This window comes from Myotis yumanensis, unplaced genomic scaffold, assembly GCF_028538775.1.
Source record: "Myotis yumanensis isolate MYYU_CA2020_CCGP unplaced genomic scaffold, mMyoYum1.0.hap1 SCAF_6, whole genome shotgun sequence".
Lineage (NCBI taxonomy): Eukaryota > Metazoa > Chordata > Mammalia > Chiroptera > Vespertilionidae > Myotis > Myotis yumanensis.
Window position 1 is genome coordinate 83864889 of NW_027223757.1, and position 71117 is coordinate 83936005.

The 71117-nt window shown below is 52.3% G+C and overlaps 2 long non-coding RNA genes across 2 annotated transcripts; one reads left to right on the forward strand and one right to left on the reverse strand.

Moving 5' to 3' along the window:
- The first annotated feature begins 12361 nt into the window (after window positions 1-12361).
- LOC139013205 (uncharacterized) lies at window positions 12362-39479 on the forward strand. Its single transcript, XR_011471943.1, has 3 exons — window positions 12362-12467; window positions 38945-39054; window positions 39342-39479. It is a non-coding gene; the product is annotated as an uncharacterized lncRNA (long non-coding RNA).
- Window positions 39480-42162: 2683 nt separating this feature from the next.
- On the reverse strand, window positions 42163-50233 carry LOC139013206 (uncharacterized). Its single transcript, XR_011471944.1, has 3 exons — window positions 50084-50233; window positions 47813-47979; window positions 42163-42710 (listed from the first exon to the last, which is right to left on the reverse strand). It is a non-coding gene; the product is annotated as an uncharacterized lncRNA (long non-coding RNA).
- Window positions 50234-71117: the final 20884 nt, after the last annotated feature.

Here is a 71117-nt window from a genome sequence, read left to right on the forward strand (position 1 = left end):
GAGCTCCGTGAGGCTCTCCTCCGCCAAGTTTCTGGCAGTTGTGCGATGGAGGGCCTCAACTCAGACGCCACGCCGTGTGACTTTCTCCACAACATGGCCGTTTGCTTTCTCAAGGTCCACAGAAGAGCACCTCTGCCCCTTTGAATCTCTCTGACTTCTTCTATCTGTGCCTCTAGACCAGGGGTGGGCAAACTTTTTGACTCGAGGGCCACAATGGGTTCTTAAACTGGACCGGAGGGCCGGAACAAAAGCATGGATGGAGTGTTTGTGTGAACTAATATAAATTCAAAGTAAACATCATTACATAAAAGGGTACGGTCTTTTTTTTTTTTTTTAGTTTTATTCATTTCAAACGGGGCCGGATCCGGCCCGAGGGCCGTAGTTTGCCCACGGCTGCTCTAGACTCTCACTTAAAAGGCACGCCTGTTTAGGTCAGGCCCACCCAAGAAACCTCTCTTGTGATAAAGTCAAGTAATTAGGGACCTTAACTACTGCCTCAGAGCCAGTTCTGCAAAATTCTTCATTTTCTTCTGTAGAATGTGATACCATCACAGGAATGACGTCTTACATTCACAGGTCCTGCACATACTCGAGGGAAGGGGGTGTTACGGGGTGTGTACACCAAAGGGCAGGAAATCTTGAAAACCATCGTAGAAAAAGATGTCTACGACAGTTCTTTCCAAGCCTTGTTGCTTTTTCTTTGACAAAGTAAGGAGTGTCATCTTTAGCCCGTAGGGGTTGGGCGAAGATGAAATGAGATGACATATACAGAAATGGTATTCGATCAGAATATTTAATGAGGGCAGGCTGCATGCTGCCCACTGGGCAACACAGATGTGGTTTCGTCACTCATGCGGCTGATAATCTGATGGAGGAGACAAGTATTACCTGAACAAACAAAGATGATAGCATAATATGTATGATCCATATGCTGCAAACTGACAACCTAAATAAATGGAAGACATACTGTATACATGGATTGGAAGACTTCACATAGTAAATACGTCAATTTTCCCAAGATGAATTTTAGATTTGACACAATACCTAAATACCAGCAGGATTTGGCGGGGGGAGGGCAGTAAATATTAACAAGAAATTTCAAAATTTTATGGAAGGGTAAAGGAATTAGAATAGCTAAAACAATTTTTAAAATATATTTTTAATTGATTTTAGAGAGAGGAGAGAGGGAGAGAGAGAGACATTGATTGGTTGCCTCCACACATGCCTTGACTAGGGATTAAACCTGCAACCTACGTATGTGCCTTGACCGGGAATTGAACCCATGATTTTCTGGTGCACCAAATGATGTTCCAACTAACTGAGCCACACTGGCCGGGGTGCTAAAACTATTTTGAAACAAAAAAAAAAAGGTGGGAGGAATTTCATCAATTTTAAGACAGTATAAAACTGCAGTGTGGTATTGGCAAAGAGATGGACACACAGATCCATGAGACAGAATAGAATGTCCAGAAATTGATCCACACAGATGTGATCAATATGTACAAAGGTACAAGGACATTTTGTTGGAGAAAAGGTGGTGTTTTCAACAAATGGTGTTGAAACAACTGGTCACCCAAAAGCAACAAAACAAACACACACAGCCCTAGCCAGTTTGGCTCAGTGGATAGAGCATCGGCCTGCGGACTGAAAGGTCCTGGGTTTGATTCCAGACAAGGGCACATGCCTGGGTTCTGGGCTTGATCCCCAGTAGGGGGCGTGCAGGAAGCAGCTGATCAATGATTCTCTCTCATCATTGATGTTTCTATCTCTCTCTCCCTCTTGCCTTTCTCTCTGAAATCAATAAAAATATATTTAAAACACGCACACACACACACACACACACACACAAAACTTGATGTGTTCTAGCTGACGTTGCTCAGTGGTTAGAGCACTGTCCTGCACACTGGAGGATCTCAGACTGGAGGATCTCAGGGTCGATTCCCATCAAAGGCACATACCACATACCTGGTTGCAGGATCAATCCCACTCCCTGTTCGGGGATGAGTGGGAGGCAACCAATTGATATGTCTCTCTCACATCAATGTTTCTCTCTCTCTCTCTCTCTCCCTCTCTCTCTCTCCTCCTGCTCCTCTATCCCTTCCATTCTCTCTAAATCAGTGATGGCGAACCTATGACACGCGAACTCATTTTTTTGGTTGATTTTTCTTTGTTAAATGGCATTTAAATATATAAAATAAATATCAAAAATATAAGTCTTTGTTTTACTATGGTTGCAAACATCAAAAAATTTCTATATGTGACACGGCACCAGAGTTAAGTTAGGGTTTTTCAAAATGCTGACACGCCGAGCTCAAAAGGGTTCGCCATCACTGCTCTAAAGAATCCATGGAAAAAATATCCTCACTTCTTGGGTGAGAATTAAAAAATAAAAACTTGACATAAACACAAAGATGAACTCAAAATGAATCATAGATCTAAATGTAAAACATAACACTATACAACTTTCAGAAGATAAGATATATGAAAATCTTCATGACCTGGGGTTAGGTAAGGAGCTTTTTAAATGATATCAAAAGCATGATTCATGAAAGGAAAAATTGATAAATTGGACACATCAACATTAAAAACTTTTGCTCTGCCAAAAGACAGTCCTGATAACGAAGAGACAAGCTACAGCCCGTGAAAAAGAAATATTTGCAAATCACATATCCGACGAAGGAATTCTATCCAGAATATACAGGGTGGGGCAAAAGTAGGTTTCAGTTGTTCACATGGAAAATAATACAATAATAAATAAATAATAATACGGGAATAAAGTCTGTGTTTCCTGTACTCACACATGTAAACCTACTTTCCCCCAACCCTGTATAAAGAACTCTTAAACCCAACAGCAGGAAACAAGCCACCCGATTAAATAATGGGCTAAGAACTGGTACAGACACTTCACCAAAGGGGATAAGGATGACACGTGAACACAGGAAAAGACATTCAACATCATTCGCCACGAGTGAAATCCAAATTGCAACTATGATGAGAGACCCCACATGCCTATTAGAATAGGTGTCAGAAAAAATACTGACAAAACCAAGTGCTGACACGAATGCTGAGGAGCGGGGCGCTCATGCACTGCTGGTGGGAATGTCAAAGGATACAGGCACTTCGAAAAGCCAGTTGCTAGTTTCTTGTAAAGTTAAACATACACTTACAGATGATCCAGCCATCCCACTCATATATTTACCTCGGAGAAATGAAAACTTTTCTTCACGTGAAAACCTGCACATGAATGGTCATAGCTTTATTTGTAATGACCGAAAGCTGGAAGCAATTCACATCTCCATGAGTGCATGGTTAAATACTGTGGTACATCCACACAATGGAATGCTACTCAGCAATAAAAAAGAACAACAGGAAATCACACAACAACTTGGATGGATCTCAGAGGCTTATACTAAATGAGAGAAGCTAGTCAAAAGGTTATACACTGAATGACTGCATGGATTTGATAGTCTGGAAAAGACAAGACTATAGTGATGGAAAACAGATCAGTGGTTGCCAGGGTTATGGGTGTGGCGAGGGTGTGACTAGAAAGGACTAGTATGAGGGAGTTTTTTGGGGATGATGGAATGGTTCTGCATCTTGAATGGGGTAGCAGTTACATGAATCTATACATGTGTTAAAATTCATAGAACTATACACCAGAAGGAAAACGAGAAAATATTACTATATGATAGTAATAACAATAATAATAATCCTATATAATAATTCTATATAATAAAAGGGTAATATGCAAATTGACTGAATAGCAGAACAACCGGAACACCCATGGCTCCTCGCCCCGGCCAGCCCACCCACAATGGCCCCCATCAGGCAGGCTGGCTGGACTTCACCAGTGCACGAATTCATGCACCGGGCCTCTAATAATAATAATAATAATAATAATAAATAGAACAGCATGGACATGGGATCTCAGAGATGCTTTGAAACAGGCTCATATTTCTGAAATGTTGCCCACGTAGTGTGGAGAAGCTGGTATGGTGCATAAAACTTAACAAATGCTCAATACATAAACCGGAGCAATACAGCAATACAGGGATTGTGAACTCGGCGAGTGGAAAGTGGATTTCTGAAGTGAAGGTAAGGTGCCAGAAGATGCCCAAAACCACAGTTGCCCTGACACAGCCGGAAGATGGGACTGTCCCCTGAGTGGGAGACAGCAGATGGCCTGCAGGCCTGGAAGGGCTGACTCCAGACACCCACCCACCCTACCCGGCCCCCTTTACTGTGGGACCTTGCTCAGAGATGCTCAGAGGAGCTGGGTCTTCAGAGGTGAAGGAGGAGGTCCAGGTCTGAATAGAGATCCTGCTCCTGCCACTCACCTCCCAGGTGGCCCTCAGCCATGACCCACTTCTCCTACCTGTCCGTGCAGGTGAACTCCCCAGCCCACAGCTATTTTTATCCTAGAGGGATTCCCAGCTATTTTTACCAGCCCAGCTGGTAGGAGAGTTGGACTGTAGAGCTGGGATTCCTGCCTCATGGGAGACCCTAATGCACATTTTCTTCCCTCTTCCCAGAGGGGACCAGGTGGCCCTCCCACAGCCACCTTTCCCCAGGTGCCTCTCCTACTGCGAGACCCGCAAGAGCTCCTCACTGCCTACAGGATGAAGTTCAAACTCGAAGTGAACATCCAGTGCTCTCGCTACCTGGGACCCAGCTTCCCTTTGGCCTCATGTGTCTCTTCACCTCATGGCAGTCCCACCCAAGAAACTAGCCAACCTAGGCCCCTGGCCAGACGCTGACAAGGCCTCTCGATTTCCTGCCTGTGCACTTGCTGCTGGGAATGTCCTTTCCCTTCCACCTCCTCTGGGCCCAGAGCCCATGCCGCCTCCTCCATGGAGCTCTCCTTGATTCCCCGGCTGGCAGGGACTGTGTCCTCTCCTGGAGAACGATTGTCCCGGGAACTCTCATCTGGCCCTCTCTGCTCCTCTGCCTCAGGGGATGTCTGTAGGTCTGTCTCTCTGTCGGCCCTTGCCCACCTCTACCCCAGCACAGAACCTGCATGAAGCCGGATGCGCTGCTGTCTCTCCCACATCCTCCAGGCTGCCCTGCGCGCCGGCCCTGTGATGCTGGGTCTCCTCGGGGGAGGGCGGGGGCTCTGCTTTCTGCTGGCTGCAGGCTGTCCGCCTCAGTGAATCAGCAAACCCGTCCCAGGGCCTGGAGTGGGCTCAGCACTTTTCCGAGCCTCGGGGGAGGGTGTGGGGAAGGAAGTCAGAGGCCCTGCTCATCAGGTGAGCCTGGGCAGGCAGACCTGAAGCTCCAGGGACTACACACATGGTGAGGCGTGTCTGGGGTCCCCCACAGGTCGCCCACCTCCCCTCGAGCCACTGTCCCATCTTTCTCCTCTTCCTAGAGAATGGCCCCCCACCCCCATGGCCTGCCTTCAATGTCCTCCTCACCCTCTGGCCTCTGCAGAGCCTGCCAGGACCTCCTGGGCACCACATCTGCTGGGTGCCATTGAGTCTTTATCTTCCTGGCCCGCTCAGAGCCCCGCATGCTGACCTCCGTGCTCCCAGGATGCCTTTCCCTGGGCCTCCTCCTCCATCTCCTCCAAGGCCCCCGCCTCTGCCAGTCCTGGACAGGTCAGAAGCCTCGGGGAGACTGCTGCCTCCCTCTTCCCGAACCCACACAGGCCTCAGCCATCAGCACTGGCCTCCAGATCCTTTCTTCCACCCCAGTCTGGAAGCTTCTCCCTCTCCCTGCTGACGGGGCTTCCCAAGCACCGCAGGGCAGGCCTCCTGGTTCTCACTTATGCAGCTGCTCCTGCCTCCTGCCTAACCCCTCCTTCCCCCATCCCCCACCTCCTCCTCTCAGCACCCTGCACAAACCAGGCCAGACCCTCCTGAAACTCCGCTGTTTGCAGAACAAAGTCCAAGAGTCTTAGGAGGAAGCCAGGGTGCATCTTGTCAGGGAAGCCAGGCTGCCGGGTGCACGACCTGATGGCTGTGTGACCGGCAAGTGACTTTCCCTTTTGGCGTCTCCGTTGCCTTCCGAGTTCATCAGACATATTGACCCTGAGGGCGGCTGTGAGAACTAAATGAGATACCAGGTGCGATGGGTCTAGACCTGGGCCGGCCTCCGTGGACACAGATGTTGGTGTGATTAACCCGCTGCTCCCTCTCGCCAGGCTCCCTGCTGCCCCCACCCTTGCCTCCTCCCCACACGGCCATGCAGCCAGCAGAGCATCCCCACGACGCTGCCCTTGCTTTTCTTTCTGCCGAAGATATTTTCCGTCGACCTGCCCAGCTAGTGGACAACTTCGAGGCCCCCTGTGAATTCTCTCTCTTCTGTGCAGCCCTCAGAGCTCCAGATGCCTCCCCAGGGCTCACAAGCACCATGAACCCCTGGGACCTGTGCCCAGCTCCTTCTCGTGGTGCCAGCCTCCAGCACTACAGCAGGGCCTTGGGTGGCAGAGCAGGAGGGCCATCAGAGCACCCACCAGAGTCTCGGGGACCTCAGGCCCCACGAGGGGTCTGTAACACAGGGCTCCTCCAGCTGGCGGTGCTGCTGAGGGAGGGGCTGCTGACACACGGTGTTTCCCCAGCGAACCCAGGCTGCCAAGCATCCACCGAGGGGGGTCAGGTCCCCTTGGTGAGGGAGGCAGTGCTCGCTCCCTGATGTCACACTAACAGGGCCAGGCCCCACAGGGAGCTCACTGAGACCCCAAAGCCCAGCCCAGCTCTCGCCTGGCAGGACATCTCTGGGACAGGTAGGGAAGACGGGGCAGATGTGAGTAGGACAAGGAAGCCTTCGCAGGGGAATTCCTGGAAGTCAGGGCCAGGAGTGGCCAGGAGGAGTGCAGATGGAGGACGACAGGGACATATCTAGATGACCCTTGTCCTGCCTCGTGGCTCAGCAGAGTCTGCAGAGCTGCGCTGTGCCAACGGCCCCTGTGCTCTTTAAATTAAAATAAGAAAAAGTAAGTGAAAGTGAAATCCAGCTCCCTGGCTGCATGATTCACATCCCGGTGCCTGGAAGCCACGTGGGACCGGGCTGCCCTCCTGGACGGCACAGGTGCGGAACGCTGCGGTGGAGCCCACGGCAGGTCCCAGCTCGCGCCAGCGCCTCTCAGACCTGGCTGCTCGGCTTCCGCTAAGCTTGGGCGACTCATGGGCCCTCTCTGTGCTACAGCTTCCTCTCTAAATGGGGATAACGATAGTCATTACGAAGATTACATGAGTCAAATGCATGTAAAGGACTCACGGCAGCACCTGCTACATGGAAAGGGCCTGCCAGCCTCTGGCGGAGTGAGGCACAGGCTATGCAGGGCGTTAACAAGGAGATGTTGTGTATTTTGTTGAAGGGCAGGCGAAATTCAAACACACAAGGAAAAGCCCCTGCAATGTTGCCTCCCAGCCACCACGTCACCCTGCCATTGGCGCCCACCCCTGCCTTGTGCGCTAGGATGGCATTGTCACCTCCCTTCCACAGAAGACAGGAAGGACCTGCTCGTGGCCGGCGAGGGGCGAGAGGAGAACCCTGATCTCTGGACCGAGGCCTAGAGCTCACCTCCCCTGCCTGGGGGGGCCGGTGGCTCCCTAGTTCAGCGGTTCTCAACCTGTGGGTCGCGACCCCTTTGGGGGTCAAACGACCCTTTCACAGGGGTCGCCTAAGACCATCGGAAAACACATATGTAATTACATATTGTTTTTGTGATTAACCACTATGCTTTAATTATGTTCAATGTGTAACAATGAAACTGGGGGTCACCACAACATGAGGAACTGTATTAAAGGGTGGCGGCAGTAGGAAGGTTGAGAACCACTGCCCTAGTTCCTTAAACATGTCCCCAGCCCCCCTGCTGTGATGACGTGTGCCACTGCCTTACCTATCCGACCACTCAGAAGTCCTTTCCCGTCTTGCCTCAGTCCCGGCTGCAGTGTGACCCCTGCACCTAGGGCTGCCCCTGCAGACACCACAGGGCTGAGGGCGTGGAGGAGTGAGACCAGGTGAGGCCTTTTGTATGATCTATTTCCAGAAGCCACCCTCGCTCGGAAATCACTTCATCCTGGTGCCGAGTCCCACTCCCACCCACCAGGGGAAAGCCTGTCTCTTCTTGCCTGTCCTTGGAAGGAAGACACAGGGCACTTCCTCCAGGGCTTCGAGATCAAGGCCTCGCCGCTCCTCACTTGTCTCTTGGCTGGGAGCCCACGGTTACACAAGGTGGGCTCAGGGCCAGCCAGGCACCAAGGCACATCCTAACCTTGGCCGTCCAGGAAGGCGAGGCCTTTGGGGAACCCTGTAAGGGACGTGCTGCCTGTAGTACAGACAGGGAAACTGAGTCCCAGAGCATAAAGGGAGGTTCCCCGGGGCACACAGCCAGGGCGAGGCCTCCTGGTGTTCCAGGCAATCCTCGCTGCAGTCCGTCGGGGCCCCTAGGAGGGCGAGGGCGGGTTGCGGCATCCCAGGCCTGGAGCACAGGTGGAGGGAAAGCAGACTGAGAGACTGACCTTCCTAACTCCAACGCAAGCAAGAAGCCCCATCCTATTTCCCAAAGGCCCAGCCTGCAGTTAGGAGAGAAGCCAGAGGAGTGCTGTCCATCCGAGTGAGAAGCACATGGAGTTCACGGTTCTGAGGGTATTTAACGCACAGACAGGCAAGGGAGGTGCCCAGTGCAGCGGTGCTGGTTGTCTACTGTATGAGGGGCCAGAGGGAGGACGAACTTCCTCTGATTCAGACCAACAAGCTCAAAAGGCTGGTGGGGCTGGTGCTGTGGACCAGCTATCCTCAAATCATGCTTTGCCTGGGTCTAGCCTGGGAGAGAAACAGCGGCATCCTGGGGGCGTCCCACTCGGGCCCCCGGCCGTGTCTGCTCTGTGTCTCGCCCTCCTGGCCACCCTGGCTGCCTCGTCTCCTGTGATTGAAATCTCCCTGCTGCTCTCGGAGCTGACCTTCCCGCATTTAATTCAATCAGGAATCACAAGCCCTTTTAATTTAGGAAATAAAAGGCCGGCTGCTGAGCCGGCTGCCCCTGATTGACGGGGCTGCCAGCATGGGCAAGCTGGCGTGGGGAGGGGGCACAGACCCATGACCTCCGCCAGGCTCTCTGGGGGAAGGATGCTTCCTGGAGGCCTGGGGAACAAAGGAGAACCCCCTCCTCCTGGCCCCCAACAGAGGAGGGGCCAAGGCCACGAGGTGGGGGGTGGCTGCCGGACTGGCCCCGGGACGCTGTGGAATGTCAAGCTCTCACTGTAGCTGCGGGGACTCGGGATAGACATGAGGGAGGACTTCCTAGCCCACTCATTTATTTCCTCCCTTGGTGGTTATGTGACTGGGCGGATGTTCCAAAGTTTCCCAATGGCACATCTTTCTTCTCCAAGAAGGTAGAAGAGGTGCTAGAGCAGTGGTTCTCAACCTTGGCTGCCCATTAGAATCACCTGGGAATCTTTTTAAAATCCTGATTTCCGGGCCCCATCCTCCGGAAATTCTGTTTCTTTGTTATGGGGTGAGGCCGCAACATTAGTAACAAAGAAACAGAATTTCCGGAGGATGAGGCCCAGAAATCAGGATTTTAAAAAGATTCCCAGGTGATTCTAATGTGCAGCCAAGGTTGAGAACCACTGTGCTAGAGGAAGCAACGCTAGCTTTTCTGGACTTCAGTTTCTCATCTGTATATGGGGATAATCATGGGACCCAGCCACAGGGCTGTTCTGAGGATTAAGCGAGTTAATGAGCGCTCACTGGCACAGAACCTCTCATTAAATTATAGCTAATGAGATGCCTAATAATATCACTCTGCTAGGGGTACACAGAGGTCCCCCCCCCCACCTCTACTTGGAAGTGGCAGAGACTTGGGACAGAGTGTCCAGGGCCCTGGGACCTGTTGCTCTATTTCTCTCCCTGGGGAAGCAGGACAGGGTAGTGGAAAGCTGCCGGCTTAAGGTGAGAATTGTAGCTGGGCACATTCTGACTCTGTGCCCTTGGGCAAGTTGCCTTACTGCTCTGAGCTCAGTTTCCTCCTCTGAAAAGTGGGCTAGTGGCACCTACTGGCAGGATGGTTTTGATGCCCAGGCCAGAGGCTGACCTCGAAAGTGCTCAGAGCATGGTACCTCCCTCCCCCCAACCCCAATCAAGTGCTCAGCATAGCTCATCCAAGTGGGAAGCCCTGCTACCTTGTGGTCTGAAGCTGAGCTCTGAGCAGCCACTGCCTTTTTCCTGTCCAACCACCTTGCTTGGTTCCCCCAGGGTCCTGCCCATGGCCAGGGCCTGCCCCAGGCGCTCCAACTCTGGCCGGCCTCACCTTCCTCCTGAGCTGCTCCTGTGGAAGGAACCCCCTAGGGCAGACCCAGGTGGCCTGCTGCTCCCTGTCCGTGTGCAGCCCAGTGCCTGGGACAGAGAAGATGCTTGGGGAGGCCTCTCCCAGAACGCTGACCCATCCTCCTGGCCCACATGCACTATACAAACATGTACTGCAATGTCATTCTTTGGTTTCTGAGGAAGCAATCCCGTACAGCTCCCGTACAAAATGGGTTTGGAGCTGAAGGCAATAGTCACAGTGGCCACTCACTGAGCTCCGGACTGACTACTGCTGACCGTGGGACTGAGCCATGACCCTCCCACTGCCCTGTGAAGCAGGCATTGCGTGGTGAGCTCAGGACACTGAAACGCAAAGACATGGAGTACCTTCTGCAGCCTGACCCAGCTATGGATCCAAACCCTCTATAGACTTGGATGGACAGCTCATAGAAGTCTCTAGTGACCATTGTTTCCTCTTTCTTTTTTAATTTAATTTTCTTATTTTTAAAATGTAATGTAATTTTAAAATTTCCATCACCATCTATTCCCTCTATGGCCTCTTCCATCTTCACCCTCCTTCACCCCCCAACAATCACCACACTGTTGTCCATGCCCATGAATTCTCTCTCTATTTTTTTCTTTTTCTGCTCAATTTCCCCCAGCCCCAGCCCCCAACATCAGAGCTGTCTGCTTGTTCTCTGTCTATCTTTTGCTTGGTGGCACTGTTTGTTCATGAGATTCCACATATGAGTGAAATCATATGGTACTTGTCTTTCTCTGACTGGCTTATTTCTCTCAGCATAATGTTCTCCAGGTCCATCCATGCTGTCACAAAGGGCAAAACTTTCTTCCTTTTCCCTAATTCCATTGTGTAAATGTACGACAGCTTTTTTACCCACTTCTCTACTGATGGGCACTTGGGCTGCTTCTAAATCTTGGCTATTACGAATAACACTGCAGTGAACATAGGGGGCGCATATATTCTTTCGAATTAGTGTTTAGGGCTTGTTCAGATAAATGTCCAGAAGTGGAATCACTGGATCATAAGGCAGCTCCATTTTTAATTTTTTGAGGTAACTCCTTACTGCTTTCCACAGTGGCCGCACCCGTCTGCGTTCCCACCAACAGTGCACAGGGCTCCCTTTCCTCCACATCCTCGACGACACCTGTTTGTTGATTTACTGATGGTAGCCATTCTGGCAGGTGTGAGCTCTATCTCGTTGTGGGTTTAATTTGCATCTCCCTGATGATTAGTGACGTTGACCATCTTTTCGTATGTCTATTGGCCATCTGTATGTCCTCTTAGAGAAGTGTCTATTCAGGTCTTTTCCCCATTTTTTAAAAATTGGATTGTTTGTTTTTTGGTGTTGAGCTTTATAAATTCTTTATAAATTTGGGATATTAACCCTTTATCAGATGCATCACTGGCCAATATGTTCTCCCATTCAGTAGGTTGTCTTGCATTTCGTTGGCGGTTTCCTTTGCGGTGCAAAAACTCTTTAGTTTGATGTGGTCCTGTTTGTTTATTTTTTCTTTTGTTTCCCTCTAGTATCCATTGTTTCCTTTGACCCCACAACAACCTTGGGGCTTTGCCAAGCACGGGATTGTCATTATTATTATCCTGCCTTACAGAAGAGGAAAGGGAGGCTGTCAGGCCACACAGTAAGTCAAAGATGGGACTCTGACCATGTGCTCAGACCCTGACTCCAAGCACACTCACACCCCCACCCCTGGATTTAAAAATAGTTTCTTGCTCCTGAAACTCAGTGTTCCAACTGGATGACTCCTTTATCCATCCATCTGGCAAATATTTATCAGGCACCTACTATGTTCTAGGCCCTGTGCCGGAGGTTTAGTGCTGAACAAGCCGGAGCCTGGCCCCTTCCTGAACTTACCATCGTTATGAGCCAGAAAGACCGAAACAATCAGGCACAGCCGTGATAACAACGATAATTGCATTGTTCCTGGGGGTGGGTGAAGGGTCAGGAAAGGTCTGCCTGGGAACATGGAGATCTGAAGGTAGATCAGGAGTTTGCCCCTGGAATTGGGCAGAGCAGCCTCAGCAGAGGGAACAACGTGTGCAGTGGCCCTGAGGCGGGAATAAGCCGTGCAAATGAGGGTGGGAAGTGCTCAGGTGAAGAGTCGGAGGAAAGGGGCCAGAGCCTGCAGAGCCCACAGAGCCTGGAGGGCTGGCCTTCATCCCAGGAGCATTTCAGGTTAGTGGAAAGGAGGTTGGAGGGGGTTGAGTGGTTGTGGGGACCACAGTCAGGAGGCAACTTTAGTGGTCCAGGCACAGGGCCACAGTGGGGCTGGAGGGGAGGAAGAAGAGGTGCGGCAGGCCAGCTCCTCCCACAGCCCCTTCCAGGGGGCCTGGGGCCCTTTCTCAGGGGCTTGTGGTAGTGGCCAACGCTCATAGTACCCTGACCCCCAGGCGGTGACTTGCTGGTAATTAACAACCCCCTGGCTGCAGGGGAAGTCTGTATTGGTAGCCTTTCAGTGTTGTAAATACCTCCACCATGATTAATGTCAGTCTACCAACCAGAAGTCAATGAGAAGTTGGGAAGAGATGTGTACAGTTGCCCAAGCCAGAGGAAGTTGTCTCCAACACAGGTCTCAGAAAGGCCGTGGTTCCAATGAAATGCCATTTCTGTGTCTCACCTCTCTGTGCAATTCTTGTGTATGTGCTGGGGGAGAGGGTGAAGGCTGAATGGGGAAGAGGGTAGGTAAGGAATAAATAGGAATGCCACCCCCACCTCCAGTCTTCCCGGTGACCTAGGCCCTAGGGGATTGGTACTATTATTTCCCCACTTCCTGGATGAAGAAACCGAGGTACAGAGAGGTCACACCACTTGTCCAAGATCTCTCAGCAATAAGGGGCAGAACTGGGAACTCAAACCAGGTCAGCCTGGGGTGACACCTGTGTCCTCCTGAATCTCTGCCCTGTGCCCACTGTGAGCTGGCTCAAAGGGAGGGGATGAGGAAACGTTAGGGGGGACAATGAACAGAGGATGGGCTAGCTGAGAGGGAAGAGGAAGGTATCAGGGGAGGAAGTTGGGTTGGGGGGCATCTGAAATTCTTTGGCCTGGAACCCTAATTCTGGGGTGACCTCTAGAAGTTAATTTGGGGTGAATACAATTTTTAGAGGTGATCATGAGTTTATTATGCGAATGCCCCTAGGAGAGGGTGCTTCAAGCTGGGCTGGAAGCACCCCCTATCCCACCCGGGTTCCTGCCGCAGGGTTGGGGCGCCAGGCCAGAGTCCACGCAGCTGCAACTCTCTCCTGGTTTGTAAGGCAGGTGACTCGGTGGTCCCTGTGTCAGCAAGGACCCGGAGCGGTCAGGTCAGCCCAACCAGCCTGGGAACCCTTCTCAGACTACAGGGAATGCCACACTCCTTCCTTCCTTCCTTCCTTCCTTCCTTCCTTCCTTCCTTCCTTCCTTCCTTCCTTCCCTCCCTCCCTCCCTCTTTCTTTCTTTCTTTTCTTTTCTTTCTTCCTTTCTTTTTTTTCTTTTCTTTTCTTTTCTTTTCTTTTCTTTCTTTCTTTCTTTCTTTCTTTCTTTCTTTCTTTCTTTCTTTCTTTCTTTCTTTCTTTTTCTTTTGTCTCTTTTTAAATTATTTAATGTTGAAAGTATTACATATGTCCCCTTCCCCCCCGGAATTGTCCTCTCCCAACCTGCCCCCTGCCCCCCAGCCCCAGCCTTCACCGCCCCCCTTATTGTCTGTGTCCATTGGTTATGCTTATATGCATACAAGTTCTTGGTTGATCTCTTACCATCCCGCCCTCCCCCCCCCCCCCCACCATTTACCCACACTCCTCTGCCTTCCCTCTGAGGTTTGACGGTCTATTCAGTGTTTCTGGATCTATTTTTGTTCATCAGTTTATGTTGTTCATCATATTCCACAAATGAGTGAGATCATGTGATATTTATCTTTCTCTGACCGGCTTATTTCGCTTAGCATAATGCTCTCCAGGTCCATCTATGCTGTTGCAAATGGTAAGAGTTCTTTCTTTTTTACAGCAGCGTAGTATTCCATTGTGTAGATGTACCACAGGTTTTTAATCTACTCATCAGCTGAAGGGCACTTAGACTATTTCCAAATCTTAGCAATTGTGAATTGTGCTGCTATGAACATAGGGATGCATATGTTCTTTCTGATTGGTGTTTCTGATTTTTTTTTGGATAAATTCCCAGGAGTAGGATTACTCGGTCAAATTGGTAGTTCCATTTTTAATTTTTTGAGGAAACTCCATAATGTTTTCCATAGAGGCTGCACCAGTCTGCATTCCCACCAGCAGTGTATGAGGATTCCCTTTTCTCCACATCCTCTCCAGCACTTGTCATTTGATAATTTGTTGATGATAGCCATTCTGACAGATGTGAGATGGTACCTCACTGTTGTTTTGATTTGCATCTCTCAGATGATTAGAGACTTTGAGCATGTTTTTATATGTTTCTTGGCCTTCTGTATGTCCACTTTTGAAAAGTGTCTAGGTCTTTTGTCCATTTTTTGATTGGATTGTTTATCTTCCTTTTGTTAAGTTGTGTGAGTTCCCTATAAATATTGGAGATTAAACCCTTATCAGAAGTCACATTGGCAAATATGTTCTCCCATGCAGTGTGTTTTCTTGTTTTGTTGATGGTTTCTTTTGCTGTGCAGATGCTTTTTATTTCGATGTAGCCCCATTTGTTTATTTTCTCCTTAGTTTCCATTGTCCTAGGAGCTGTATCAGTAAACATACTGCTACGAGCTATATCTGATACTTTGCTGCCTATGGATTCTTCTAAGATTTTTATGGTTTCCCACCTACGTTTAAGTCCTTTATCCATTTTGAGTTTATTTTTGTGTATGGTGTACGTTGGTGGTCAAATTTCATTTTTTTGCAAGTATCTGTCCAATTTTCCCCGAGTTGCCCACCCGTCCCCTGCACATCCTGGTCAGTGAACTCGGAATTAGCAACTATCCCGCCCAGCACGGATTGGACCAGGTCACAGGAAATAGGATGGGGGTCCTGCCCCGGGCCCCTGCAAGAGATGAGGGGCACTGACGTGATCTCTGGGAGTTCAGGCCCACCCACCCTCCTGCGGTGTTTTCCTCCCTGCGAGGACAGCTGGCACAGGGACAGCTCTCCCATCCCCATAGCTCTGCTCCTCGGCTCACCACATTCCCCACCCGCTCCCCTCACCCCTCTCCTCCCTGCGCTGCTCAGAGCTGCCATTGCACCTTTTCAAAGTTCTTTCCGGCCATGGAAAGTGTGAGTCCTGCCCATGTTCTAAGGCAGCGGTTCTCAACCTGTGGGCCGTGACCCCTTTGGAGGTCAAACAACCCTTTTACAGGGGTCGCCTAAGACCATCAGAAAACGCATATATAATTACATATTGTTTTGTGATTAATCACTATGCTTTAATTATGTTCAATTTATAACAATGAAATTGGGGGTCACCACAACATGAGGAACTGTATTAAAGGGTCGCGGCATGAGGAAGGTTGAGAACCACTGTTCTAAAGAGTGAGTGCTGCCCTAACTGTTTTGGTTCCATGGATAGAGCATCGGCCTGAGAACTGAAGGGTCCCAGGTTTGGTTCTGGTCAAGGGCATGTACCTTGGTTGCGGGCACGTCCCCAGTAGGAGGTGTGCAGGAGGCAGCTGATGGATGTTTCTCTCTCATCGATGTTTCTAACTCTCTATCTCTCTCCCTTCCTCTCTGTAAAAAATCAATAAAATATATATATTTTTAAAAAGAATGAGTGCCTCTCTCTGGGTCTCAGTTTCCCTATCCGCACAATAGAGATAAGTTGTTATGAGACCCTGGGAACTGATGAGGCAGTCTGCATAGTGTGTGTATCTGGGGTGGGGGGAATTTCAGCTAAGCACACAGTAGGTGCTTTATGGATTGTTTTGGTGGAGCTGCCTTGCCCAGGAGTTGAGAATTAGAAAGACACACAAAGGCTAATGGGCAATGGGCCTGCAGTCCAGTGGTCACCCTAGAGATGGGTTTGCCCCTGGACATGCTGCTTAATTATTACTATTCTCATCATCCCCATTTTACAAGCAGAGGGACAGCCCTAGAGAACTCACATTGCTCTCCTAAGGTCATTCCGCTGGCAGGTGGCAGAGCTGAGATTTGAAGCCAGGCAGCCTGGCTCCATGGCCCGCACTTCTAAGCGTTAGACCACATGTCCTTCCTGTAGTTGAGTTTAGTGGTCTCCACAGTAGAAATTATTCATGAAAAAATGACTAGAAATTAAGATATATTTACTTTATCTCATCTTTTAAAATTTGCTTCTTGTAAACATATATTTTAAATGCATTACACATATATGATTCTAAAAGAGCTTTATTGAGTATGATTACAAACCATTAATTGCAATTTTAAATGTACCATTCAGTGATTTTCAGTAAATATAGGTAGTTGTGCAACCATCATTGCAATTTAATTTTAGGGCATTTCTCTCACCCAACCAAAGAGATTCCTTCTGCCCATTTGCCGTCAATCCTCAGGCCACTGTTAATCTACTTTCTCTCTTTATAGATTTGCCTTTCCTGGACGTTTCATATAAATGGAATCATGCAATGTGTAGTATTTTAAATATATACATATTATTATTGATTTCAGAGAGGAAGGGAGAGAGAGAGAAAGATAGGAACATCCATGATGAGAGAGAATCATTGACTGGCTGCCTCTTGCATGCCCCCTGCTGGGGACCGAGCCTGCAACCCAGGCATGTGTCCTGACTGGGAATGAACTGGCGATCTCTTGGTTCATAGGTTGATGCTCGACCTCTGAGCCACACTGGCTGGGCAATGTGTGGTATTTTGTATCTTTTTTTTTTTTAACTTAGCATAGCGTTTTTGAGATTCATTCATGTTTTAATATTTATCAGTATTTTATTTCTTTTAATGGCTGAATAGTATTCTGTTGTGTGGATATACCACATTTCCTGATCCCTTCACCAGCTGAGGGTCATTTGCATGGTTTCCACCTTTTGACTGTTATAAATAATACTGCTATGAACATTTGTGGTTTTTGTGTGAACATGTTTTCATTTCTATTGGGTCTATACCTAGGAGTGGAATTGCTGCATCATATGGTAAATTTATGTTTAACTTTTTAAGAAAATGCTAAAATGTTTTCCAAAATGGCTGCACCATTTCCCATTCCCATTAGCAGTGTATGAAAGTTCCATTTCTTCACATCCTCATCAATACTTATCACCTGTCTTTTTTATTATCACCATTTTAGTGGGTCTGAGGTGGTGTCTCATTATAGTTTTAACTTGCATTTCTCTAATGACTAATAATGTTAAGCATCTAAGTGTGTATTCCCTTATCAACCTTTTAATTTCTGTGAGGTTGGTAGTGATGTTCCCTTTCTCATTTTGATTTAGTAATTCATATCTTTTCCTTTTTTTTTTTCTTGGTCAGTCTAGCTAAAGGTTTGTCAATTTTGTTGATCTTTACCTTTTCGTTTCCATATTTTTCTTATTGTTTTCTATTTCATTTATTTCTGCTCTAATCTTAATTATTTCCTTACTTGATTGCTTTGGTTTTAGTTTGCTCTACTTTTTCTAATGTTTTACAGTGGAAGTTTAGGTTATTGAATTCGCATCTTTTTCTAGTATAGGGTTTCTTGTTATTGTTGTTTTTGTTAGTCTTCACCCGAGGATATTTTTCCATTGATCTTTTAGAGCAGGGGTCCTCAAACTACGGCCCGCGGGCCACATGCAAATACAAATATTGTATTTGTTCCCGTTTTGTTTTTTTACTTCAAAATAACATATGTGCAGTGTGCATAGGAATTTGTTCATAGTTTTTTTTAAAACTATAGTCCGGCCCTCCAACGGTCTGAGGGTCAGTGAACTGGCCCCCTGTTTAAAAAGTTTGAGGACCCCTGTTTTAGAGAGAGGAAAAGATAGAGAGAAACATCTTGTGAGAGAAACACACCAACTGGTTGCCTCCTGCACATGCCCTGGTGCTCTATCCACTGAGCCAAACCAGCTAGGGCAGTGGTCAGCAAACTGCAGCTCGGCAAACCGCGGCTCGAGAGCCACATGCGGCTCCTTGGTCCCTTCAGTGTGGCTCTTCCACAAAATACCAGCTCTTCCACAAAATACAGACTTCTGTGCATGGGCCACGAAGTTTCAATCGCACTGTACATGCATGCCCGCACGTGGTATTTTGTGGAAGAGCCACACTCAAGGAGCCAAAGAGCCGCATGTGGCTCGCGAGCCGCGGTTTGCCGACCACGGAGCTAGGGCCTCTAGTATGGTATGTTTTAAAGCTATAAATTCACTGCTAATCACTGCTTTAATTTGACATATTGTACATTTGTGTTCATTTAGTTAAAACTGATTTAAATTTGCCTTGTGATTTCTTTTTTGATTCATAAGTTTTTTAGAAATGTGTTGTTTAGTTTCCAAACATCTGTGGATTTCCCACATTTTCTTCTGTTGTTAATTTCTAACTTAATTCTGTTGTGGTGCGGAACATAGATGATATAATCTCAATTCTTGTCAATTCATTGAGAGTTGTTTTATGGTCTAGCATAGCATGTCCTGGTGAATATTCTTAGTGCACTTGAAAAAAATGTGTATTTGTGCTGTTGTTGGGTAAAGTAGTCTATACATGACAGATTAAGTTGGTTGATAGTGTTGTTCAAGTCTTATATGTACTTGCTGATTTTCTGTCTAGTTTTTCTGTACATTATTGAAAGTGGGGTACTAAAATCTCCAATTATTATTGTTGAATTCTCTATTTCTCCCTTTGATTCTGTCAGTTTTTGTTTCATGTAATTTGGGACTTTGTTGTTAGGTATATATGTGTTTAATTATTATATAACTAGAGGCCCGATGCACGAAATTCATGCAAGAGTAGGCCTTCCTTCCCCCGGCTGCTGGCACCGGCTTCCCTCTGGCACCCAGGACCCGGGCTTCCCTCGCAGTCCTGGCTTTGTCTGGAAGGTCATCAGGTCTAATTAGCATATTACACTTTCATTATTATAGATTCTGATGAACTGACCCTTTTATCATTACAATTTTCTCTCTTTGTCTCAAAGTATCATTTTTTTGGTCTTAAAGTCTATTTTATCTCATATTGATATAGATGCTTGAACTCTCTTATGGTTATTGTTTGCATGGCATATATTTTTCCATTCTTTTACTTTCAGCCTATTTGTGTCTTTGGATCTAAAATGTCTCTTGTAAGCAGCATGTAATTGAATCTTGTTTTTTTATTTTTTTTATTTTTTTTTAATATATTTTATTGATTTTTTACAGAGAGGAAGGGAGAGAGACAGAGAGTTAGAAACATCGATGAGAGAGAAACATCGATGAGAGAGAAACATCGATCAGCTGCCTCCTGCACATCCCCTACTGGGGATGTGCCCGCAACCCAGGTACATGCCCTTGACCGGAATCGAACCCGGGACCCTTCAGTCCGCAGGCCAACGCTCCATCCACTGAGCCAAACCGGTTTCGGCGAATCTTGTTTTTTAAATCCAGTCTGATAATGTATAAATCATCTACATTTACTGTAATTATTGATATGGTTGACTTTATTTCTGCAATTTTTGCCTTTTTTTCTATTTGCTTCATGTCTTTTTTTAAAAAAATATATTTTATTGATTTTTTACAGAGAAGGAAGAGGGAGAGAGATGGAGAGTTAGAAACATTGATGAGAGAGAAACATCGATCAGCTGCCTCCTGCACACCTCCTACTGGGGATGTGCCCATAACCAAGGTACATGCCCTTGACCGGAATCGAACCTGAGACCCTTCAGTCCCCAGGCCGACACTCTATCCAGTGAGCTAAACCAGCTAGGGCTTGCTTCATGTCTTTTTATTTGTCTCTCTGTTTTTCCTTAACTGCCTTCTTTTGTGTTAAATATTTTTTCTGATGTATCTTTTAATTTCTTTGTTATTGTTCTTTTATTATATTTTTGATTATATTATATTTTCATTCTATTTTGATATTTTTGAAGGATACTTTTACTGTATATAAAATTCTTGGTTGACAGAGTTGTTTGTTTTTTTCTCAGCACTTTTATTATGCCATTCCACTTCCTTCTGGCCTCCAGTGTTTCTTACGTGAAATCAGCTGTTAATTTTATTGTGCTTCCCTGACCTGATGCATCATTTTTCTCTTGCTACTTCAAGATTTTCTCTGACTCTGTTTTTCAACAGTTTTACTATGACTTACTAAGGGTAATTATGTTTTCCTCCTACTTGGATTTGGTTTGAATGTGTAAATCAATGCTTTTCATAAAATTTGGAAACTTTGGCCCTAACTGGTTTGGCTCAGTGAATAGAGCGTCGGCCTGTGGACTCAAGGGTCCCAGGTTCAATTCCGGTCAAGGGCATGTACCTTGGTTGCGGGCACATCCCCAGTGGGAGGTGTGCAGGAGGCAGCTGATTGATGTTCCTCTCTCATTGATGTTTCTAAGTCTCTATCCCTCTCCTTTCCTGTCTGTAAAAAAAATCAATAAAATATATATATTTTTAAAAAATTGGAAACTTTGGGGTCATTATATCTTCAAATATTTTTTTTGTCTCTTTCCTCTTTTTCTGAAACTCGCATTAAGTGTATATTGGTATGTTTGATGATATTACACTTGTCTCTGTTCATTTTCTTTTCACTCTTTTTTCCACTTTTCTGTTCTTTAGATTGGATAATTTAAACGGATCCATCTTCAATTTTGCTGATTCTTCCAGCTCAAAAATGCTGTCGAACCCCTCTAGTGAATCTTTTATTCCAGTTATTGTACTTTTCAACTACAGAATTTTCATTTGGCTCTTTTAAAAAATATGTAATTTCTGTCCCTTTACTGATAGTCTCTATTTGATTAATCATTTGATGAGCCTTTACTCGAATTATTTATACATGGCTTCTTTTTTTTCTTTGAACATATTTATAATAGCTGCTTTGAAGTCTTTGCTAAGTACATCTGGACCCCCTCAGAGACAGTTTCTATTCACTGCTTTTACTGCTCTGAATGGATCACACTTTCCTGTTTCTTTTCACATCTTGTAGTTTTTGTTGAAAACTGGACATTTTAGATAATACAATGTAGCAATTCTGAATTCTGATTCACCACCACCACCACTATCACCACCACCACCACCACCACCATCACCACCATCACCACCATCACCACCATCACCACCGCCGCCACCACCACCATCACCACCACCACCACCATCACCACCACCATCACCACCACCACCACCACCACCACCACCACCACCACCATCACCACTATCACCACCGCCACCACCGCCACCACCGCCACCATCGCCACCACCACCACCATCACCACCACCACCACCACCACCACCATCACCACCATCACCACCGCCACCACCGCCACCACCACCACCACCACCATCACCACCACCACCACCACCACCATCACCACCACCACCACCACCACCACCACCATCACCACCACCATCACCAGGACTGTTGTTTGTTTAGCAACTTGCCTGGACCAATTCTATGGAATCTGTCTTCCTCACAGTGTGAGGCTGAGGATCTCTCTGCTCAGTTTCTTTTTAAATTTTTTATTTTTATTTTTAAGCCTGGCTTCCTAGGCATTGCCCCGGGTCAGCATAGCTCGGTGTTCTGCCAATGGTTGGTCAGAAATTGTGCTTAAATACCTCCATCCAGTAAGGCTTTCCTACCCTCTGCCAATGCATCTATCTGTGTGTGGGTTGGGGAACACATTCAAGATTCAAGCAGTTTAAAAAGCTGTCCCAACGTTTACTCTCTCTGTGCTTAGCCAGGGACGAGGAGGAGATGGCTGAGGCCCTCTCCAGTCACCCCACCGGGTGCACGCGGCCCTCCCATACCCTGAGGGACATTGGGAGCTTATCAACTCTCACCAGGGCTTTCTTGTTCCCGGATATCCCCGTCAAATGTCTTGCTGTTCTGCTGATTTGTGTCTTGCCCAAACTAGCATTCTGCCCCAGGCTAGCTGCCGTGTTGGTCTCATTGCACCTAATTTTAAAGAACTGATACACGCTCAACAATAAGGGTGCACAATGAAACGAGTCTGGCAGCCACCGGTCTCGTTTTGGGCCTTGTCTCTAACTGGTCTACCCCTGTTGGGGGCGACGTCTGGAGGCTGAGCTCTGGCCCTGGCGCCTCCTGAGTGGGGTCGTGGGGGGCCACTTGAGAAGAGCGATTGCAGCAACAGGAGCCTCACCTCAGGGACAAGAGGTGGTCATGCAAGGTGGTTGAACTTGCCTCTCAGGGACAGCTGGCCCTGCCCATTCTGGCTGGGCCTTTGCTCCCACGGGGGTGCAGGCCTGGCTGCTCCGTCAGCAGGCCTGGGGTGGGGAGCCAGGTGCCCTCTACACTGGCTTCCACTCCCTGGAAGCTGGCCAGGCACTCAGGAGGAAAATTCAATGGAGCCAAGAGAACGATCAATTCCCTCAGGGCAGGGCTGCCAACGAGGAGGGTCACCCAGGAAGTGGCTGGCTCCTGCCCCAGAGGCCCCGGCTGGAGCGGGCTGGGCCTGTGGGCTCCTCTGTCCCCCGGGTCCTCACTTAGACAACAAGGAGTCAGAGAACAGTGCCCTCCCCCCCGGGCACTACCCCTGTCCTTGGGGTGGGCACGTAGAGAGGCTGTGCCAGCGAGCTGAAGGTCAGCGTGCTCGGCGGGCGCTGCGATGGGAGGGGTGGAGGGCAGAGGGAAAACTGGGCTGACAGTCACGTACACTGATGTCACCGGTCACTCCGCCTCCCTGAGGTATCGCCTTCCTCATGGTCAAGCCTCAGCTGAGTTCAGGGGGGCAGTCACGTCCCATCCCTGGCATGGCTCTTCGGCTGCTCACAGCACCACCTCTGGGGCTGCTGAGGTCAGGGTGGCACTACCCAGCACTGCCTAGTGTCAGCACAGCTCTGCCGGGGAAGAGGGGGAGCCCGGGGAGTGGGGAGAGTGGCAGGGACAGGTGCCTGGGGGCTGGGAGTGGCCGCGCTGCTGAGAAGGTGTCCCAGGGTGCCTGGGGGGCTGCGCTGGGCTGACATCACAGGTGAACAGTGGTGCGACTCAGGAGCTCCCACCCGAAGCGGGAGACAGCCCCTGCCCACTGACCACTCGCCGCCTGAGGGGGAGGGCAGCGCCCTTGCCCTCGGGAGTTAGCAGTCTGATGGGAGAGACAGTCCCGTTCTCAGGGAGCCTCCTGCCCCGTGGAGGAGACCCAGTCCCTGTCTGCAGACACAGGGGCTGTGTCAGCTGCGCGTGGTGGAGGCGGTGGCTGGATCCCCTCCCCTGTCCTCCCCTTCAGTGTAAGCTTCCAGGTCACTCAGGACAGATCCTTTGGAGGATCCCTTTCCCAGGCCCCCGGGGGGCCCGGCATGTGGTCACTAGGGTGTGACCACCACATGCAGGGAGGGGCTGCCAGAGCCTGAGTGCAGACAGACAGCGGCGTCCCTGTGTCTGAGCCCGTCCTTGGGGCTGGGTCCAGCAGAGGGAGCTGACAGCCAGCAGGAGCTGCGGCAAACTGTCCCTGACCCCTGAGGTGGCCTTGAGGAGCTCCCGCTGCCCCCCCCCCCCGGGGTGGGGCATTCACCCCGTGGCTGGCACTGGAGTGTCAGCAGCATACACGGGGGCCCAGGTCTCCTCAGCCCACCTGACAACTGGTGCTGCCCCACAGAGACCCCTCCACAGAATCACAAATTCTACCCTCGTCCAACGAGGCCTAGAAAGTTCTTCCCACTGTCCCCGAGGGTAGGTAGTCATGCAAGGGGGTGAGCGCTGCTCCCTTGCTACTAGTTCTATGACTCCAGGAAAGTTACATAATCTCTCTGGGCCTCGGTTTGTTTATCTGTAAAACGGGCTGCTGCAGAGATAGTGTGAAAGTTGCCTGGCACATGGTAGGTGCCCAAGTGGGACAGCTTCCCTTCGCCTCATTCCATTCCTCTTTGCTTCATTCTGGGGCTGTCTCCCTGAGCTGAGGCTGAAGGGCTGAGGGAGGGAGAGTGTGCTGGAGTGAAAGCCAGCCCAGGGTCAGGTGGCATGAGCCAGGGCAGCTTCCTGAGGAGCTGAGAGGCGAGTGGGGTTTGGGGAGATGCTCCCTCTCAGCCCCTAGCACAGACACAGCAAACTGCAGCCAGAATGAGGTGTCACTGAGCAGGTAAGGGGCACGACCCCACTGGCTCTCCACTTACCATCCTGCCTCTCAACTCCTTCATTCATGTGCTCTTGAGGCTGCATGTCAGCCCCCTGTAGGACTTACGGGCCTCCCGCCACCCCTATCTGCGCGGAGGCCCCTTTGGGGTATGTAGGTCTCTGGGTGGGCCCTCCCTTCCCTGCTCAGCATTATTAACTCAGTGCTTAGTACACACCAGGCTTTGTTTTAGGCACTAAGGAGACAGCAGTGAGCAAAAGTGACAGAGGTCCTGACCTCACGGAGCTGGCATTCTAGTGGAAGGTTAAAATATTAAACAGAAAAAGTATACTAGAGGGTGGTAAGTGTTCTAGAGAAAAATAAAGAAGGGGTGAAGGATAGGAGTGTGGGTGTAAGGGAGTGAGAAATTTTAATAGACAGGTCAAGCAAGGCCACACTGAGAAGGTAACATTTGAGAAAAGACCTGAAAGGGGAGCGATGTGCATAACTGGGGGAAACATTCCACGAGCGAGAACAGCACGTGCAAAGGCCCTGGGGTGGAAGCAGAGCTGGCTTGTTTTGAGGGACAGCAGAGCAGCCAGCATGGAATGAGAGAAAGAGCAGTAACCGATGAGAGCAGAGAGGTAGGAGTAGTAACAGATGAGGGCAGAGAGGTAGGATGAATCCGATCCTGTAGGAGTTGGTTGGCCACTGTCAGGACTCTGGCCACAGAGCAAACATGGCTGCAGAGAAGAAACTGGGGGCATTTGTTTTTTTACCCTGATGGGCAATGGAACAGTAAGGAAATGCCACCTGGTCTCTGCTGCTTTTTCAAATACACTCAGAGAGAACCAGGCCTTAAGGTGGTGTGGCTGACAAGGCCTGGCCTGCTCCTTTCCCATTGGGTTCTCCTGCGGGATGTCTGTGCTGGTCACTCTCAGGGAGACCACATTATATGTCTCTCCCTCCCTCCAACACACACAGCGCAGATACCAGCACCTTCAGGGGCTGAACTGTGTCAGGCTTCCCACCTCCTGAAATTCAGTGTCTCCTCTGAGGTCCTTCTCCTTCCTCCCTGAGCCACACAGGAGGAACCACCCCTGTGGGAGCTGCCCTACACCCCCACACAGGGCAGTGGGCTTGCGGATCTCGACCAAATGACCCCAACCTCAGGCAGTGGTGGGGGCTGGCCTAGAGCTGAGTAATGATACCAATGATAACAACGACAACGGCAGCAACTCACATTTACCAAGCGCTGACCGCGTGCCTGACTGTCCTAAGCACGCCCCTGCCTTCTCTCCGTTAGCTTCAGAGGCCTCCACGTGCTGATGCGGGGACGGGGGCTTCGAGAGGCCAAAGGACTTGTCTGGGGGGTACTTTCAGGTGCTCGTTCAGGGTGTGGGGGGGGGGTGGAAGACCTGCAGGTTCCAGGCCTAGAACCACCCCCCTCCTGCTGCTGCCCTAGAGCAGCCAAGCAGAGGGGTTCACCCCAAGGCACCCCCACTCCTGAGACTTGAGCTAAATATGTCAAACTAACTTCGGCACCACCCTTCAGAGGAGAGGCTGGGTCCTGAGCTGGGGGATGTGAGCTGGGACAGCTGGGGCTCTGAGCGGCCTCCTCTCCCCCCTGGCTGTGGCTGCAGGGGCCAGAGAGGTAGCTGGCAGGGCTCAGCGCCCCCAGGCCATGCTGGCACTTCTCTGGTCTGCCATGGCCACGTGACACTCACCCTTATCTCTGGGCTGGCCCCCCTGGGAAGAGGCGCTGTCAGCAGGGACATCCCCAGCCTCCCGCCGGCCGAGAACAGGTCTCCTATCTGCAGAAACCAAGTCTAGGGCACCCTTGTGTGCAGAGGAAGACCCCAGAGAACCTTCTAGAGCCTGTGCCTCCCACCCTGGCAGAGGAGGCTGAGAGAAGGGCCCTGCTTGCTCTGAGCCCGGCCCACTGCAGCCTCAGCCGCCCTCAGCCGCCCTCTCCAGCCCAGCGAGGCTGCCGCCCTGTCCCCCTGGCTCAGGGGAGGTGAGAGCACAAGAGGCAGGAAAACTGCAAAGTGAGAAAGTGCTCTGCAAACTGGGGTTCACGCGGTTTCACCACCCTCCACAGCTGGTGGCCGCTCCCCTCTGAACTCAAGTGCCCGCAAACCATGCCTCCCACCCAGCAGGACTCCCCTTCCCCTTGACTGAGAGTCATGCATGCACATGACCCCGAGCACAGGGACCAGCCGGAGGAAGGCAGGACTGGGTGTGAGCCTGCTCAGCACAGGACCTGAATCGGAGCTAGTTCTCCTTGCAGAGCACAGCAGGACAGAAGTGGGTGAGGGCGGGGAGTGAGGCCGTGGGCAGTGTGCTTAGGGAGCAATAGAAAGAAGCTGGGCTGGGTTTGTGCCCTGGCTCTGCCTAACTGCTCCCACCTCCCGCTTGCCTCCCTTTCAAATGTTTGAGGGCAGAAGTGCCTTTGGGGCACAGGCTCAGGCTGTGCCATCAGACCAAGGTTCTCTGTGTCTCGGAACCCAGAGCTGGCAGGACGGGCCGATGCACTCCTGATAGAGGTTGTGAAATTGGCAGAGAGGAAACCTGCAGAAGCGGCTGACATCACACGTGCGGCATTTACAACCAGCCATCGTGGGGTGTGGGGGGGTGGGGGGAGTAGAGGGGGAGGCTAGGTCTTCTTGTGGCTCCTCCAGGGCAGGAGCCGGGTCGTATTCCATTGTGTTCCCAGTGCCTAGTGCAGGGTCTGGCCCACAGCCTGCCCGTAACACTTGATCGGCCAAGGTGAATGGGTCCTTGCTCGTGTGGGCACCAGCTGGAAATGACTGTGGCCTTGTCGCTGAACGCTGGCTTCACAGTGAGCCCGAGGAAGCGGCCCGTGGGTGACGGGCATCCTGGACTCAGGAAAGGAAGGATCAGGGCTTGACGCGTTGGCAGGCACGGAGAGAGGCAGGCGGGATTGCGGCCCTTTCCACACCAGGCCAGGGTGGAGGGAGGAGGGCGGCACTGGGGGTGGAGGGAGTGCTGAAAGTCCGTACTCAAAATCTGGTCAAGGGGACTCTTGGCCTAATACCAGTGCCTGGCTCACCAGCGGACACGGAGGCAGGAGGAGCTCTGATCTCAGGGATGAAAACCTCGGTGGCACTCTTTCTTTTATCTCAGTTGGAGCAAGAAATATAGGCCCGACTCCCTCCCCAAGGGGGACAGGCCAAAGCAGAGAAGAGCGAGTCAGTCCTAGCAGACAGGCGGGATCAGGGTGGAAGTGGCCACGTTCATGGGGCTGAAGTCTAGGGCCACAGGGAGTTTCCTCTCTGGAGCACAGACTCTGCTCTGAAGCGAGGACACACCAACAGAGCAGACACGACTGGTTCTCGTGTTTAAAGGTGGGGTAGTCTGCTTGGGATGACAGACTCCTGAGCTTGAATCAGCCAATCGCCTGGGAGTGGATTATTAAGCTTATTCACAGGTAAGGAAGACAGACTGGCCAGCAGACAGACAGACGGACAGGTAGATAGCAATGGAACCCTACTGCAGACAAGTAACTCCATATAGTCACAAACATGGAGGTGGGTCTTGTTACCACCAATTGGCAGGTGAAGAAACGGAGGCTTCTGGGGGTTCAGCAATTTGTCCAAAGCCACACAACTAGGAACCGGCAGATCGGGGTCGCAGCTCTGCTGACCACCTAGCCCGGGCTCCTCTGCAGACTCCAACGGGTCCACTTAGAGCACAGGGTGCCCCGTCAACCTGCCTCAGGGCTCTTTCTCTCCGGGAGGTAGGGCCGCTGGAGTGGGATGCGGGTTTCCGCCAGGAGGGTGTCACCCTGTTGGGTACGCTAGTGAGGCTGGCTCCCTGACAACAGCGCGGACACCCTGTGGTCATAGCTGGTGAACGGACACCTGGAGTTCTCCAGGGACCTCGCCCTGGGCCCCGTCACCCCGGGCATTTTTACCAATGGCTTGAATGGAGGCTTGAGAGGCTGCCTCCCCTGCTCGCTGATGACCTTTAGCTGAGAGGAGTGGGCTCAGCAGCCCAAAGAGGGTTCAAATCTGCCGGCCAGTGCCTGTGACAATGGGCAAAAGCAACGAGAGAGAGAGCGAGAGCAGCAGTAGCGGAAATGACAAAGTCCAGCCCTGGGGTGGAAACAACATTGAAGTCAAAAGGCACATGGGGGCTGATCCCACAGAGATGCTGGCACGTGTATGGAACGGCTATGCACAAAGGTAGTCCCAGCAGCATGGTCTGAGATGCTGCAAAGGGCTGGAAGCAGCCGGAATGGCCACCAGCTGGGATGGGTTAACACCTTGGGCAGATACACAATAGAAGGCCGCAAGCTGATACAAAGAACCTGGCAAGGACATACGCTGAGAAGGAAAGTTCTCCCAGTTAGAGGGTTAAGCAGAAAAGCCAGGCGCACGGCAGTGGGCCCTGACAGTCAATGTGGACTGTGCTTCTCTCTGTGCAATCAGGAACGCGCATAGATATTTATGCACAGATCACCTCCGAAGGATACACAGGAAACCAAGTAGGTGATTGGGATCTTGCTTTACACTGTATATCTTTTGTGCTTTTATTTATGCCACATACGTGTGTGTGGGGGCACGCGCGCACGCATAGGGAGCAATGGACAGAGCAGACCTCATAGGAATTCTTTTGAAAAAAACAACCACCTAGAAGTTTGACTGACCATAAACTCACTGAGAATTGTTTAAAAAGAAAAAAAGCAACTGTCATCTGAGGCCATATTAACAGGAGCACAGGACCCTGGCTGAAGGAGGTGCATGTCCTGCTGCACTCTGAGCTGTCCCCAGTGTGCGGGGCCTCTCTGAAGGAGCCACATTGAGAAGAAACAGCTAGATCAGAGCTGAGGGGACAGCTTGGCTAGAGTGGAAGTGGAGTGGAGGGGGAAACGTGATAGACACGGAGATGCTGAAGACATTGCGGATCACTGAAGGGCTAGCGTGCGGAAGCAGGAGGGACCTACTTAATTTAATTTTATTTTCTCCAAAGAATAGAACTTGGATCGATAGTTTGAAAGGTACAAGGAGATGAATTCTGGCCCCAGGAAGACCTTTCTAATCATTAGAACTGAATAATATAATAAATATAATATGATTAATATAATAGAATAAACATATTATATAATTTAACAATGTAATATAATAAGAAGTACTTTCTAATAATTAGCACAGGAATGAGCTCCACGTCACTGGATGTATTCAAGTACTCACTGCTGACATCTACCTAGGATGCTGCGGATGTCAAGTACTCTCTGCTGACATCTACCCAGAGCCACTGGGACCTGTACTTTTAGCCTCACTATAGGCCTATTGAAACTGAATCTCTGTAGTCAAAGTTGAGAAATCTGCTCTACTTGTTTATTTTTTACCACAGATGCAGACGATTGAACTAATTATGCTCCAGTTCATAGTATGCCATCATGAATGGCCAGTTAAAAGACCCCTGTAATGTTACTTTTCTTTCTATTTTTTCCCTTCATTCCTGATCTCCATTCCTATTCCCCACAATTTCCAAGCCCCTGCCCCCAGACCCTCATCCTACACGCTTGCTTACATAGGTGTTGAGATATGCATCTTCTTTGTGTAGTGGGCTGTGTTGTTTTATGCATGTTTTGTAACTATATAAATGATTTGATGCTGTAACTCTCCTGTTTCTCACTTTACAAAATATATATTTTATTGATGTTTAGAGAGAGAGGAAGGGAGAGGGATAGAGAAATAGAAACATCAATGAGAGAGAAATATCATCGATCGACTGCCTCCTGCACGCCCCCCACAGGGGATGGAGCCCACAACCCAGGCATGGGCTCTGACTGGAAATCGAACTGGTGGCCTCTTGCTTCCTGGCTCAATGCTCAACCGCTGAGCGACACCGGCCAGGCATGTTTTTCACTTTTTCATTCACTACTGCTGCTAAGACCTGTGCATCCTTTTATGATCACCCGGCTTGTTCCTAACGGCTACTTGGAAGGAAGCCACAGCATCTCACTTATCCATTCCCCCAGGTATGGACACTTGGGCTGCCTCCAACTCCCCGCGACCCTAAATGTTGTTGTCATGGGCACCCTGTGCATGTCCTCTTTCTGCCTTGTAGAATCATTTTTTTCAGGCTCTGTACCCCTTTGTGGGCTTCTGGGATGCAGGGTGTATCCATAATTAGTTTCACTACATACAGCCAGATGACGGCTCTTGGAATGGATATACAGGCATACCTCGTTTATTGCACTCTGCTTTCTCATGCTTCATAGATGTTACATTTTACAAATTGAAGGCAAGCAACAATATTCCGACTCCTTGACGGCGATGCTCGTTTTATTGTGCTTGTCTAGAACTGTACCACAGCCTCCGAGGTGTGCCTGGGTGAGCTTATCCGCTTACCTGCAGGGCACAGAGTCTCATCTTCCCACGGCGGGTATAATCCACCTCTCTAATTTGTTCCGTTCCGTTGGGTGTGGAGAGGTATCCTGTTGTTTGAAGTATGCATCTCTCTAATGACTAGTGAACTTGCGTATCTCTTCATATACCTGGCCGTTGCACTTCCTTTTTTGTGACATGTCTGTTCATATTTTGGGGGTCATTTTTTCCTATTGGATTTCCTGTCCTGTTCTTGTTAACAGGAGTTCCTTGACCAGTTTAACTCTTAATCTCTGGCAGGTTTTGGAGTTGTGAATGTCTTCTCCCCGTCCTAGACGTCCATCTTAGCAGGGTTCTAAGCCTCAGCCAGGTTCGGGAAGCCCCAGGGTGGACACATCCACCGGAGTTCATTTCCAATTCTGCCTGCCTGCCTTTTATATTCTGGGGCTTGCTTAGGGGTTTCCTTGCCACCTTTGTGAGGAAAACAGAGGCCTCAGGAGGGGTGAAGGCCGGGGGTGGTTGTGAATGTGGATGTGGATGTGGAGTTGGGGCATCCCCGTGCCTAGACCATCTCTAGCAGCGTGCTGCGTTGTGGAGATAGTCATGTGACATGGCCCACACAGGCGTGTGAGAGCCTTCTGGGGGTGGTACACAGTTCAACTGGAGAGAGTCTAGAATATCTTATTGTTCAGAAAAGATAGTCAATCTCCTGGAATTTGCTCAATCATAGAAGCTTAACTCTTTTATCTCTGTGAAAGTTTCAAAATTTGCCTACAAATTTTTTTTAACATTCCTCACTTTAAGAGGTAGTAGGGAGAGGTCTGTGTCTCTCCCCTTGAATCTGGGGTGGCTTTCGTCACTGCTTTGTGCCCCGTGGAATTTAGTAGAAGTGATACTGTCTGACTTCGGAGGCCAGGTCAGAGAAGGCCCTGCATCTTCGGCCTCGCTGCCTCGGGACCCTCAGCCTGAGGGTCCAACTGCCATGGAAGATGTCCTGAGACGCCATGCGGGAAAGCACATACTGAGGTGTGTGGTCAACAGCACTAGCTGGGCCCCCAGCCAATGACCGGCAGCCACCGCCAGCAGCGTGAGGGAGCTGCCTTGGATGCCCAGCCCCAGCTGACCTCTGACAGCAACTGTATGAGAGACATGGAGTGAGAACTGCCCAGCCGAGCCCTTCCTAAATTCCTAACCCACAAAATCATAAAACAACAAAACTGTTATTTATACCACCAAATTCTGGGGTAATTTTTAATGCAGCAATAGTACTCACAACAATCTCCTGGAACATAGCAAGTGTAGTTACTTTAAATCGTTGCTGGTAACTCTAATGCATGCAGCCTTTATGGGTCTGTTTCTATTGTCTATTGTTTCTGATGTTTTAAAAAGTAGGTTATCTGACTCCTCATGTGTGTGGGTATTTTCGATTATGTGTTGAACATTGTATTTAAGGACTTGCTTATAGAAATAATCGGAGGCCTAGAATGATGATACCTTCCTTCAAAGAGGATTCACATTGTGCCTGACAGATGCCTGGATCGCTAATAGTTACAGAATCACCAGCTTCAATTTTAAGGGCTGAGTGATTGGAAATTGAGCCGTCTACTTCTGATTCACCCTTAACTTCTAGGATACAGACCTTTTGGGGTGTTTCCTAAAAAAAAGAGAGAGTTCACTAAGTCCCATCCCTGCATAAGCCTGGAACTCCAATCCATGTCCTGCTTCTTGGACTCTTAGCTGATCCCCTCTGAATGGGCAAATACCCTCAGGGGAAAAGGGTCCCAAATGCCACTCTTTCTTCTCTAGGTCTTAGTCATGACCCAGAAAGGCTTCACTATCTTGTTAGCTCCCTGAGGCCTTCAGACAGATTTTTTAAATATTTTCTCCAGCTGTTCTAGTTGTCCTCAGTAGGAGCATTGGCCTAAATCACTTAGTCTGCCATTATGACTCTCATTTACTTAATTCTTTAAATGTCAAAACCATAAAGAAGTATGAAATCATGCTCTTTAAAAAGCCTTGTAAAAAATGCATCACAGTCTCAAACCTTCTTAAACAGAGATTGTCCATAGTCCAGTTTCCCACTGGACACTTGGGGTCCCGTTAAGAATATCCCCTCCTGTAACGGAACCACAGTGATGCCCGGGAGCTGGGGTGTGCCATGTCCTTTGCCTTCCTCCAATTTAGTTTTTTCAGTTCTTCGGTTTGCTTTTTGTTTGTGTCTTCACCACCTGAGACCTGGTGTCCAAGAGAATATCCTTAATAACCTTTTTCCCATTCTGATTCTATTCCTTTAGTACACATGGAAGTCAGATAACCAAGCATACAAGCACAGTAAGGTATGAGCAGATTCAGGTGGGGGGAAACCGACGAGTGAAGTTCTGAAGTTTGTCAGACTCTTGTCAGACAATTGTCCAGATCTCAGAAGCCTCTGGATTGCAGCTCTCAGTCCGGATGGCAGAGACGGTCAAGTGCGTGGGCTCTGGATAAGTCAGGTACTGCTGCCCTTGCCCTGACTTCAGGACCCGCACGGGAAGCAGGGGGTTTGGGGGCACGAGCAGGGCCCTGGAGCAATCAGGGGCCTCGGCCAGCCCTAGGCCGCCTTGTCTTTGTTTCTGAGGCCCCACCCTATCTCCTGGCCAAGGAGTCTCAAAAAATCTTGGCAGAGAATACTGTTCCCCGCTGCCCTGCGGAGATGACCACTTCATGGGGAGCAAGGGAGGAAGGAGGAGAAAAGTGAAAAGAAAGGTCCTCTTTCAGGCTTAAGATGATGTGGAGTGGCTGCCCCACGGCCTGCCAAGAGCTGACTCACCGGGCTGGGACAAGGCACTACAGGTGCACTCAGGCCAGCAGACAATGGGCGCCTGTTGCAACAGCTCCACGCCCGAGACAGACCACCGTGGTCAGGTGGAGACAGTTTCTGAGCGGGTGTGAGGGCTGGAAGGGCAGGCAAGAGAAGGTGTCCTTGTTCAGCCTCCCCAGGGCCTGGCTCTGAGCACGGACAACCATGGGGACCCTGTGATTTCATGGCCAAGGGACAGGAGCACTGGACCATGCGTCCAGGGACCTGGTGCGGGGTGATCCCTATTGTGGGCCTCACTCTTAATCTCCCAGCTCTGAAGCCGCTGGTTCGCTCTGTGGCCTCAGAGAAGGGGCACACACATTCCAAGCCTCATTGGACCCCTCTCTGGGTGAACCCTTTGCCTTCAGTAGCCCTTTAAGTCTTTACTGTCCTTTGGAGTTGGTATCATTATTAGTCCCACTTTACAGATGCGGAAACTGAGGCACAGATGGCCCTACGATGCATAACGGAGAGGTAGGTTTCAAAGCCAGAGCCCATGCTAAGCCCTGCATCAGGCTGCCACCCAAGCAGCCACCCAAGTGACCCAACGCCCCGCATCTTGTCAAATATAAGGACTGGGGCCTGGCAGAGACAATGGGGGAATGGGGTGCTCAGAAGGCAGGGGAGATTGAGCGGGTCCTGGCATGGGGTGGGCCGCATGGGAAGTGAGGGCTGGTAAGGGTTGGGAGCTGAGGCTTGGGTTCTTGGCTGAGTCCTGCGTAGAGCGGATTGGGAGTAGGATGGGAGGATGGGGACGGATGCTTCCTTCCACCTCTCTGCAGCCTGGAAGAGTGACTGGGACCCCGCCAGGACTGAGTGCCCAGGCAGGCTGCTCCCTGCTCTGTCCATTGCCACTGTGTGGACTTGGGCCAGTTCCAAAGACTTTCTGGTCTCCAGTTTTTTCATCTGTGAGATGGGAACTATAACATGGACCTCAGGAGGTTGTTAACATAATGAGATCTAATAAATAAAGTGACTCACGGAGAGGCTTAGAGCAGTCCCAGGACCCTTCATCTTCTCTTCTCTGGGCTAAGGCCTCACTTTTCTGCCTTTCCTCAGAGGCTTTCCTGCATGAATCTCTGATGTCACCTGTGGCCCAAACCACCCCTTCCTGTGGGAGTTAACTCCCTGAGCAGCAGCTCCTTCTTACCTTGTCCCGTTGCCTCCTCTCCCCAGACGAGGGGGGGGGGGGTAGGAGGGGAGCATGCTCCACAGCCTATGTTCCTGGCTGCTCTGCCAGTGTGACCCCCGAGTGGGACCCATCAAGCTCTTTCTCTGTCTTTGCCCAGCTGCCAGGAGGTGAGGTCTAAGATACCAGAGTTGAGTGTATGGAGACCCAGGTTCAAGGTGGGCTCCATCTCCTTTAATGGTTGGTGCAGCCATCAGCCCTCACTGAAGCTTCCAGTCTGAAAAGCAAGGTTGTTTGGGGTCAGCTCCTACCGGAGGCTCAGGGTGAGCTGAGCCGGTTCCAGCGTCTGCACTCCCTGGGGAGGGAGGGGCGGATAAGGAGGGATGGAGGGATGAAGTGAGGCAGGGAGAGCTGCCTCTATCTCCCTCCCTCCTCTGTCCAGAGGCCTCCCAGGGTTCTTTTCCTGGGAAAGAAGCCGGCTGCCCTCCCTTGTCCGAGGACAGGGCCCTGATAAAGAATTAGGTGAGCAAACCCAGCTTGCATGCTAATCCCTCCCTGCTCTGGGCCAGCCAGGGAGAAGGCCAGAGTGAGGGCCCGGCCCCAGGAGCGTCATGTCTAGACCTCAGCTATCAGGGCAGCAAACGATTAGCCAATTAGCCGGGAGGAAACCAGGTCTGGCTCCTGGGGGCTCTGGGCTGCATGTCAAGAGAGAAGGGGCTTCTGGGAGTGCTGGTTTCGGTGAACAGGGACCACTGTGGGCCATGCCCAGAGCCCACAGCCTACCCAGAGGCCTCTCTGTCTGTCACTTATAAGGAAGGGGACAGCAGGGCCCGCATTCAGTACCCCAACCTGGCCTCCTGGTGTGAGTCCTGTGATGGCAGGAAGGACTTGGCACATAGCCAGTGCTGGGTGAAGGTCAGCCACTGCCATTATTATTGTTGCTGTTATTGTGTCTACCACGTGTTGAGCATCTGTGATGTGGCATTAGCTCTATGAAGTCATATCATTAACCCCACTTTAGGGATGGGGAGAAATTGAGGAGATTCCCACTCAGGTCTCTGAAACGTGGTCTCTCAGATATCGCGCTTTGCTCTGATTGTGCCACCCTGGGTCCTCTGAGGCCCTTTACCAATGGAGATGTTCTAACCCACCAAGGCTGCTCAGTCAGGATTTCTTGGGGGGCGGGGACAATTCCAGGAATCTGTATTCTCAGTGAGCCCCCTACCATGACCTCTCTCGGGACTTTGATGTAGGAAATCTGAGAAACCCAGGCCTAAGAGACCCTCTGCCCCACCCCCACCCCCCCCAGTGCACCCTCGAAGATGCTGGGCAGGGGAGCCCCACTCCTTTGAGGGGAGGAGAGTCCCCCTTAGCCACTCCTCCCTCGCATCCACTCAGGAGCCGCAGTGCCTCTGGTATCCCTCCAGAGGCCTGGCAATGGTGGGAGGGCAGGCAGGCGGGTGGGTGGCATCCCCGGCAGAGGCCTCACCAGCCTCACCTCAGACCAGCCTGGCAGCCCTAGCCTCGCCTCATGGATCGCTTTTCTGCATCCAGGACAGGGAGGCCCCGAGAGGGCCCTTGGATGGCCTGAGGCCACTGCGATCCCAGGAGAGGGGAAACCCTCGGACGCACAGGTTCCCACACTTGGGCCACCCACGCCCAAAGGCAGCTAGTCAGGTCTGTTTCTCATCAGCCTCTCTGGTCCTTGAGGGAACTGGGGCTTGAGGCCGGCCAGCAGCCTTGTGGTTTTGGAAGTAAGAGGAGGCCACGTCTTGCAGTTCAGGGCCTCTGCATTCATAAGCCTGCACGGGCGCCGGTGCACACACGCGTGTGAATCGGCAGGCGCACATGCAGCATGCAAACCCCACATGCACATGCCCTCGGGGCTCAGGCCTCAGGCCCAAGAGGGAGCCCTGGGCTCAGGGTGGCCTGTTGCAGACTTTGGCAGCCAGGGAGACAGGAGGGCCTGGTTTGAGAAGGCCTCACTCTGGCTGGGCTGCTCCCAGCTCTATACCTTCCTCCTGGCAGCTGCTTGGGCAGGGACAGGGGAGGCCACTGGCTCTGGAAGGGCTTCTAGGCCGATGAGGAGCCTCGTGAGGTATGCGGAGCCTCCATGGTGAGGCCTGCCTGTCCCTGTACCCACAGGGAAGAACCAGGCTGGCGTTTAAGGAGCGCTCTCTCACGGCACTAGGCTTGCTGGGTGGGGGTCGGGCAGTCCCCTCTGGGTTAGGCCGGAACTGACCACTGATGGCGCCTCCTCCCAGGTTAACTTCAGACGGGAGCTGACTCCCACAGCGGGGTCTAGGCTGGGACCCTGCCGCCCTCGGCCAGGAGGTGAGGGCCTCAGGGGCCTAGGGCCTCGGACACAGTCCTGGTCATCTGGCTCTGCCCCTCCGGAGGCTGAGCCAAACTGACTCGGGGAGGGGTCACCTCACCCACCCTCCCCTTGGATGTGGGGACCCGCAGGCGACCACCAGCTACAACCAGCTTCGAGATCTCTTTGAAGGTTGGGCCTTCCATCCCCCAGAGCCAGCACGGTGCCAGGCACACAGTAGGTGCTCAATACACACCGAGTGCCAATGCACCCCTGTTGCTCCCAATTCCTTTCTTTCTATGTATCAAGTTTCTTTCCCCCTTTCTTTCCCTTCCTGTGTCTCAGACCTGGGACGCCCCCAGCACCGCCCAGTCTGATTAGGACCCCAGGGAGGGGCAAATCCCCACACAATCCCTGGGATGAGGTCTGTTTTCTCACCAGCCTCTCCGGGCCTTGAGGACACTGAGGCTTGAGGTGGGCTAGTAGGATATTTACTTCCTGAGACAAACTTCCTGGGGGTGGAGGGATAGGATGCTGGGGAGGCCATTTGGGGAGGAGTCAGTGCTTTCCTCGGGGTCATTATGGGCAGAGCCCCTGCCCATCACCTTCGACACTGGCACTCTGCCAGCCCTCAGCCCCGCCCCCCTTCCCAGTGTGAGGGCTGGCCTCCATGGGCAGCTCAGGGAGCCCTGCACGGGCACATGCAGGGCCTGGTGCTGAGGAGACGTCGGGCTCTGCCGGCCAGTGGCTGACAGTCTGGCTTGAGAGTGAAGTATGGTACCTCTTTGCTTTGTTTAACAATGGACAGGTTATTTTGATTTTCTGAATCGTATAAATCATCCCATTCGATTGAATGCCTTATTGATTGAATGACTATCCCATTGATTGTGATCTTACTGGTTATCGAAGCACATTCTTCTGTACCTGGGAAACAGGACAGCACAATTAGCCTAAATTGTTTTAGTGGCCACAGGTGGTGCGTTCCAGTTGACTCAGTGGTCCTAAGACCAGGACAGCACAATTACTCTAAATTGCCTCGATGGCTCTAGATAATGAGTTCCTGCCAAGTCAGTGGTTCGAGACCCGAGGGCTCTAGATAATGCATTTCTGTCAATTCAGTGACCCCGAGACCCGAAACGGTAATTAACATGCTTAATTCTGCTTCTGTAATCTGCTTTTTTGCGAGCCAGGTACCTCATTCCAAACCCTGAGATGTAATCAATACCTTTGTGATTTTTTGCCTATATAATCCTGGAACTGTGACCAAATGGCTGCTATGAGATTTGGGAATGTCCCCTCATAGTCCCGGATTGCAATAAATGTGACTCTTTAATTCGACTTCTTGAGGCGTCCTTCTGTGATTCGCGGGGTACATTACAACAGAGAGATGCCCACTCTGCACAGAGAGAAGGCCACAGGCAGCAGGCCAGGGCCCGGGAGGTGGGCAGGCAGGGCCAATGGCAGTCACTTCTCTCAAAGACGGCCATTCGGCCCTGGGCCGGCAGCGGGCACACAGTGGGACTGTCACAGGGCACTCCCACAGGGTGAGGGGTGGGGGGCGGCCTGAGGGTGTGTAGAAACTGCCCTCGGCTGTGAGGCAAGCAGCGCGCATGGGGGAGCTCAGCCTCTGGCCCAGACTGCCTGGGTCGGCACTCAGGCCTGACCCTCCTGAGCCGAGACGCGGGCAAACAGACCTCTGTGCACAGGGAGGGGAGAGGCCCACCCGGGGGAGCTGTTTCCTGAATTAAATGAGATGTGAAACGTTAGGATGGCGCCTGGCACACAGGAACTGGCCCGTCTCATTGGCATCAGATATTAGGTTATAGACTGGAGTGAAACTGAAACCATCCTGTACGGCTTTTACTGCCTGTTGTTGACATTTGGTTTTCTCCGCTGGACTCTGAGCTCCCGGGGCCCTTTATCTCTTATCCCTGTCACCTTTCAGGGACTCAAAATACACGTCGAGAGGATGAACATGAGTGAGTGAAGTAGGGAGAGCAGGGCATCAGGAGAGACTTCCTGGAAGAGGCAGCACCAGGAGAGGGCCCCACAGAGGTAGGGGAGATCGCCCGGGGGAAGGCGGGAGGCCTCTGGCTGGGCTGGCACCAGGGGAGGCTCTCAAGAAGAAGGGCCGAGCCAGGCCTGGGGGGCAGGCAGGAGGAGGGCCGGAGGGGACTGAGCTGGCTGGAGCCTACCGCAGAGGCTGGACAGCCGAGTCCCCTGTCCAGGGCAGCAGGGGCCTGGGGCTGGATGAAGGCTGCCCTGAGGTGAGGGTGGATGGGAAAAGGGCAGCAAGAGGCATCCGGAGCCCTCAGCTTACACCCGTCTCCCTCTTCTACCAGGCACCTGGGCGGTTTATGGAGCCTGCAATTCTGTTGTCACTGGGAGAAAAACCAGCCTCGCTCCACAGACCCCTCAACCAACCGGCGGAGAAACAAGTGTTGGAGATAAGAGGATTTCAAACAAATAAACTTCCTTCCAGACTTAAAAGAGGAAAAGGTTGGGCGTTTTCTCTTCTCTCCTTCCCTCCCCTCCCCTCTCTTCCCCTCTCTCTCTTTCTCCTTTCCTTCCATCCCTCCCTCTCTCCTTCCCTCTTGTCCCCCTTCTGTTCTCCCTTTTCTTTTTTCTTCTGTCTTTATTAACAACCCACCCCCCAGATCAAAAAACAAAGCGAAACATAAGCAACTCCCCCCTCGGGGTGTCATCCTGTGCTGAACACTGAGAAGCTATAAAAGGTTTTATTGACCTAAAGACTCAATAAAAGGGTCATCACGTCCATTCCCTTGCCTCCTGTGGCAACTGCGTGCGTGAGGATCCCACAGGTGATGGTGGTTCCCTCCGAGGCGCCCCATGGCCTCTGCCCTGCCCCTCTGTCCAGCCCTCAGGCAGCGCTCTGGGGGCTGGGATGCTGAGGAAGACTTTGAGCACTGACCACAGAGCAGGCAAGGCAGGAGCAAGTTGGACTGGATGATGGGGAAAGTGTCACTGACGAGGGGGGACACAGCCCCACAAAAGTCTGAGGGGGAGACATGGCCTCTGCTCTAAGAAACTCCCAATCTTAGGGAGCAGATAGATAACTGCACCACAGATGGATGAGTTATCGTGTTCAGGCGGGCCACTGCCTGCATCACACAGTGGGTGGGCAAGAATGACTGTGCACACAGTGGGTGGGCAAGAATGAGTGTGCACACAGTGGGTGAGCAAGAATGAGTGTGCACACAGTGGGTGGGCAAGAATGACTGTGCACACAGTGGGTGAGCAAGAATGACTGTGCACACAGTGGGTGGGCAAGAATGAGTGTGCACACAGTGGGTGGGCAAGAATGAGTGTGCACACAGTGGGTGGGCAAGAATGAGTGTGCACACAGTGGGTGGGCAAGAATGACTGTGCACACAGTGGGTGGGCAAGAATGAGTGTGCACACAGTGGGTGAGCAAGAATGAGTGTGCACACAGTGGGTGGGCAAGAATGACTGTGCACACAGTGGGTGGGCAAGAATGACTGTGCACACAGTGGGTGGGCAAGAATGAGTGTGCACACAGTGGGTGGGCAAGAATGAGTGTGAAGCTGTCAAACCGAGGAGCAGCAGGGAAAACTGTCCTCTCAGTTCCCACCATTCCTTTCCTGTCTCTGGCCTGACTGACCCCCAGGGAGGGTCAGTGGGATCCAGTGTCCCCTTGGGGCCGGGGAGTCAGGGCCAGAGAAAGGAGAGGTGGGGAGAGGCCTGCAGGGTGGCTCTCTGGAGTCTGGAAGGCGAGTGACCACAGGAGATAAGTCCCTGCGATAAGGGGCAATCAAGCCACCTCATTTAGCCCTCATTTAGCGGAGCCTGTGGGTGATAAGCTGAGCCTGCATGGCCCAGGGTGTGTGTGGTGGGGAGGTGGGGATGCAAGAACTCTCCGCCTGAGGCAGGGCTGCTGGAGAGAGGCTTCCCCAGTGGGACCTCATTAAGAAGGAGATGGTGGGGCGGAATGGAGGGGGGTGTGGTTTGGATTCCCAGCAGCTTCTTGGCTCCTCCCTCCTCCCCCTCCCATCACATCACATCATCCTGAGAGTGAGCTGACAGGCACGTGCTCACTGAAGCTCATATGACCCAGGGACCAGCGGGAGGCTTCCAGGGGCGGAAGCGTGTGAGCAGCAGGATGGTGGAGTTGGCTGTGGCCCCTACAACAGGGGGGTCCTCTCTGGGGCCGGGATGATGGCCTGGTGTTGCCTGCGTGCATTTGCAGAAGTCAACATTGGAAAGACCCTTAGGGGACAGAAGGGGCAACTGAGGCTCAAGGAGGGGAAAGGTCACATAGCCGCTGAGCGTTTCCAATTCTCTTCCCGGCTCCAGGCTGCACAACACCTGTAAGGTCACACTTCCACTCTGCTCTGTGCGTGTACACACTTGCGTGTGCATGGATGCTGGAGGCATGCTCCGCAGGCCCAACGGCCGAAGCCCAGCCCTGTCCAGGCCCTGACCCCCTGACCAGCCGAGGTGACTCACATGGGATGGCCCCCAGACTTCCAGGCGACACTCACTCATCACTCCATTAGCTGCTCTTCGACCGACAGTCCACAGGCAGTTCTCGTTCTGGCCTGGCGCTCCCCTAGGCCCAGCAAGAGCATCAAGGACGCAGCTCAGCTTACAGTCCTCAGGGACCTGTTGAGCTTACAGCAACTTCAGCTGGAGCACAGTATAGACAGGCAGGCAGATTAGCTCGCAGGAAAATTGTGTGCGGCCTCCCCAGGCAATGCCCCAGAGACACACTGGGGTTGGTTGCCTGCAGCAGGGCATGGTCCAGGCCATCGTCCCTTCCAGAAGGGGGAGCAAAAGACATGGGGACAGCCAGCTGGGGGGAGGGGAGCCATGACATAAATCAAAATGCCTGAGGTGACTATGAATAGGAACATACTTTATGCAAACATATTCAAACACTCATGCAAATCTACTCCAGGCTGGGGAGGACATATGCAAATCAGGGCTCTAGAACGTCCTCACAACAAGACTCTCTGTTCTAATGAATGGGACCCAGGGATCCCCAAATATGTCCTTGCACAGAACTTGTGTCCTCCTGCTCTGCCGGAGTCCCCACCCTCTACTTACATGATGCAGTCTGGCCCCCAGGTCACTCAGGGGCTGGGGCCAGGGCACAATCCGGCCGATGCAGCAGTCCACAGGTCCCAGCTTCCCTCCACCTGTGCCAGGCTGCACTGCTCACTGCCCTCCAGCTCCTAACCACTGCCCTCCTCTGAGTGGCTGGCAAGAGAGTGACCTGCCCATCAGAAAGATGGCCTTCTTCACGGGCCCTCCTGTTTCTTCCAGCAGTGTCCGGCACACAAGGGATGGGCAGTCAGAGGTGAACGATGGAATAGGTGGATGCACAAACGCAGATCCAAATGCATGATCACTTCCCTCTGGGGGCATGGTGCTTCTTGCTCAGTATTTTTCACAGCTTCCTGTGTATCAGAGCTGAAGTGTTTGCTTCTTTTCTCATGTCCTCGACTGGCCTGAGCTTGCCACAGGCAGGAGTGCGTCCTCGTCATTGCCCTGGTCCTGGCACCGTCCATGGAGGACTCTTAAATGTTGGTTGACTCAGTGAACACATACGCGTATGGTTTATAAGTGTCTGTCCGCTCCCTCTCCCCCTTGCCAGTCCGTGAGTGCCCGGAGGGTGAGGACAGGCTCACTTTCTGTAGATCTCAGGACTTGGCACACAGTAGGCACTCCTGTTGGAGAGATGGATGGGTGAATGGGGACCTCTGGGGTCTCTGATAGGTTTGGCTTTCTTATTAGAACCTGAGGGGCTGAACTCCCTGGGCAAATAAAGGATGAAGTGAAGGGATGAACAAGTGGATGAATGAGTGAGTGAATAAATATCTGAGTCCTGTTAGGGATCTGAGGACACCGTTGTCTGCTACACAGTGTCACTGTCCCCAGCCCAGGACACCTGTGTCAGATGCTCAGATCTGAGTTCCTCTCTCAATATCTCCCCTGGGGCCTGCTCCAGCCCTCGGGCCTTTGTTCCCACACCAGTGCTAATTCCAGCCTCACTCCCACGGCCTTGGCCTTGCCCCATCCCATCCCACCCCATGGATCTTCTTGTGGCTTTGACCTCACCTGTCCAGCAGTTTGACCCAGAGCCCCACAGCCTCTGGGTGGCTTTTTCCTGCCTACCTTTGAGTTTCTCATGTCAAGTGCATCTCTGAGCAGCCAGACTTTCTGGGTTTGAGTCTTGCTTCTGTCATCTGCCAGAGGGCAAGAGATAGAATCTTCTCCAGGCTTAGTCTTCCCATCCGTGAAATGGGATAATACTAGTTGTTAAGAGGATTAAACAAGGTTCCAAACTGGCTCCTGGGGTGGAGTCCACTGCTTGGCCAAGTACTGGATGCATGGGGCTTCCCTTCCCTCCCTGTCCTTGCTGCTATCCCTGCAGCCCCCTGTGGGGCCCGGGAGAGCCCCCCTTCCTGCTTTCTGGGAGCAGGAGTTAAGGACTCCCTCCTACAGGAAGTGGAGTCCTGGAGGTAGCTCGGGGGAAGCTCTCAGCCCAGGAGCAGGGACGGGACCGGGACCCCTAAGCTAGAAGACAGGAGGTGCCCTAAGAGACCATCGGAACTGGAACCCATATGTGAAGCCTTCCCAAGGGACAGGTGAACCCGGAATGAGAGAGCTTGAGGTTAGGTACAGGAAGGACTTCCCAGTAATGGAGGTTGAGAAAGAGCACATTGGCCGAGCCAGAGGCCAAGTGTCTTGACTGAAGTTTAGGGGCTTCGAGAAAAAAATAATGTGAATTTATCTTCCACTTTCAAGTTTTCCAAGTGTTTGCCTAATCCTCGTTTTCTTTCATCCCCATAGGATAAACCTGTAATCCGCGGCAACAGGGTCACTTAGAAAATAGTGTGATTTCACAGGACTGGCCCAGGGCTGCCCAGAAAAGCATCCGGGAACTGGGCTGAGTTCTCTCTCGACTGAGCCCAGGCTACTGGCTCTCTCCCACGCTCTCCAGGGATTAGTAAATCTGGCACATTTTTTTTTTTTTTAATGTTGAGGTTTAATGCTGATTTCGTTGCTTAAGGAAAAGATGGGAAGTGGATGGTGAAGGAGGTCTCCCCAAGACTGTGGAGTGCAGTGAGGCCTTGGTCCGGCCCTCTGGAGCCGGGGACCGGTGTGGAGGCCAGTGGGAGAACTCTCTCTGAGGCAGGGAGGCAGATCGAGCCCCGAGCTTCTATCAAAGGCAGAGGCCTCTTTGACCCCAGCTGGGAGGCCGTCCTTCTGCCGCCTGTGCGGTCGATCCCCACCCCATTCCCACCCCAGGCCGGCCCATCTCCGCCTGGCCCCAAACCTGCAAACAATGCTTGTTGACAATCTGTGGGGGCTAAACACTCGATAACACGGTCCCCACCAGGCCAGACATCCGAACAGCGGGCAGGCTCTGTGCTGTGACGGGAAGATGCTTTAAATACATCATCCTGTCAACTGAGTTTATTATTCTTTCGTTCAAGATAAACTGCAGCCGCCAACGAGGGGCTGTATAAATTCCAGGCTCAGAAGTCAAGCAGGCCCCTCTCCTTGTTAAATACTCACTCACACATGCACACGCACACGCGTGCGCACACACACACACACGCACGCACACACACATAAATCCTGCTGAGAAAATACCAGCCCCTCGGGCCCCCTCAGGCCTCTCGGGGCCTCAGTAGCCACCATCTCATGGGGTGGTCCCAGGAGCAGCTGCAGACATCGGGGACCCAAGGCTCAGCCTTCCTGTGGGTCACTTCCCTGGCCAGGCCTCAGCAGCTTCACACTGGGGTCCGGGGATGGTCTCCCCACAGGAGCCAGCTGTCCCCGGGTCAAGTCTGGCCTCTTGACTCCCGGACTTCTGTCTGTCCAAGGCCACATCCCTGTGTGGGTGGCCGGAGCGCCCACATGGCTGTGGGGGAGAGGGGAGGCCTTCAGACTCCAGAGCTGACAGCTAGGGCCTTAGAGAAAGGGGACCCGACGAGGCTTCAGAATCCATCCGGGGAGGAGACCCCATGAGGAACCCATGTGATCTCCACGTGCTGGCCAGCGAGGGGGTCTCTGCTCCCAGGGTACAAACGCAGTCTTTTCCTCCCAGGGAAGGGAAGGTCCTCTGGGCTTCATTTCAGTCCGGCCCTGTCTCACTTAGGGGCTTAGAATAACCCAAACGTGAAAACAAAACCCCACGCTAGATGCAGAGGCAAGAACAGGGAGGCAGCAGGAGGCAGTGGGAAGGACAGGAGGCTTGGTGACGGACCTGGGCCCAGCTCTCCACCTTCAGTTTCCTCCTCCATAAACGGGAGAATCATTTCTCATGCCATATTGCCATGCGGACAGGGGGCAGAGCACGGCACATAGTAGGCCTGCGTCACGTTCCTCCATTCGCCATGGCCTCCTGCTGTTCTCCACCAGGCCGGGGAGATGACAGCATCACCTCCGTTCTGTGGATGAGGAAGCTAACACTCCAAACAGGTCAAGGCATTCATACAAAACACTCATCTCACTTCTAATTCCAAAGTATGATCATCACAGATAATTATTTAGCACCTGCTGTATGCAGGGGACTGTACTGAATGCCGAGGGAGCGTGTAGAACTTCAACCTCAGGTTACCCTTCTAGAGCGCAGGCTCTGGCAAGGCAGGGGTCTGTCTGTCTGTGTGTCTGTGTGTCTGTCTGCAGGGCATCTCTCAGCTTGATTAATTTGAGGTTCAAGGATTGGTCTCACCACTTTTTTAGGCAGGTGACTCCAGGCAGGTCACTTTATCTCTCCAAGCCTCACTTTTCTCATCTGGGAAATGGCCACAGGCTAGGGGTCTGGGGGAGGATGGTTGTGGAAGGACTTGGCCAATTCCAGGGGCCGGTCAGGCAGAGGCGTTCTCACACTTCTGAGGCAAGGAAGGAGGGTGAAACCAAGATGCCGTAGGCCCTGCTCCCGTGGAAGCCAAGTCCTGCCCCCACCAGCCAGATGGCTGCCACCCCCTACAAGGTCCCCAACGGCTTGTCTCAGGACACTTCCCGAGCGTTTGGTTCGTGCCACTTCCTCCTCCCCAGAAAGGTCAGCAAGCCGGTGAAGCAACCTGGCAAGCCGAAAGGCTCACGGTGTGCACAGCCCCAGGGCCACCCCCCATCCCCACTCCAACCCCGTCATCGGCACCCAGGCCTCCCCAGAATTCAGAGCCAGAGTTTGGAGCAGGCTCCTTGGAATGATCCCAAAACAGGACTTACAGGCCCCGCACCAGGGATGTGGGGCCACTCCAGGGGCCACTGCTTTGGGACCTGAGGAAGCAGTACAGACATATAGGACTCAAAACATCTGGCTGAGTGCCCATGCTCTCCAGGGCCTGGGGCTCATTTAGTCTGTTACACTTTAGAGGCTGCCAAAGAGAAAATGGCCTGAACCCCCGAGCCGCGCCGCGCCCTCAAATAAAGCGCCTCTGACCGGTGTCATCATCCCTTGGGCTCCCCCTAAGACGTGATTGAACGGAGAAGTCTCCTGCTACCAAGCAAGCGGGGAATTCACTGATGGAGTTCAAACCTCTCATTTCACAGATGAAGAGACGGAGGTTCTGAGAGGCTGCAGCCACTTGGCGATCAGAGAAGGGCTGGGGTTGGGCTCCTGGCCCAGTGCTCACTCCTCCACTCCAGCCTGCTCACAGCCATTGCTCAGCGGCCCACCAAAGCTGGGGTCATGAAGAGCCTGTCAGCATCACCTGGGCAGCTTGTAAACATGGGAGAGCTGACCATCTAGATCAGTGGTTCTCAACCTTGGCTGCACATTAGAATCACCTGGGAATCTTTTTAAAATCCTGATTTCTGGGCCTCATCCTCTGGAAATTCTGTTTCTTTGTTATGGGGTGGGGCCACAACATTAATAACAAAGAAACAGAATTTCCGGAGGATGAGGCCCGGAAATCAGGATTTTAAAAAGATTCCCAGGTGATTCTAATGTGTAGCCAAGGTTGAGAACCACTGATCTAGATTCTTCATCAACTCCCCGAGTGATTCTCATTCATGACTGCTACTGGGTTGTAAATACTCAATGCAGAGCTGCATGCCTGTTGTGTGGCGTGGGCAGCTTCCTTTCTTTAACTGTGCCTCTGTTTCCTCATCAGCTGAAGGGAATAACAACAGTACTTGGCGCTCAGCACTGCTGTGACACTAAATGAGTCAACATACGACTAACAGCATTTCATCTTCTGCGTCCTAGTCTTCCTTCACTCCACTCCAGCCACAGCCACCTCCTGGCTGTCCCTGCCCCAGGGCCTTTGCACGTACCGTTTCCTCTGCCAGCACTTTTGTCCCTCAGATAGTCCCATGCTCTCTCTCTCAGCTCCTTCAGGATTTCCTTGAATGTCACCGAATCAAACTGACCACCACTGGCCACCCCTTCTCCTGATTTACTTTACACCACCCAGACTATTTTCTGTTTACTCACCTTTTGGCTTATTCTGTCTCTCCCACTAGAACATAAGCTCCCTGAGGGCAGGGACTTTGTTTGCCTTGCTTACTGCCATATCCCCAGCACCTAGACCAGTGCTCAGCACTCAATAAATCGTATGATTGATGGAATGAATGAAAATGAAGTACTTAAAACTACGCCAGGTACACAGTAGGTATCTAATATATGTACTTGTCATTTACATTTCTGCCTACATTGGACATGGTAAAGACCACATATGGGCCATGGCTCAATGCCCAGGGTGGGGCAGAGGGAAAGGATACACTTTACACGCTGAAGCTGGACCCCATAGGCTGTGTGGCCAGCTCTCTGTGTCCCAGTTTCCTGTCCAACCAAATGACAACACCATACCTGTTCCGTTCTCTCCCGTTGCCAAGAAGGGTATCCAGGCACGAAGTCTCTGCTGATATTTTGGTTCTCAGCTCAGAAGCAGACGGGACCCAAGGACAGATGCCTGGGTGAGGTCACGACGTAGGGATCTCATGTCATCCTGACATGGGAGCAGAGTGGTCACCTGCCTGGGCGATGTGGACACAAGGTCAGTTGCCTCACCAATAGGCGGACGGGCAGGGAGCACCTGGCAGGTGGGAAGAAGCCTCCAGATGACCCCTTCCTGTCACCACCTCCTCACCCCAAGTGCCGTTGATGAGGGAGACTGGAGATTGCCCTCCAGGTGCAGGCCCTGCTGGGCTCAGCAAACAGGCCAAATGCCCCACTGCCACTGCCATTGCCCCACCCTTGGGGGGGGCCCTGCACTGGGGAGTGGCCTCAGGGACATTTTTCCTGGGGTCCAGAGCTTCTGGGGGTCCTGTAAGTACCCTCCGGGAAGTGTTCAAACCATCCCGGGGTTCCTGGGTGCGGTCCTTTCCCCCCCACTCGAGCTCACTGCTTGTATTCAGGTTACACAAAGGAGTAAGTGAATGAATGAGCAGATTTTCCGACCTCACCTCTCCCCCAGCCCCAGGCTACAGGTGCCTCATCTCCTTGGTGGAAAAAGGCAGCCGTTGGCCAAGGAAGACACGTCTGAGTCCTGACTATGTGCGGTGTGGGACAGCCACCTCCTCCCCCAGGGAGCTCACAGTCTCCTGGGGACATAGCTCAGAGACTGCTTTCCGGTCTGACTCGGCGCTTGCTACGTTAGAATTTCGCTCAGGTTGGGCGGCACAGAAGGGGCACCAGGAGGAGGGCTTCTGGGAGGAGGTGATACTGGAGCCCTAGAGGCTGACTCTAAACTGACTAGTTGAACAAGGGGAAGGGTGAGCCTGGCTGTGGGAACCTTGTGCAAAGGTGTGGAGGTGTGAAATAGCTGCTGGGAAGGGACGCAGGGCTCGGGTAACTTGGGTTACACACAGAGGGAAGTGGCTGGAGAGAAGTGGCCCGGACCTAGGACGCGGGAAGGGGTGACTTCAGTGCTTTCAGCAGGTGCAAAGTGTGATCAGATCGCACGCTTTAGCGAGGTCCTGTGGCCGCAGAGTGGCAGAGGGACCAGCGGGCTGAGACCGAGGCCTGCATGACAGTCCGAGGTGATGCTGGGGTTTGAGCAAGAGCAATGCTTGCTAGGGTTTCAGCCCAATCTTCACCTGCTCATCGACAGTACTGATTCCTCCCCCTCCATTTATAATCAAGGAAACGGAGGCCCGGAGAGAAGACATGGAGGCCCCGAGTGGCTGAGGGCCGCATCAGGGGCAGCTGCAATCTTTCCTGCACTCAGAATGGAACTTGGCCGGGCCGGGCCCTGTTCAGAGAAAGTTTCCCATCAAGTAGTTAGTTCCTCAACTCTGCGGTTTCCTTTCAAGAGCGAGCTGAGTTCATTGAACTTCATATATCCTTGTCCTTCCTCTGCAGAGATAATAGAATTAATGGGATTATTTCCTGTGCACAAGAATAGGGCTGCTAAGAAAACACTGGGGAGTAAAGGCTGTTTGCAAAGGCCAAACTGAAAGGACAACTCTTTGCCACCAGGCAGAAGTAAAGGGTGTGTCTCCACAGGCCGGGGGCACGGTGCCACCAGCGCCTGGCTCTGCCTGAGCCTGCCGCGTGCCTATGCCCTGACTTCCCTCTGCCTCACTGGGCACAGGCTGCAGAGCCACTAGGCCCATCTCCCTGGTCTTCAATGTGCAGCTTAGCTGGCTAATTGGTTCGCTTTGGGCAAAAACGGTTCATCCTGGACTCAGAGAAGGTCCAAGCTGGACTTTCAAGATGGTCTCTCATTTGAAACGGGGAAACGGAGGTCTCCAGTCACACAGCCCGTTGTGGCAAGGCCTGGCGACAGTGGAGGCTGGGAGGTGGGAAAGGACTTGCCGTGGTCACAGATCCAGCTGCTGGGTCGCATGGGGAGACGGAAGCTTGGAGAGGGGAAACGGCTTGTCCGGTCCCCCACAGCCTGCTGGTGGCAAAGTGTGGGGCCGATCCAGGTTCCCGGCCCCCGGGACAGAGCTGGCTCTGTCATCAACCTCAGATCCCGTGTGTGTGCCCCCCACCTGTTCTCCACAGAGAGAAGCCTCAGAGGATCACCGGGGTCCATCTCTGTTTGCCGAGCCTCAGTCATCCTTGACGATGTCTCCAAACCTCTGCTCGGCCCCTTTAGATCTTATCGGCCCAGCCCCCCGGGGGGCTCCTCACCTGGACCATCCTCAAACAGCATCCGTGTGCACAGGTGCACTGGGAGGGGGGCCGGGGCATTCCAGCAGCAGGTGGACAATGGCTGGGTTAAGAGGGTCGTCTTCTTTTCGCACCTCTCGATTCCTCGAGTTTGTAAATCATTATCCCAGGCCACACAGAGCAGGCAGGAGCAGGCCTTGTGCTGCCCCGTGACACGGTCGGCAGGGGCTACTCGGGGCAGCGCCCAGCCCCGCGCCCCCTCCCGGTCACCAGGATTGGGTTACCCATCTAATCCCTGCTCCTCTGTCCAACCCCTTTGTGCCCATTGTAATTTATAATCGAGTGGCATGATGCAACCTGCTAATTACATTGCTCGATTTTGAACAGATCCCGGCTCCTCTGACTCAGGCGGCAGAGGGAGGAGGGAGCAGCTGGCTGTGCTTTGTGGCTTATCAGGGCTGGGTTATTCCACTCACACCCCCTCACGCCTCCCCAGCCCTCTGCCTTTGTTAGCCAGGGCTTGCATCACCTCCTGCTTTCCATTTCTCTGGAATTTGTTTTAACGGCTCTTTTTATGAGCTCCTCCATCTTGTTAGCTAATGACTGATGGTGGGGCAGTGGTGGGGGTTGCTTTGTGTCTCTATTAAATGTTACATGATTGCAATTATGAGTTAACAAGGGGCAGCTAATAAAAAACAATAATCTGTTTTGCGGCCTGGGGCAGACATGAGACTCACTGCCTGGTTCCCAGGCTGAATAATTCCAGGCCCTGGGTACCACGAGCTGCACAAGAAATCGGCCGAGGGACGGACGGACGCTCCCAGGCTGTGGGGGTGCGGCCAGGGGGAGGGCAAGGGCTCTCTCTTCCAACCTCTTCAGAGGCCTCCCACCCATCCGGAGAGCTCAGCTCCAGCAGGCAGGTGTCTCTGCTCACCGTTTCCCCACAGCCCCTTCCCCACACCCCAGCAGAGTGAGCTTCTACAGCCGACGCTGCTGCGTCACTGCCTCTCAAACGCCCCTCGGTGGCCAGCACGGCTTCCCTTCATCACGGGCCCTTTCCATTCTGCCTTCAATTAGCCATGCCTATGGCTGCCTGTCCCCCCCAAACCTTGTTCGGAGTGGGCTGGAAGACGAGTGGCCCCAAGAGTTGGTCAGTTGGAGAGTCTGAGATAGAAGGGGTGATGAGCATGGAAGCCTGCAGCCGGCTATCACCTTCCTTCGGGCCATGGGATGGGAACAGAGCCACCTGGTCCCTCATCGCTGCTCCGAGGAGGCCAGGGGCAGGCCTCGCACACAGTGGGTACTTGAACAGGCTGTGTTCCAGGCTCCGTCTTCAGGGCCTGAGTGGAGATCTTCTTGACAGCTTGTGGGCGTCATCCATGCCTCTCCCCATCCCTTCAGATCACTATTTACCAAGTACCTCTGTGTACCCGTCACCTGCAAAGGCTCAGTGTCCATCTTGGGGACACACACTGCGGCCCCCCGGGACAATCCAAGCTGACTGGGAGGGGGAGCCGGGCTGGGAGCTGCCCCGAGTAGCCCCTGCCGACGGTGTCACGGGGTGGCACAAGGCCTGCTCCTGCCTGTTCTGTGTGGCCCGGGTCCCTTCTGCACGACCAGGGACGACAGCGCCTGCCCCTGAGGGGTGTCTGGGGAGTGGAGGAGCAGGGCTCCTGAATCCTGGCCTAGGCTAGTCATAGCCTCTCCCTGGGCCTCGGTTTCCCCACCGTTTAAGCTTGCACGTCAGTATTCTGTCTGCAGTCTAGTCATGTGACTGCCACTTCTGCCTCTAGCCACCTCACCCTCCCGCCCTCACCCCCACCCCACAGACTGTGAGCTCCTTCGGCAGCGGCTGCCTTTTGCTGGCTCGGCTTTTTAGGGTCCTTAGTAAGTGCTGAACTAATGGGCAGCTGAAACTAAGTGCTCCCTGGATGCCCACTCCGTGCCAGGCTGCCTACCAGGTGCTTCCTGTGCTACCAGGAGGGTCCTCATAGTGCCCATTTTACAGCTGGTGTCCATGAGAGTGGGCTGAGCTGTCTATCTCTGAACCAGAAGCTGAGCATGGGCTGAGGGGCCTCCTCCCCGGCTTCTCATGGCCTGGGTGGCAGTGGGCCACCGTAGGGCAGGAGCCGGCAAGGGCCACCGCAGGCGGGGCGACAGGAGGAACACAGTCTGAGGACATGGCTGAAGTGCATCTTCAAACACTGTGGCCGCGCTGTGGGCGCCGAGAAACCACAGCCGCCCACATCTCCACGGCCTGGGCCAGCCTGGGGCAGGAGGCCGAGCTGGCAGTGGCAGGGTGGGGGGGAGGGGCGGGCAGGGCTGAGCCGATCTCACTCATAGAAAGCCCGAGCCAGTGGCAGGCCTGGCGACATAATTTGGGGGGCCCTGGCTCAGAAACGATTACGTATTTCAAGTTGGCAACAGCAGAGCTTTAAACCGAGCTGGGGGCCCTTGTCAGCCTGGGATCTTCAGGACGCACGTCTGTGAATCTGGTCCAGGTCAGCGGGTTGTCTGCGTGGCTCCCAGCTCAAGGTTCCCCTCGGTGTGGCACTCAGGTGGTAGAACTGGTGTAGAAGGTCTGGCCCCTCACCGCCTGGGCGGGGCCTCTGTAACCCGCGGGGCAGGGCATGGCGGCACTGGCAGAGGGGCCAGTCAGCAGGAAGACTCGTGCTGTGGACAAGGCCAGGGCAGCACGCTGCAGGGATGGCAGACAGGCAGGCAGGCAGGCAGGCGCTCAGGGCTGGGCCGCCTGTGACTCACACCTGCCTGACTGCTCAGCGATGCTGTGCCGGTGCTTCCACTGTGAGTAAGTTGGAGAGAGGCCCGGGCCCTGGCAAAGGCCTGGGCCACCCGTAGACCTCGAGCTGCAGGCAAGTCCAGGATCCTGGGGGTGCCCGGAGCTGCGCAGGCAGCTTGACTCCAGAGGCTGGGGTTGGGAGCCTGCTCCGAGCCTGTATGTCCCAGGCTGATGCTTGGCAACAGGGGTGTCTGGCTCGTGGCCCTCCTCTGCCCAGCAGCATAGGGTGCTCCTGGGAGGCTGGGCTGAGCCCCAGGTTGTGTCTCCCCCCACAGCACTGAGCGTAAGGCCCTGCACACAGCGGGTACTTAGGCAATATTGGTTGAGTAAACACATGGAATAATGAGAGGAAACCCATATGCTCCTCATTTGTCTTAGGGAAGACCTTTAGCTTGGAGGTCAAGTAGAGGAACTGTGCTCTCTTCTTTAGCAAAGTTGGGGGCATGAGTTTTCCCCAACACCCCATCCACACAAGAGTTGTTGTACGTGTGTCCATGTGGGAATGCATGTGTGGGGAATGTACATGCATAGGGCAGACTCATGTATAGAGGGTAGAGATGCATGCATATGTGCATGTTTCTGTGGAGGCACCCAGGCCACACACAGGGGCTCATGTATATGGACATGTGCCACACACACTGAGCAATCTTCTGCTTCCTGGACTCCATCTCCCAGCCGGTCACCCTGCCCCATCCAAGAGCCAGACTTGCTCAGGCGGCGTCTCAGCGTGAGAGAGGCGGAGAAGTGTGGTGGCTGGGAGTGCAGGCTGCCTGGTTACGGCTGGACTCTGCCCTTCACTCACTGTGCATTCTTGGGCAAGTTACCTAAACTCTCTGTGCCTCAGTTCTGTGGTCTGTAAAAGGGGCTCACAACAGCACTTCCCTCATGAGCTATAAGGCACGGAAAATCATGCCTAGTGCCTCGTGGGAGCTGAACAAAGGTTGTCATTCCTATCTTGGCCGGGGGCTGCTGCTGCAGTGGTGCCAGGCCCTGTATCCATCCATCTCCGTGAACGTGATGGGCAGGTTCCAAATACCGGCTACCCAGGCCAGGGAGACAAGAGGGGAGGGGATGGCTGGGGTGTGCAGGCGACAGCGCCCTCAGACTCCTCAGAGGGCCCTGGGGAGTCTGCTGAGGAATCCCCAGATTTGGAACACACACGTGGTGGGGCATGGCAAGGTAGGGGCGGCTCTTTAAAAACAGTCCTCCAGGGACATCAGAGCTGGGCCCCAGAGGCCACCCACCCACCGCAGGGACTGGCAGCCGCTGGGGGCGAGGTAAATCACCCGAGATTGCCCTCTGGAATGTGGTCGCTGCGAAAGGTAACACGCATGTTACTGCTACATAAACACAGTTAAACTATTTACGATGGCCTCAGCCTGGCGGCCCCCGGAAGCCATGCGGGGGTGGGTGGGCCCGCCTCAGCCCTGTGGGCCATGGTGGTTGGGGGAGGGAGTTATGTTGGCAAGAGCCAGATCCTTGGCACTTTTCCGCTGCCACTCAACCCAAGGGCCCGCGTGGCCTGGGGGAGGCATGCCCGTGTGGACCAGAAAAATGTGTTTTGAAATTATGCAAAGTGAAAGAACAACAAAATCCCCTTTTTGTTCTATTTTAGCCCTTGTCCTTTGGCCCAGTTTGTGGAGGATGCTTTTTTTTTTTTAAGTAAGCAGGAGCTTTTGCTCCCGAATCCCAGGAATGCACTGGGACCAATCTCCATGAGGGATCCTGGAGGGGAAACTGAGGGAAAAGCCTGCACCCTGCTCCGAAGGGCTCCCGGCAGGTAGGAAAGAGCCAGCCCCTGTCCTCAGCCCCCTCCTCCCACCTACCCAGGCTAAGAGTAGAGGCACAGTTCTGTCCCCCAGGATGGGGAACCCCTTCCCCATTTAGGGGTGGACTGGACCACCTCAGGCTCAAGGCCTCAGGTAGAACTAGGGAACCGGCTGCCCGGGGGGTGCCAATGCCCTAAGGGTGGCAGTAGCCACCAAGGAAAGTCCTTCTGAGAACTCACCTGGATTCATCTCAGAGTGAGGCCCTTCCATACCCCCGGACAGGCCCTAGCCTTGGTCCACTGTTTTTCTACTTGTGTGCCATCACCTGCCATATATTTACCATAAAAGGTACTAGGGTCACCAAAGAGATCACTGAGGCTGATCAACACTAGAGGGACTTACTAGCAGGGTGTGGAGGTCTTGCCCACCCTGAGCCTTGTCCCAGGCCCTCCAGGGCTCCCTCTCCTCCCCTGCCCTGCCCTGCCCTGCCCTGCCCTGCCCTGCCCTGGCCCCGGGGGCCTCTCCTGTGATTGCTCCTGCAATCCCTGTGCCTGGAATGCATCCTCGCCCCTCCCTGCTCACCCACCTGCTGAGCACCTGCAGGATGGGCCTTCCTGAGCCGTCAGGCAGCAAGGCCTCCTCTCTCCCGTCGTCTACACGGCCCAGCCCAGGCCATCCGGATTAATCTGCTTGTCTTCCAGCTCCTCCACTAATAGTCACCATCATTAATTGAAGGCCTTTGCCATGACCGATGCTGGCCTTGTCACATATATTCTCTCCTGTTTCCCATCACCACTCGGTAAGTTGGACATTCTGGCCATTTCAGAGATGAGGAACCGAGGCTGGGAGCGGTGGGGCAGTCTCCCAGGGTCACATGGCTGATGTGTGGGCCAGGTCCTCACATCTGTGTTCTGTCCACTGTGCCACCTGGCCCACTCCACTGCACACCCCAGGGCAGTGGTCGGCAAACTGCAGCCCCTTGAGTGTGGCTCTTCCAAAAAATACCACGTGCGGGCGCACACGTACAGTGCGATTGAAACTTTGTGGCCACACTCAAGGGGCCAAAGAGCCACATGTGGCTGGTGAGCCGCAGTTTGCCGACCACTGCCCCAGGGAATAAGGAGCAACGTGTCCTCTATTAGGTGGGGTCAGGTGGGGGGGGGGGGAGCGTTAATGAAAAATAAAAGAATTTACACATGAGTGAGGTTATCAATTCAAAAAGTTTACCTCAGAAGAGAGCAGTGATTCTGATCTTGCTACTTGTACATTTTAAAAATATATATGTTTTTATTGATTTAAGAGAGGAAGTAAGAGGGAGAGAGAGAGAGAGAAACATCAAAGATGAGAGAATATCATTGATTGGCTGCCTCCTGCACGCCCGACACTGGGGATCGAGCCGGCAACCCAGACAAGTGCTCCGACTGGGCATCGAACTGTGACCTCCTGGTTCATAGGTTGATGTTCAACCACTGAGCCACACCGGCCAGGCTGTTCAGTGCGTTTTTGTTTTACATCTCATTTATTTATTTCAAAAGGTTCAAAATGGAGGTCAAAAGTAAGTCTTCATCCCTGTCCTATCCCAGCCCACCAGCCCCCTCCCTCCAGGGCTTCAGCTGTGGGGACTCCACCCCAACACAGCCCCGGCCCCAGAGCACGCCTGTCCACCTTTGAGCAGCTTATTCACAAGCACTTTTTAAAGTCAATTAAACTCATCACATCAGAATCAAATATTTTTTTACCCAATTTAATTCATCACATTAGTCTTAAATTCACATAACATTTTAAAAATATATTTTTAGTCCTGACTGGTTTGGCTCAGTGGATAGAGCATCGGCCTGAGGACTGAAAGGTCCCAGGTTCGATTCCGGTCGAGGGCATGTACCTTGGTTGCGGGCACATCCCCAGTAGGGGGTGTGCAGGAGGCAGCTGATCAATGTTTCTAACTCTCCCTTCCTCTCTGTAAAAAATCAATAAAATAGTTAAAAAAAATAAAAATATATTTTTATTTATTTCAGAGAGGAAGGGAGCGAGAGATAGAAACATCAATGATGAGAGAGAATCATTGATCGGCTGCCTCCTGCATGCCCCACACTGGGGACCAAGCCCACAACCCTGGCATGTGCCCTGACCGGGAATTGAACCGTGACCTCCTGGTTCCTAGGTCGACGCTCAACCACTGAGCCATGCCGGCTGGGCTCAAATAACATTTTAAAAATAAACTCTTTACTCAGAATAGTTTTAGATTTACAGAAAAATTGCCAGGACAATACAGAGTTCCCATACCCTCTGCACCCAGCTGTCCGAATTAGCATGCTGTATTTGTTACAATTAAAAAACTAATATTGGTACATTATTGTCCACTAAAGCTCAGACATTATTCAGATTTCCTTTTTTTTTAAAAAAAAAAAATTAATGTCCTTGTTCTGTTCCAGGATCCCACCAGGATACTACATTGCATTTAGCCACGTGTCTCCTCAGGCTCCTCATTTCCTTGGTTTTGATGACCATGGCAGTTTTGAGGTGTACTGGTCAGGTATTCTGTAGAATGTCCCCCCATTAGGGTTTGTCTGATGTTTTTCTCATGACGAGGTTCAAGTTAGGCGTTTATGGAGGAAGACCACAGGGGTAACACACCGTTCTCATCACATGTCGAGGGCACACTCTATCAACGTGACTTATCGCTGCTGATGTTGCGATGTGGACCTCAGTCACCTGGCTGAGATGCTGTTTGCCAGCGTTCTCCACCATGAAGCTGCCCCCCTCCTTCCGTACTGTCCCCTTCAGAAGGAAATATCTATGCAGAGCTTGTACTGCAGGGGTGGGAGCTATCCTCCTTCTCCCCTAGAGTAAAGCATCCACATCATTGTTTGGGATTCTTCTGCATGAAAGACTGGTCTCTCCGTCCCCATTTCATTATTCAATAATTTATATCAGCATGGACTTGGGGAAATTTATTTTATACTTGGGGTTATAATCCAAAAGCTACTTTATTTCATTTATCAAACCGTTGCATCTGTGGCCACTGGGGAATTCTTTCCGTCGGCTTTGGTGGGGTTTTTGGAGCACTTCCTACTTGCTCTAGGCTCATCCTGTTTACTCCTCTCCCCAGTCCTCAGATCAGCCTTTCATCCAAGGAGCCCTGATTCCATCAAGCAGAGAACGGTATTAGAAACCAAGATCTGAGCACGAGGTGCACTTGTCGCCACTGGGGTCTGGTTGCTTATAGACCCTCCCAGCCGACAGAGAAGGAAATATATGTGTGTACATATGTGTGTATACAGGCATACCTGGGAGGTATTGAGTGTTTGGTTGGGACTACGGCAATACAGCAAGTCACATGAATGTTTTGGTTCCCCAGTGCATATGGAAGTTATGTTTACACTATACTATAGTATATTAAGTGTGCAATAGCATTATGTCTGGAAAAGCAATGTACATACTTAATTGAAAGTACTTCACTGAAAAAATAATCTGTTGCTAAAGAATGCTAAGCATCATCTGAGCCTGTTGGGAAAATGGCGCCAATAGACTTACTTGACTTAGGGTAGCCACAGGCCTTCCATTTGTAAAAACACACAATATCCGTGAAGTGCAATAAAACAAGATACGCCTGTACTAAGCCATGTATCTACACATTTCCGTAGGTATTTCTTGTGTAACCATCTCTACCCATGTTAAGCTAACCATGCGTTCACACTGATGTCTCCAGCTCTAATCCACATGGATAATGCCAGCCTTCTCCCCTGACTTTTCTGTAACCTTTCACCCCTATACTGGCTCCCACCACCTGCCATCTACCTACTTAATTGTTCAATTCCAATGTGCATGTATATTATTTCATTGCGAACCCACATTTCCACAGGAAGCAACTTTCTCAACTAGAGTACAGGACCTATGGGCAGTTTCCTTGGTCTTAAGTCTTACAGATCCACTCATTTCCAAAGTTACTTAGTCAGCGTCTTGCCTCCCATCCCCTTCAATTAAGTGGTTTTATGCTTCTGTGATACAGTTGGATTCTTTTGTCTCATTCTTCTCTCTACCCTATCATCTCCCAACGTCCAAAATGGTTTTTAAAAATTTGCATACATCAAGGCTCACTTCTATGGGTTTTGATCATCACAGTGTCATGTATCCACCATTTTAGTACCTCACAGAATAGTCCCATCACCATAAAAAAATTTTCTGTGTCTCATCTGTTCAACCCTCCTCTCACCCCAAACCCCTAGCAACCACTGATCTGTTTACCATCTCTATAGTTTTGCCTTTCTAGAACATCCTATGGTATGTAGCTTTTACAGGCTGACTTCTTTCACTCAGAAATATACATTTAAGATTCATCCATGTCTTTGTGTGGCTTGGTAGTTCATGTCTCTTTACTGCTAAATAGGATTCAATTGTGTGGATGTACCACAGTTTGTTTCTCTTAAAGGCCATCTCTATGAAAGGACACCTTGGTCATGTTGGCAATGTGTAGCAGCAGTTTATTCATAATTTCCAAAAATTATGGGCTCAGGAAGGCCCATCCTGCAGGTGCTCAGCAGGTGGGTGAGCAGGGAGGGGCGAGGGTGCATTCCAGGCACAGGGATTGCAGGAGCAATCACAGGAGAGGCCCCCGGGGCCAGGGCAGGGCAGGGCAGGGCAGGGCAGGGGAGGAGAGGGAGCCCTGGAGGGCCTGGGACAAGGCTCAGGGTGACATGTCTCCAGCATCCAGGTCCCTTAACTATGTGGAGCAGGGCCCCTGCCAATCTCACTTGATCAAAATGAATGAGCAAGAAATAAGTGTTTGTAGTTGAATTCACGGAGATTTCAGGGTTCATTTGTGACTGCAGCACAGCATGGCCTATCCTGGTCACACAGCCAGTCACTGGGTCATGCCTTTGGCACAGTGTTTATATCACCAGATGCCCCCCAAACCTTAGCCCTCATTTCCTGGCTACGGTGACCCTTTTATATTTTTGGAAATTATGAATAAACTGCTGCTACAAATATTCACATACTGGGTTTTGTCTGATCATAAGTTTGAAATCAGTAGAGGAAATACGAAGGAGAGCAATTGTTGAGTCATATGGGAAGACTATGTTTAGTTTTGTATGAAACTGCCAAGTGTCTGTACTATTTTGCATTCCCACCAGTGATGAATGAGAGTTCTTGTTGCTCCACATTTTCACCAGCAATTGATATTGTCCATTTTGGGGGAGATTTTAGCCATTCTGATAGGTATAGAGTAGTTTTTCATTGTTGTTTTAATTTTACATTTCCCTAATGACAAATAACATTGAGCATCTTTTCATATTGAGCTTGTTTGCTATCTATATATCTTCTTTGATGAGCTGTCTGTTCAGATCTTTGCCCATTTTTTAAATTGAGTTGTCAAATGTTTAAAGGTATCAAGTTCAGCCCTAGCCGGTTTTGCTCAGTGGTTAGAATGTCGGCCCACGGACTGAAGGGTCGCCAGTTCAATTCTGATCAAGGCTCAGTTGCAGGCTCAATCCCTGGCCCCAGTCAGGGCACATGCAGGAGGCAACCAATTGATGTGTCTCTCTCACATGGATGTTTCTCTCTCTGTCTCTCCCCTTCTTTCCACTCTCTCTAAAAATCAATGGAAAAAATATCCTTGAGTGAGGATTAACAATAAAATAAAATAAAAAATAAAATAAAATATATCAAGTTCACGTGAATTTTGAAAGGGGAGGGTCCAGCATAGCTGAGGACTCTCAGCATTTTCGTAAGATGCCTGAGAAAGATTCGTGTTATTATTATTACATTTCATGAAGACCTGGAATCCCAGAGCTAAAAGGTACTTCAGAGTCCTTTTATAGGAAAATAAATGGGATTTTGAGAGGGGAAGTAGTGGAGTGGCAGAGACTTTTACTACCCACTACACGCCCGCACTGGGAAGTGTGGGGGAACCACAGGACTAGTTCGGCCAATAGCCTGTGAATGGAGATGCTGTCTGTTACCTCTGGGTCAACACATTTAAGAGCCAGTGCAGAGCCCTCCTGCTCATTTCTGCTCCTCCAGGAAGGTGTTGAAATTTGATGTCTCCAGCATCCAGGTCCCTTAACTATGTGGAGCAGGGCCCCTGCCAATCTCACTTGATCAAAATGAATGAGCAAGAAATAAGTGTTTGTAGTTGAATTCACGGAGATTTCAGGGTTCATTTGTGACTGCAGCACAGCATGGCCTATCCTGGTCACACAGCCAGTCACTGGGTCATGCCTTTGGCACAGTGTTTATATCACCAGATGCCCCCCAAACCTGGTGGTGTGCTGGTCCAGGAAAAAGTTGCTTAAAGGAGAGAGATCATTTCAGTGAACCAACGTCTACTGAGACCTACCACACGCCTGGCCTTCTGTAAGCACCGAGCCTTCGTCATCTGAGGTCTGACTGGGGAGAAGGCCCATCTCTCTGCTGAACTGTCTGCTCTTCCCACTCACTGGGCCTTATCTCCCCAGATGGCACGTGGGGGTTGACAAAAAACTGGAGCTCACTTTCCCAGCAACAGAACAATCCTATGGCAGATCTCCCCACCCAAGTCAAGCCCTCAAAATTCCCAATAAACTCCATGACCCCCAAAAGTTCTACAGAAGAGAAGGTCTCAGAAGCTCTATTCTATCCTTTGCATCTTTTCTTCAAATTTGGGGCTTGCCTCTGCTGACCCCATCCTTTCTAGAAGAGAAAGACCTTCCCATCCCCATTGTCCAGAAGGTAGACACCCATCAGCATTTAACAGGCCGCCTCCCCAGCCCTTCCCTGCCTGGAGCGACTTGCCCTGGGCTGGGCCTCTGACAGCAGGCCCCAGGCTCTGCCAAAACATCACCCGCAGTCGCCTAGACTCCTAACCCCAGTATGTGGGGGCCTGATGCGGTCCTCCGGGCAGGGCAGTGTGAAGGGATGCTCATAGGCTCAAAATCAAGACCTTGACCTCATTAGCGCAATGTTCTGGTCAGCCAGCTGCGGGAAATGTGATGATGTTAATGATGTGCTGATTTATTTAATCCCTGTTCTGGTGAAATGCCTGCAATTGCCTTCCCCTGTTTTCTCCAGGGGCTTTACACTCCTGGGGACACAGCCAGGGGTGGAGCCGGAGGGGGAAGGACCCCGGGGGAACGGAATCACCCGGACCTGGATTCATTTCCTGGCTACGGTGACCCTGGGTAACCTTCCCGAGCCCAGGATTGAGTAAGGATTAAGGTTTGGCACTGCGCCTGGCACGTAGGACGCTTGGTAAATCATAGCCATTATTATCATACTGTTAATTATTATTTTATTCTATCAGCTGAAGGATGATTTTCCATTGCTCCATCCTGCTTATGGGAGGCAGTAGATTATAGACGGGTGTTGTCCAATATAACTTTCTGCAATAATTGAAATGTGCAGTATCTGCATTGTCCAAGGTGGTAGTCACTAGTCACAAATGATTACCGGGCAGTTGAAAGGTGGCTGTCGCAACTAGGGAACTGAAGTTTTTATTTTAATTAATTCAGAGTTAAATAGTCCCATGAGTTTACTGGCTCCTGTAACTGGGCAGTGCAGGTGTGGAGGGAAAGGACTGCCTCTGGGGTGGACCACCTGTTTCCAAGCTGTGCAACCTTGAGCTAGTTGCTTAGCCTCTCTGGGCCTCAGTCTCCTCATCTGTACAATGTGCATATGATCGTTCTGATTTTCCAGGTGGTTGTGAGGATTGAATGGATCCATCTATGTTAAGTGCCCCATGTTGGAAGGGCTGAAGGAATGTTAGCTTTTATCATGGTTCTCTTTAGCGCTGCGGCCTGGCCTGTAATCTATGCACATGACTGTGTCTCCTATCTGAGGGCCTCTGTTCCTGCTCTGAATTTCTCATGGGCTCCAGCCGGGGCAGATAAAACCAGTGCCCTCGGACCAGGGAGTGAAGGGAACTCAGAATGCCTAGAGGAGAAGGATGGGCAGCACTTGATTGACAGTCCAGGCCACCTGTCTCCCCACAGTGGTGTGGTCTCACCCTTCCCAGGAAGGGATGGGCTGCAGGAGGCAGGCTCATCCTCTGGTGCTGAGGCATTTGGGGCAAGGCAGCCTGGAAGAGGGGGGTCTGGTGGGCTCAGGGGCCAGGGACTTTCTCCATCCCAAACTCTCAGGCCAGGGAGCCATAGGAGCCTAACTGTGTCCCCTCGATTGTGCCCCCCTCCAAACATGCTCCACCACCAAACATGCCCCCCTCCAAACATGCTCCACCACCAAACTCGGCCACGAAGCCAGGGGGGCCAGAAGTCAGGAGGGCCTCCCGGAAAGCAGCGGGCTTTGAAGAAATGGAGGTTCTGGGTCCAACACCAGGACCCTGGAGCCAGGTCTCCGGAATTCCCCCTTCCTTCTCGCCCGAGGAGGAACCACATTCCTCCATCTCAGGGCATGGGTGCAAGCCCGGGTCCTTTCCCCTCGGCTTCTTCCCCTGCAGGGATGCAGGGGCCACAGGGGGATTTCCGGATCCCAGGACTTCTTGGTGCCCCAAGAGGCACCGCCTCAAATTCCCCCAAAGAACTAGTCAGCATCCAGAAGCCAAGGACTTTCTGGGGGTCTCATAGTCCCTGTCTTCATCCTGGCTGGTTTCTTACCTGTCCTGGACTCAGTGGGAAATGGACAGGTACACAGGCCCGAGAGGACCCCTCCATCTCCCAGTGAAGGCCAGAGTTCCCTCTGCTCACAGCGTCTGGAGCAGCCCACCCTTCAGAGCCATGGAGGAATGCCCATGGAACACAGTCTCTAAAGACAGGCCATGGGGAGAGGGGGACGGGGGGATGGGCAGGAGAACATCTGTGCTCCATTTCCCCTGATTTCAGGGTAAGAGGCAGCAGGAGACACCAAGGTTAGATGCCAGGAAGCACTTCCCAGTGGTGAGAATGAGACAGTGGGTTGTAGGAGCCAGTTATATGAAACCACCTGATGGGGCTGATGGGAGAGGTCTCTGGTAGAGTGGGATGATGAGAGATCTGGGATTTAAAATACACAGGACACGCAGCTGATACGATCTCTCAGCCTGACTTGGAGTCAGACAGACTTGGCTTTGAATCCGGCCATGCCCCTGGCTGGCTGAGTGACCTCGGGCCACCTGTGTAATGAAGCTTCTCTGCAGTGTCCTCATCTGTGAAATGGGGATAAAGAAATCCATCACCCAGGTTGTACGGAGGAGTGAGGGAGGCCTATAGGTGAGTGGCCCCAGTCCAGGGCCTGGCGCGCACTAGGGAACAGAGAGGTGGCCGAGTCTGGGGGTTTAGGAGGCAGTGGGAGGGGAAGACCTGCAGGAAGATAGGTTGGGGGCAGGGAGCCAGTCCTCAGAACGAGACTGGTCTCACGGCTGCAGACCAAGGGACAGGCCCCACTCTCTGTGCCCAAGTGAGAGTCTTCCATGTCCCAGCCCCATTCCTACACACCAATTCCAGGCACTCGTGGGGGACAGTGAGAGAACTGAGGCCCCTCCCCGGCAGGCCTGTTTCCCCTTCATTTGCTAACCTTCATGATCCACTCAGAGAGAGCTGGTTCCCCTCAAATAGTCCTACTCCTTCCCCTGCGAGACCCCCAGGGAGCTCTGAGAAGGCCCTGGGCTGGGGGCCAGTCTGCCCGGCCCGCCTCAGACCAGGGCTGCTGAGTGTTGGGGCGGGGAGACCGTGGTGATTGGGGGCCAGCCGGTGGGCAGGCTTGCTGGGGGCCCACTTCCCCCATATTCAGGTATGAACTGAAAGCCCCTCTGGACGTGGGGACAGAAAGGAAGCTGACCCCGTGGCGGGCACAGAGGCATCAGCTGGCCCTGGGCTGAGCAGCCTTGGCGGGGGCCCCCCTTCCCTGCGCCCCAGCAGGGGTGAGCGGGCTCTGTGGCCACCGGGCTGTAAACAGCCTCATAAAGTCAGCTCCGGCCAGACTCTCCCACTGCCAAGGAGGGAGCCGAGGGACAGCGAGGGCTTGGGAAGCCGGAGCTCTCGCACATAGAGTGTCTTTAATTCCGTCTTAGGCGGCTTGGATGCAAAGGAACAACGCTCCTGTCATATGCTAGACAAGGCCCCCCTCCCTTAGCCGGGGGCCTCCCTGGCAGCGGGGCTGTGTCTCCCCATCAGGTTGGCCTGAGGGGTGGGGTGGCCTGGGTCAGCTTTGACTTCCTCCTGCCATCTGGGTAGGAACACAGTGTGCCCAGGAGGGAGAAAGCTCTCACCTGTGGTGTCCAGGATCTGAGAGTGGTTCATTACCAATGTGGGTAACAGGTGGGTGGGGGGCCTGTTTAACCTTCCTGAAGAGCTGTGGAGCCCTGGAAGGTTCTCTTGGTCTCCCCCACATCTTGTTCTTCCCCTTACCTCTGCCAGGCCTTCCAGAGGCAGGAGAGCTAGGGCTGGCAGGGGAGTGGGGCAGGATAGGGCCAGGGATGAGGCTGAGGGGTAGAGAGCTGCCCTGCTCCGGACCCTGTTCTCTCTCACCCCTGCCCCTCACTCCCCAGCTGGCCCCTCTGGCCGCTCTACAGCCCTGCCTTGCCCAGAGCAACCCCAGCAGGGCACCCACTCCCTCCCCCTGTGCCCACAGAAGAGGGCGCCCGGCTGCCCACTGCCAGGTACAGAGGATAAAAATACCCAGTGGAAAAACACATGGATCCAGGTCAAACATTAACCTGCAGGACCTAGCATGCTGGCCACAGTGTCCCTTCCCAGGCTACCTGGCGCCCGGCATGCAGCTGGAGACGATGTCCTGCCCCTCTGAGCACCACTGTGACTCCCGGGCATTTACCCCTGCGCTTCCCCAGGAGGCGGCCCCCCAAGGACCCCGAGGGCTCGATCTGGCCCCCTGGAGGCAGCAGGGCTGATTCACCCTCCACTCAGCCTGGGGTCTCCCCTAAAGCTCTCTGGGTGCAAAGTTCAACCCATCTCCCAGGTGAAAACAGCACCCCTGGCCCTCTGGGGAGGAGCCCAGCTCAGAGACCCTGGGGTCCTCAGGTTTTCTGTCCATCGGCTGCAGAACCAAGCTCACATACAATCCGGAAGGAAGGACAACAGGCAAAGGAGAGGGAGTGGGGAGAGGAGGGTCCAGCGCCCCCCCTCTTCCCCCAGGCCCTCAGCACCCTGGGAGGCCCCCTGAGGGAGGAGTCCAGAGAGGCAGGCAGGTGAGAAATCCCAGCCTTAATGTGCCGGTGCGTCAGCTCAGGTGTGTGGGGCTGGGCAGACCAGAGGGATAGGTGTGCTCCCTCTGGGACACACGCCTCGGGCCCACCCCGGTGGTACCAGGCAGGTCCTACTGGCCTACATGCCTACCCAGGACTGGCCAGCATCCCATGGCTACCTGAGTTTCAGCAGGGCCACAGCCTGACTGGCCCTCACCCCTAGGATCCGTTGCCCAGTGGTTCTAGGAAATGCCTGCGTGGCAGCCTTGAGCCTGGGCCAAATGCCCCATATTTTGGTCAAGGAAAGCTTGTACACAGTGAGAGTAAAGTCCACCGGGCACAGCATGACTGCCCGTCTGCCTGGAGTCCGACGGGCCTCCCTCAGAGCCTGAAAGGGATTTCGGGGGCCCTGGGACCAGGGAAGCCCTCCCGGCCACTTTGATGTCCACGGCAGCATTGCAGCCGCAGGGTGGAGAGTGTGTAAATATTAACTTTTAAGGGGAAGCAGAGGGTTGGAGTGAAGATCAGCACGGGCCTCACCCACCTCTCTCGGGGCAGCTGAGAGCTGGCCAGCTGGGGTGGCCTCTGTGGCCCACTGCCAGGTCGAGAGCGGCACTGGACAGAGAGTTGGGAGGCCTGGGCTTGGCCTCTGAGGAGCAGCACGGCTTTCCCAGGCACAGGGGTTTCTACCCAGGACTGTCCTGCAGACTCCTGGTGATGTTTCTCACCAGGGAGGCCTCGCTGTGCCAGGACAGGGCTTGAAGGCCCTGCCGCCGACCCAGCCAGGCCACATAGGAGGCCCCGTGGGCTTTGAAAGCCTTTGGTTTGGAGCCACGTTCTGCCACTTAAATAGCCATGTGGTCTTGTCTGCATTACGAAGCCTCTGTGAGCCTCAATGATCTCATCTATAAAATGGGGACAGTTATGTCCAGGCCTCAAGGTTAGCTGATCTCCCTCTAATGCCTGGCACAGAGAAGTTGTTCTGTAGAGGGTTGCTTCAGTTAGTTTTTCTCTCCACTCTGGGCCTCAGTTTCCTCGTCTGTAAAATGGGGATGATCAAGCCCAGCTCACAGGACTAAATGAGCGGATCTGTCTATATTGTTGCTGCACATGGACATTGGTCAGTAACTATCAGCATGATTCTTATCTGTGCCCCTCTCTGCACCTTGGTTTCCTCATCTGGATTTGGTCAGTTCTGTGGACCTCGGCTGGAGGTCCAGGGTGCTCCATACCTGCTTCCTGAACACATCACACGCCCTGCTCTCCCCTCCCTGCCAGGGCCAGAACTGCATCTCAGCGCCCTCGCTAACATGCTGACATTTGCTTTGGCTCCCAGAGCAATTACCTGTTGAACTGAACAAAGGCTGGGGAGAGAGGCAGATAATAAGACAGCTAGAAGCCCTGGCTTTGAGGAAAGAAGCAGGCCGAGGTGTTAACCTGAGCTCTGACCTGAGGCCCAAGAAACAAAGCCAGTGATGCTGGGGGGGTGGGTGTGAGGTGGGGGTCAGGATTAATTTTCCCCAGCTGAGGAGCCAGAGCTGGAGGAAGGAGCCATGTTTGCATCTGGATGCCATCTGGATGAGGGCAAACACCAAGGGGCCACTCGAGGAAATGCCTGAGCGGCAAATCAAATCCTGCAGAGAAACTGCGAGCCCTTGAAATGAATGTCTGAGGGAGAGGAATGTGTCTGGGGAGTGCTGCTGCTGGTGGGAGACCAGGCCGAGGAAGGAGACCAGGCCGGGGAAGGAGAAAAGGCTGGGGAAGGAGAGAGGCCAAGAGGGAGAGGAAGGGACCAAACCTGGGGGCCTCCGGTAGCGGGGGGAGGGGGGCCACGGGCCTCCCTGGGCTGGTGGCCTCCCGGAGATACTGAGGCTGGACATCTGGGCTGGGGATGAGGAAGGCAGGGCCCCCAAACACTTAGAGTGCTGCTACCCTTCAGATCAATGACTTGTCCACTCCACACACAGTGATATAGCACCTACTGTGCGCACGGCCTCAGGTATGGGCAGCCTAGACTCTCACAGGTGTGGACCAGCATGGCGTGGTGGCTTTGGGTTCTGACAGACTCAGATTCTAATCATCTCTCTCCATGAACAAAAGTTAACTCGCTTGGCCAAGCCTCCATTAAGAGCATCATCTCGCGGCTTCTTGGGCCTTTCTGGGTGTGTGGTCAGTGCTAGCCTTGAGTGGGGATCAGAGCAAGACAGGAGGTCTGGGGACCCTCACCCTCCCACAGGCTGCATAGCCCCTTGGTCCCCCCTGCAAATGTAAGGTGACTGCTGCCCATCCAGCCCCAGGGAGGTGCACTGTGATTGACCCCGAGGGGGAGGTCAGGAAACACTCACCCAACTCAGCTGGTGACCACAGGACCCTGACACCGCCTTCTCCCATGGCCCCTCCCTACTCCAGGTCAGGCAGGCACACATGTGTGCACATAGTGTGTGTGTATTTGTACAGTGGGGCCTTGACTTACGAGTGTCCCGACTAACGAGTTTTTCGAGATACGAGCCGTCTCTCGGCCGATTTTTTGCTTTGAGTTGCGAGCTAAAATTCGGGTTACGAGCCAGCTTCAGATACCCCACCGCTAGTTGGTGCAGCGAACGTCACAGTGAACGCCACAACATCAGCCCAGCATCACGTGTCATTGTAATGGTGAAAATTGATTTGACATACGAGTAATTTGAGTTACGAGCTCTGTCACGGAACGAATTAAACTCGTAAGTCAAGGCCCCACTGTACAAGTTGTTGCATTTGTGGGTATGCACATGTGCTTGTATATGTTTGCACGTGTGTTGTTATTTGTATGTGTTTTGTGTGTCATGTACAAACGTTTGTGCTTTAACATGTGAAAATATCTCTGTGTTACACAAATGTGGGTGTATGTTTTTGTGCGTATGTGCATATATTTACACATTTATGTGTTTTTGCCTGTATAACATGTGTATATGTTGTATGTGTGAAGATATAACATGCATGGGTTTGTCAGTAAGGTATTATGTGTTTGTATAATGTGTTTGTAAATATGTTCGTAGGTATATGAATCTGTGTGAATTGGCATGCATGTGTATTATGTGTGGATGCGTGTGTGCCTATTGTGTGGATGTGCATATCAGATGCAATTATATCTGTATATATGTGTATATAATACACTCGTGTGCAAATAAATGTGAGTGCAAAACGAGTAGATGTGAAGAACGTATACTGTATGTATGCTCGCATGTTAGTGTGTGTAACGTGTGGGTCTGTGCCTGTAGGAGGCAGCCTAGCACGATAGGAACAGCCTTGGACTTGTAGCCAGAGGAGGGCGTTTGGACCCATGTCCCCTGGTGGCGAGGCCTGAGGCACTCCATTGGCCTTTCTGAGCCTCTGAAGGCCCAGCTATCACCACACCAGCTGCACGCCCTGCCCTGCCTCCCACCCGTGAGGCCCAGGGTGGAGGATCATGTGGACAAGTAGGCAGCCCAGGGCAGGACCGGCACCAGAATGACTTCCGGGTCCAGCCCTGCCTCAGGCGTGCAGAGGAGCAGGACACAGGGGCTGCCCTCACCCAGCGTCCAGTCAGCTGTAGAGACAGAAACAGCGCGAGGTGCTCCCGGGGCAGGTGGCACAAGCCTCAGTGGGGACAGCCTGGGTCACCTCCTGGCTCTGGGACTGTGGGCAAGTCACGTCCCCTCTCTGAACCTCAGTTGTTTCATCTGAAAAATGAGATCATAATAGCGTAACCTCGGAGGGCCATTGTGAGGATTAAATGAGTTAATACGTGGCAAGTTCTTAGCAGAGAGCCTGGCACATAGAAAGGGCTCAGTAGGTGTTTGCTGTCATTGTCATTACAAAGCGAGAAGCCCCTGCATTTGTTCTAAGTACATAGAAAATTAAGCAAACAGCCAAAAGGACTGTCATCGGTTCCAGGGAGAATAAAAGTAGCGCAAAGGAAATAAAAAGCAATCAGTTTACTAAATGGCTCGACCCTGATGTCAGTGCTGGTGCAAGGCCATGCTCCATTCCCATCTAACCAGAGGTCAGGGGGCGATGGACGGGGAGGGTTGGCTAGGGAAGGCTGTGCAGGCGAGTTGTGGCAGAGGCGCCAGAAGAATCCGTCGTGGCAGTTGACTGTGGTCACGTCTGCTGAGGGAGACGGCTGTTTGTAACCTTGTAGAGCTGTGTGACTCTTATGTGCATCAACAATTGGGATCAAGATTTTTAAAAATCCATTAAACTACATCATGTAGAAAACCATGCCTGTGGTCAGTGTCTCTGAGCACTAAGTATCGAACACCCTGCAGGAATCAGGGTGCCAGGGAGCAGAACTTCTCCCCACCCCTCCCAACCATGGATAACTTCACACGGGAGCAAGGGGGTATCCTGGCAGGTCAGCTCTGGTGTTTAGTGAAGCTGACCATGGACCATCATCAGTTTGCCCTGCCGACACCCTCCACTCCACCCTCACCCCCTGTATTGGCTATTTAGCCATCAATCTAAATGCGTGGGCAAGAAGGTATATAATAACATTCACAAAGACTTACATATGGTGTGAGATGTACCACAGTTCTATGCCTTTTACTTGTTTTATGTAACTCATTGAACCCTCCCAGCCATCTTACAGCAATCTGTTTTGATTTCCATTTTAAAATGGAAAATGAGGTACAGAGAGGTTAAGTAACATGCCTAAGGCCACACAGCAGAGCCAGGATTGGAACTCAGGCAGTCTGTCCATTTTTTTAATTTTTCATAAATTATTCAAGAAGGCCAGAGGCATCAGGGTGGGGACAGAGATGCACACCTGGCCCAGTGCCGTGGGAGCAGCTGCAGCCAGGCCACACCCAATTACCTTGATGGACGTGGCAAGGAGAGGCCAGATCCCCGTAGGGGGCAGGGATTGTTAGGCAGGGCAGCCCTGCTAGGGCCCTAGCAACAGCGTCCTGTTTAGGCTGCCTCTGCGGGGCCAGGTGGGTGTAGATAGAGGGGGAGCCAGAGCTGGGACACTTCTGGATGCCAAGCTGCTGACTTCAGGCCCAAATCAGCCCCAAAACCCAGGCCTGGTCCCCTCGGCCCAGCCCCACCCTGTGCCCGTACGTCTGCATGTTGGTCACTCCGGCAGTCACTCCACAAGTGCCCACCACGTGCTCATGGTGTGGCTGAGAGTGGAGTCAGGATCCAGAACGCTGGGTATAGCTGTGCCCTCAGAGGCTCCTAGTTGTATGACTGTGGACAAGTCACTCGATCACTCTGTGCCTCAGTTTACTCTCTGTGCATGAAGGGCGTAATAGATTAACCTACAGCGGTGTCGTGGGGATGAAACGAGTTAACCCCTGTGAAGTGCTTCGTGCAGCGCCTAGAACAGTGATGGCGAATCTTTTGAACTCGGCGTGTCAGCAT